Source organism: Oncorhynchus mykiss, chromosome 17 (assembly GCF_013265735.2).
Source record: "Oncorhynchus mykiss isolate Arlee chromosome 17, USDA_OmykA_1.1, whole genome shotgun sequence".
In the NCBI taxonomy this organism is placed as follows: domain Eukaryota; kingdom Metazoa; phylum Chordata; class Actinopteri; order Salmoniformes; family Salmonidae; genus Oncorhynchus; species Oncorhynchus mykiss.
In genome coordinates, this window is record NC_048581.1 from 39,815,915 (window position 1) to 39,884,651 (window position 68,737).

The window sequence follows — 68,737 nt, forward strand, 5'->3', positions numbered from 1 at the left end:
ACTGTTGTATTTGATTATTTTCCTCCATTCCTCACATCTCCCCTCGCCTCCTTCTCATAACATCAGAGGGAATTGGAGAATATCTTCTTCTCAGATCTTCTCATCCAATACCAAATCAAATAATCAAAATACATAAAAATACATCCCAAGTCCCAACTTTCTGAATTCCTCTTTCCTTGATTCCTCACATTCTCTCTCCTACGCCTCAGTCTCCAAATGCATTGGAGAATGAGGTCCGAGAGGAAAGACCCTGGACCTTCTCTTCCAAGATGGGATGCAAGATGGGATGAGATGGGATGCAAGGACTCTCAGAAAGACTAATTGAGATGAGAATAAACTTCTCACTGGACTCATAAGCTAAATTAAAGTGTCATCAATAAAGGTGAGAGATATTCCCATGATATCATAACTATAGATGGTTTCCAGGTGACATACGCCATTTTCATGGTGGAAGACCACTGCATACATTTTTACCCACAATCATGAAGGACCAAGGAGATGAGCAAAGAAACCTTTTTGCTCATCAAGACCTGAACCCAGACAGCTGTCAGTAGATATTAGATATTTGAGCAATATGAAATGGAAGGAAGTTCCATGCAATAAGGGCTCTATATAATACTGTACGCTTTCTTGAATTTGATCTGGATTTGGATACTGTGAAAAGACCCCTGGTGGCATGTCTGGTGGGATAAGTGTGTGTGTCAGAGCTGTGTGTAAGTTAACTATGCAAACAATTTGGGATTTTCAACACAACACATTAATGTTTCTTATAAAAAGAAGAAGTGATGCAGTCAGTCTCTCCTCAACTCTTAGCCAAGAGAGACTGGCATGCATAGTATTTGTATCAACCCTCTGATATAAATGCAATTAAGAGCAAAATGTGCCGCTCTGTTCTGGGCCAGCTGCAGCTTAACTAGGTCTGTCATTGCAGCAGTGGACCACACGACTGGGCAATAATCAAGATTAGACAAAACTAGAGCCTGCAGAACTAGCTTTTTAGAGTATGGTGTCAAAAAAGCAGAGCATCTCTTTATTATGGCCAGACCTCTCCCCATCTTTACAACCATTGAATCTATATGTTTTGACCATGACAGTTTACAATCTAAAGTAATGCCAAGTAATTTAATCTCCTCAACTTGTTCAACAGCCACACCATTCATTACCAGATTCAGCTGAGGTATAGAACTTAAGGAATGATTTGTACCAAATATAATGATCTTAGTTTTAGAGATGTTCTGGACCAGTTTATTACTGGCCACCCATTCTAAAACAGACTGAAACCCTTAACAAAAAGTTGCAATAACTTCATTAGCTATGGTTGCTGATACGTACATGGTTGAATCATCAGCATACATGGACACACATGTTTTGTTTAATGCCAGTAGCAGGTCATTGGTAAAAATAGAAAAGAGTAGAGGGCCTAGAGAGCTTCCCTGCGGCACACCACACTTTACATATTTGACATTAGAGAAGCTTCCATTAAAGAAAATCCTCTGAGTTCTATTAGATAGATAGCTCTGAATCCACGATATGGCAGAGGTTGAAAAGCCATAACACATACGTTTTTTTCAACAACAGGTTATCATCAATAAAATCAAAGGATGCACTGAAATTTAACAGTACAGCTCTCACAATCTTCTTATTATGAATTTCTTTCAACCAATCACCAGTCATTTGTGTTGGTGCAGTACATGTTGAGTGCCCTTCTCTATAAGCATGCTGAAAGTCTGATGTTAATTTGTTTCCAGAAAAATAGCATTGTATTTGGTCAAACACAATTTTTTCCAACAGTTTGCTTTTCTTTCTTTATTAGTTTTTTATGCATGAATACAACTGATCACTGTTCGTTGTTGCATTTCCTGCCTAAGTTTGCTCACTTTGCCAATGAAATAATCATTAAAATAATTGGCAACATCAAATGGTTTTGTTTTTTCCAGGTCTCTCCAGAGATGTCCGATCAAGTTCAAGTCTGTGCTCTGGCTGAGCCACTTAAAGACATTCAGCGACTTGTCCCGAAGCCACTCCTGCGTTGCCTTGGCTATGTGCTTAGGGTCGTTGTCCTGTTGGAAGATGAACCTGAGCGGTATGTAGCAGGTTTTCATCAAGGATCTCTCTGCACTTTGCTCCATTCATCTTTCCCTCGACCCTGACTGGACTCCCAGTCCCAACTGCTGAAAAACATCCCCACAGCATGATGCTGCCACCACCATGCTTCACCATAGGGACGGTGCCAGGTTTCCAGAGACGTAACGCTTGGCATTCAATCTTGTTTCTCATGGTCTGTGAATCTTTAGATGATTTTCGGCAAGCTGATTGGTGGAGTGCTGCAGAGATGGTTGTCCTTCTGGAAGGTTCTCCAATCTCCACAAAGGAACTCTGGAGCTCTGTCAAGAGTGACAATCGGGTTCAAAGGCCCTTCTCTCCCGATTGCCTAGTTTGGCCAGGCAGCCAGCTCTAGGAAGAGTCTTGGTGGTTCCAAACTTCTTCCATATAATACTGATGGAAGCCACTGTGTTCCAGGAGACCTTCAATGCTGCAGATATTTTTTGATATAATTCCCCAGATCTGTGCCTCTACGGACAATTCCTTTGACCTCATGGCTTGGTATTTTGCCTTGACATGCACTGCCAACTGTGGGAATTTATATGTATAAACAGGTAAGTGTGCCTTTCCAAATCATGTCCAATCAAATTAATTTACCACAGGTGGACTCCAATGAAGTTGTAGAAACTTCTCAGGGATGATCAATGGAAACAGGTTTTTACCTGAGCTCAATTTCAAGTCTCATAGCAAAGGGTCTGAATACGTATTTGCATAAGGTATCTGTTTTTTTATTTTTAATAATTTAGCTACAATTTCTAAAAACCTGTTTTCACTTTGTCATTATGGGGTATTGTGTGTAGATTGATGAGGGAAAAAAATGTAATGTTTTTTTTAAATAAGGCTGTAGCTGAATACTTGTAGGGAGCTATATGGTGGTATTCAATAAATATAAACAGATATTTTGATTTTATATTTTGACTTGCAAAAGTATTCATCCCCCTTGGCATTTTTCCTATTTTGTTGCATTACAACCTGTAGTTGAAAAATATTTTTATTTGGATTTTATGTTATGGACATACACAAAATTGTCTAAATTGGTGAAGTGAAATGCAAAAAAAAATGTTTTCCCAAAAATTAAAAATGGAAAGTGTTGCATGCATATGTATTCACCCCCTTTGCTATGAATCCCCTAAATAAGATCTGGTGCAACCAATTAGCTAGCTCTGTAGCTAGCTTACACCAGAAAGCTCAAAAATAAAGGCAACCGTAGCTAGCAAATTAATGTAGTTTTGATTAGCTAGGTAGCTAGCTAGCTAGCGTAGTACTGGTCAGATGAGAGCTAACGTTAGCTAGGTAACTAACCAACAAGCAAGGAAGCTAGCTAGCTACTTTTAGCCAAGTAACAGTAATGTTTTTCACATAAGACTGAAGTCTTTAGCTAGCTAAATAACTTAGCTAACATAAGATTGTAATGTTAGCTAACATGTATAGCCGTTGTGAAGCTGGGTGGATGTACTGCCAAATTCTCTAAAACGACATTGTGTTATGTTAGAGAAATTAACATTAAATTCTTTGTCACCAGCTCTGGTGGACAGTCCTGTCATCAGCATGCCAATTTCACACTCCCTCAAAACTTGAGACATCTATGGCTTTGTGTTGTGTGTCAAAACTGCACATTTTAGTGACCTTTTGTTGCCCCAGCACAAGCTGAACCTGTGTAATAACCATGTTTTTTAAAGCAGCTTCTTGACATGCCACACTTGTCAGGTGGATGGATTATATTTTCACCACAGCAATTGATAAAACAGGATCATGTTTGAAACACAAGTGGTTCTGAGCATAATTCAATAATACACAGGTAAGATAAATGAACAGTTACAGAAGTCAGGAATGAATCTGAGCTACTGTGTCCAACACACCTGTTGTTATGTTGGGCACCTACTGGCCAAAAAATGATGTTTTTATTATGTTTTTTTTATACACGTTTTGCTAAAATAAAGGTTTAAGGAAATATAGGCATGCACCACATTAATACAAGACAAAACAGCACAATCAAGCCTGATCAAATCAAATCAAATTGTATTGGTCACATACACATGTTTAGCAGATGTTGTTGCAAGTGTAGCAAAATGCTTGTGTTCCTAGCTCCAACAGTGCAGTAATATCTAACAATTCACACAAATGTAAAAGAAAGACAATGGAATTAAGAAATATAGAAATATTAGGACGAGCAATGTCGGACTCCAGAGTAGATATATGAACTCTGCAGACAAGACACTGTCTTTCAAAGATAATTAGTAAAAATCTAAATAACTTCACAGATCTTCATTGTAAAGGGTTTAAACACTGTTTCCAATGATTGTTCAATGAATCATAAACAATTAATGAACATGCACTTATGGAACGGTCGTTAACCTTTCTAGCGCAGGGCTGAAAAGGGCGAAATTCAAAAATATTTTTTAGAAATATGTAACTTTCACACATTAACAAGTCCAATACAGCAAATGGAAGATAAACATCTTGTTAATCTATCCATCATGTCCGATTTCAAAAAGGCTTTACAGCTAAAGCACAACATATGATTATGTTAGATCACCGCCAAGTCGAAAAAACACAGCCATTTTTCCAGCCAAAGATAGGAGTCACGAAAAGCAGAAATATAGATAAAATTAATCACTAACCTTTGATGATCTTCATTAGATGACACTCATAGGACATCATGTTACACAATACATGTATGTTTTGTTCGATAATGTGCATATTTGTATCCAAAAATCTCAGTTTACATTGGCGCCTTACGTGCAGTAATGTTTTGATTCCAAAACATCCGGTGGTTTTGCAGAAATACTCATAATAAACATTTATTAAAGATACTAGTGTTATTCACAGAATTAAAGATAGACTTCTCCTTAATGCAACCGCTGTGTCAGATTTCAAAAAAACTTTACGGAAAAAGCATAATCTGAGAACGGCGCTCAGAACCCAAAACAGCCAGAGGAATAGCCGCCATTTTGGAATCAACAAAGTTAGAAACAACATCATAAATATTCACCTACCTTTGATGATCTTCATCAGAAGGCACTCCCAGGAATCCCAGTTTGACAATAAATGACTGATGTGTTCCATAAAGTTCCATCATTTATGTCCAAATAGCCACTTGTTGTTAGCGTGTTCAGCCCAGTAATCCATCTTCATGAGGCGCGAGCATTTCATCCAGACAAAAACTCAAAAAGTTCCGTTACAGTCCTTTAGAAACATGTCAAACGATGTATGGAATCAATAGTTAGGATGTTTTTAACATAAAACATCAATAATGTTCCAACCAGAGAATTTCTTTGTCTTCAGAAAGGCACTGGAACGAGCCCCTCATGAGCCCCTCCTTTATAGTAGAATCCTCATTCAAGTTTCAAAAGACTGTTGACATCTAGTGGAAGCCCTAGGAAGTGCAACCTCCTCCATATCTCAATGTGTACTCGGTAGGCCAAGCTTTGAAAAACTACAAACCTCAGATGTCCAACTTCCTGGTTGGATTTTTCTCAGGTTTTCGCCTGCCATAGGAGTTCTGTTATACTCACAGACATCATTCAAACAGTTATAGAAACTTCAGAGTGTTTTCTATCCAATACTAATAATACTATGCATATATTAGCATCTGGGACAGAGTAGGAGGCAGTTCACTCTGGGCATACTATTCATCCAAAAGTGAAAATGCTGCCCCCTATCCCAAAAAAGGGAGAGAGGCTTATAGGCCTGTTGTAAGGCAGGTCCTCACCAGACATCACCGGCAACAACGTTGCCTATTGGCACAAACCCACTGCCGCTGGACCAGACAGGATTGGCAAAAAGTGCTCTTCACTGATGAGTCACAGTTTTGTCCTTCCAGCGGCAATGGTCGGATTTGCGCTTATCGTCAACGGAATGAGCGTTACACCGAGGCCTGTACTCTGGAACGGGATCGATTTGGAGGTGGAGGGTCCGTCATGGTCTGGGGCGGTGTGTCACAGCATCATCGGACTGAGCTTGTCTTTGCAGGCAATCTCAACACTGTGCGTTATAGGGAAGACATCCTCCTCCCTCATGTGGTACCCATCCTGCAGGCTCATCCTGACATGCCCCTTCAGGATGACAATGCCACCAGCCATACTGCTCGTTCTGTGCGTGATTTCCTGCAAGACAGGAATGTCAGTGTTCTACCATGGCCAGTGAAGAGCCCGGATCTCAATTCCATTGAGCATGCCTGGGACCTGTTGGATCGGAGGGTGAGGGCTAGGACCATTCCCCCCCAGAAATGTCCGGGAACTTGCCGGTGCCTTGGTGGAAGAGTGGGGTAACATCTCACAGCAAGAACTGGCAAATCTGGTGCAGTCCATGAGGAGGAGATGCACTGCAGTACTTAATTCTGCTGGTGGCCACACGAGATACTGACTGTTACTATTGATTTTGACCCCCCCCCCCCCCCCCTCCGCTTTGTTCAGGGACACATTATTTCATTTCTGTTAGTCACATATCTGTGGAACTTGTTCATGGTATGTCTTGTTATGTTCATACAATCATTTACACATTAGGTTTTGCTGAAGATAAACGCAGTTGATGGTGAGAGGACGTTACTTTTTTTGCTGAGTTTATGTACACACACATATACATATACTCTGACGAATGTAGAAAATAGTACAAATAAAGATACTGTGCTGGTACTGTGTGTGTGTATATATAGTTGAAGTCAGAAGTGTACATACACTTAAGTTGGAGTCATTAAAACTCATTTTTTATCCACTCCACACATTTCTTGTTAACAAACTATGGTTTAGGCAAGTCGGTTTGGACTACTTAGTGTATGACACAAGTCATTTTTCCAACAATTGTTTACAGACAGATGATTTCACTTATAATTCACTATATCACAATTCCAGTGGGTCAGAAGTTTACATACACTAAGTTGACTGTGCCTTTAACCAGCTTGGAAAATTCCAGAAAATGTTGTCATGGCTTTAGACATCTTGACATCTTTTGAGACAATTGGAGGTGTACAAGGCCTACCTTCAAACTCAGCGCCTCTTTGCTTGACATCATGGGAAAATCCAAAGAAATCAGCCAAGACCTCGGGAACAAAATTGTAGACCCTCACAAGTCTGGTTCATCCTTGGGAGCAATTTCTAAATGCCTGAAGGTACCACATTCATCTGTACAAACAATAGTACGCAAGTATAAACACCATGGGACCAAGTAGCCGTCATACCGCTCAGGAAGGAGACGCATTCTGCCATGTAGAGATGAACGTACTTTGGTGCGAAAAGTGCAAATCAATCCCAGAACAACAGCAAAGGACCTTGTGAAGATGCTGGAAAAAACTGGTAAAAATGTATCTATATCCACAGTAAAACGAGTCCTATATCGACATAACCTGAAAGGCCGCTCAGCAAGGAAGAGGCCACTGCTCCAAAACCGCCATAAAAAAGCCAGACTACGGTTTGCAACTGCATATGGGGACAAAGATCATACTTTTTGGAGAAATTTCCTCTGGTATGATGAAACAAATAGAACTGTTTGGCCATAATTACCATCATTATGTTTGGAGGAAAAAGGGAGAGGCTTGCAAGCCGAAGAACACCATCCCAACCGTGAAGCACGGGGGTGGCAGCATTCTGTTGTGGGGGTGCTTTGCTGCAAGAGGGACTGGTGCACTTCACAAAAAAGATGGCATCATGAGGTAGGAACATTATGTGGAAATATTGAAGCAACATCTCAAGACATCAGTCAGGAAGTTAAAGCTTGGTCGCAAATGGTTCTTCCAAATGAACAATGACCCCAAGCATACTTACAAAGTTTTGGCAAAATGGCTTAAGGACAACAAAGTCAAGGTATTGGAGTGGCCATCACAAAGCCATGACCTCAGTCCTATAGAACATTTGTGGGCAGAGCTGAAAAAGCATGTGCGAGCAAGAAGGCCTACAAACCTGACTCAGTTACACCAGCTGTGTCAGGAGGAATGGGCCAAAATTCACTCAACTTATTGTGGGAAGCTTGTGGAAGGTTACCCAAAACATTTGACCCAAGTTAAACAATTTAAAGGCAATGCTATCAAATACTGATTGAGTGTATGTCAACTTCTGACCCACTGGGAATGTGATGAAAGAAATAAAAGCTGAAATAAATAATTCTCTCTACTATTATTCTGATATTTCACATTCTTAAAATAAAGTGGTGATCCTAACTGACCTAAGACAGGGAATTGTTACTCGGATTAAATTTAAGGAATTGTGAAAAACTGAGTTTAAGTGTATTTGGCTAAGGTGTATGTAAACTTTCGACTTCAACTGCATGTATTTAGACATAGATACACACACACCAGTCAAAAGTTTGGACACACCTACTCATTTCAGGGTATTTCTTTACTTTTACTATTTTTTTGAAATATTTTCGACATTGTAGAATAATAGTGAAGACATCAAAACTATAAAATAACACATATGGAATCACGTACTAACCAAAACAGTGTAGTCACTCTTTGCCTTGACAGCTTTTCACACTCTCCAGATTCACCTGGATTCTCTCCCGATTCACCTGGATTACTTTTTCAATAGTCTTTAAGGAGTTCCCACATATGCTGAGCACTTGGCTGCTTTTCCTTCATTCTGCAGTCCAACTCATTGTGGAGGCCAGGCCATCTGATGCAGCACTCCATCACTCTCCTTCTTGGTCAAATGGCCCTTACACAGCCTGGAGACTGTTTTGGTCATTGTCCTAACAAATTATAGTCCCACTAAGCGCACACCAGACGGGCTGGCGTATTGCTGCAGAATGCTGTTGTAGCCATGCTGGTTAAGTGTACCTTGAAATCTAAATAAATCACAGACACCATCATACCTCCTCCTCCGTGCTTCACGGTGGGAACCACACTTGCAGAGATTATCCTTTCACCTACCCGGCGTCTTATTAATAAGACATGGCGGTTGGAACCAAACATCTCAAATTTGTACTCATCAGACCAAAGGACAGATTTCCACCGGTCTAATGTCTATTGCTTGTGTTTCTTTGCCCAATCAAGTCTCTTCTCATCATTGGTGTCCTTTAGTAGTGGTTTCTTTGCAGCAATTCGACCATGAAGTCCTGATTCACGCAGTCTCCTCTGAATAGTTGATGTTGAGATGTATCTGTGATTCTGTGAAGCATTTATTTGGGCTGCAATTTCTGAGGCTGGTAACTAATGAACTTGTCCTCTGCAGCAGATGTAACTCTGGGCCTTCCTTTCCTGTGGCGATTCTCATGATGCCAGTTTTGAAGGAAATTCAACAAATTAACCTTTAAGAAGGCACACCTGCTAATTGAAATGCATTCAGGATAACGTACATTTTGGTCATTAATTTAACAAAAGCAACTTACGGTCAGTGCATTCAATGTTGCATTCAATGTACACTTACTAAGAGACTTGAACACATGAAAACGCTCTTGAAATATAATTTATTGCACATTTAAAAGATAACATAAAAGTGGCACAATACCCATTTCAATCCAAACCTGATACACATAAAAAAAAGAGAAAACCAAATAAATATTGTTTACAAAATCCTCAATCTTCTGATATTGTCAGTTTCAAACAATGAGAATGTTTCAGGAATAGTAAACCAGAAACTGCGTAGGTTTATGAAACATACACATTTGGACAGTGAGTCAAATCAAGAATCTAGTCCTCGGCTTGAAATTAAACAATTAGTTTATTGTCCACTTTTTCATCCAATAGATTTGAAAGAAGAATAAACATTATGGTCCATATTCCACGTGGGGACTGGCACCATTGCAAGATTAGAATCCATTCCAATGCTGGACATGTGGTACAATGACCTAAAGTTCTATTTATCAATGCACCAACAGGTTCATATGTTCAATTGAAAGTATAAAGAAGCCTATGCCTTATTACGCATCATGTTGGGTCTAAGAAAATGACATATTTAGAGGAGATTAAAAAAAAAACACACAATGATGATAGTCAGAGTCATTCATTCATGTTAGAGATATTAACACCTACATCACTGCCAATTTTTTAATACCTACACTACCGTTCAAAAGTTTAGGGTCATTTAGAAATGTCCTTGTTTTCCATGAAAACATACATGAAATGAGTTGCAAAATGAATAGGAAATATAGTCAAGACGTTGACAAGGTTATAAATAATCATTTTTAATTGAAATAATAACTGTGTCCTTCAAACTTTGCTTTCAAAGAATCCTCCATTTGCAGTAATTACAGCCTTGCAGACCTTTGGCATTGTAGTTGTCAATTTGTTGAGGAAATCTGAAGAGATTTGACCCCATGCTTCCTGAAGCACCTCCCACAAGTTGGATCGGCACTTCTTACGTACCATACGGTCAAGCTGTTCCAACAACAGCTCAATAGGGTTGAGATCCAGTGACTATAATGGAGTGGCCAGCAAAGACAGAATACCAGCTGACTGCTTCTTCCCTAAATAGTTATTGTATAGCTTGGAGCTGTGCTTTGGGTCGTTGTACTGTTGTAGGAGGAAATTGCCTCCAATAAAGTGCCGTCCATGCATGGCATTGCAAAATGGAGTGATAGCCTTCCTTCTTCAAGATCCCTTTTACCCTGTACAAATCTCCCACTTTACCACCACCAAAGCACCCCCAGACCATCACATTGCCTCCCCCATACTTGACAGATGGCGTCAAGCACTCCTCCAGCATCTTTTCATTTTTTCTGCGTCTCACGAATGTTCTTTTTTGTGATCTGAACAACTCAAACTTAGATTCGTCTGACCATAATACTTTTTTCCAATGTTCCTCTGTTCAGTGTCTGTGTTCTTTTGCCCATTTGAATCTTTTCTTTTTATTGGTCAGTCTGAGATATGGCTTTTTCTTTGCAAAATTCCTAGAAGGCACGCATCCCGGAGTCGCCTCTTCACTGTTGACGTTGAGACTGGTGTTTTGCGGGTACTATTTAATGAAGCTGCCAGTTGAGGACTTGAGGCGTCTGTTTCTCAAACTAGACACTCTAATGTAATTGTTCTGTTGCTCAGTTGTGCACCGAGGCCTCCCACTCTTTCTATTCTGGTTAGAGCCAGTTTGCGCTGTTCTGTGAAGGGAGTAGTACACAGCGTTGTACAAGATCTTCAGTTTCTTGTCAATTTCTTGCATGGAATAGCCTTGATTTATCAGAACAAGAATAAACTGATGAGTTTCAGAAGAAAGTTATTTGTTTCTGGACATTTTGAGCCTGTAATCGAACCCACAAATGCTGATGCTCCAGATACTCAACTAGCATAAAGAAGGCCAGTTGTATTGCTTCTTTAATCTTTCAAGTTATAGACCATTCTCAACCGAGCTGCCTAAATAACACTTTTCAACCGTGTCTCCCAATAATGTATTTTTTGTGTCGCCCAAGTCGCACAACATTCCAGTTAAATCATGTACATGTTCGAAAACACCAAAAGCTACTCACTGCAAACCAGATGTTCCATGAAAACACAGGGGATTGGATTCAAGCAAAGGAAAGAAGGAAATGACACAAACTGGCACAAAATAAAGAGCAAGGTTATTATAGTAAACTAAAACACACTAAAACTATTTAGTAAACTGAAATAAAATAATTAACAAACTCGTTTGAAAAACAAACTATACTGAAACTATTATATTTGACTCCAAAACAAACTCAAATAAAATCCATAATGATTGTTGTTCAATTTTAGTTTTTTGGGTGGCAAAAAGTTCTTCTGATGGTGTTTTCAAGCTTCTGAATATAGCAGGTCACATTGAGATTTAAATTATAATTTAAAAGTTAGACTCAGCGAGATGACATTGCCATGAGCAGCACTGCAGATATTGAGTGTGTTTGAGTGGTAAGTCAAAAGCAACCTATTGTAGATTGAAGTTAACGAGTGTAGTCAGGGGAGATGCATCTGCGACAGCCGAAAATCAGACACTAATGTGGTTTTCCAAAAGCAAGGCTCAAATCAACATGGCATTGTTGCCATTGATTATAAAAGGTTTTCTTTATGTCGAAACAAACATGTATCTAACCCCCATATCACACACTGAAAAACTATACAATTATCATAATATTGTGTGTGTACACATTGTACAATCAATTAGTGAGAGCCTCAAATATCACAAACAGTGGTTCCGAAATTATTGGCACCTTTGATAAAGATGAGCAAAAATTAGAATGTATGCCCCCCTCAAAAAGTTGAAGTGATATTATTTTATATCATTCCTTTATATCCTTGCCAATGGACAGCCCTCTTCAATTGACATGACAATAAAGCTCTTTGGCCACACATACACCAGTGGTGGATTTGGCGTCAAAATTAGAATGCAGGAGCAGAAAAGAACCCCATACCTACTGTAAAACATGGTGGAGGATCTTTGATATTACAGGGCTATTTTGCTTCCACTGGCCCTGGGGCCTTTGTTAAAGGGATATTTCAGGATTTTGGCAATGAGGCCAATTATCTACTTCCATTTTTATGTCTCTGACTGCAGAGACATAAAAATGGTATCCACGAGTCAATAACCCCATGTGGCAGGTAGCGGTTAAGAGCATTGGGCCAGTAACCGAAAGGTTGTTGGTTCTAATCCCTGAGCCGACTAGGTGAAAAATATGTTGATGTGCCCTTGAGCAAGGCATTTAACCCTAATTGTTCCTGTAAGTCACATTGGACAAGAGCATCTGCTAAATGACTAAAATGTAAAGCCTCCAGACATGAAACCCATTGAAAACCTGTGGTTTGAATTGAAGAGGGCATTAAATAGAATTCTGTATGGAGGAATGGTGTAAGATCAAATGTTCTAAGATCCCTCCTTATCTGTTCTCCAACTCATAAAACATTTTAGAAAAAGGCTCAGAGGCATTATCGTCGCATTGAAAACGAGTGTCAATCATTTTGACCCCTACTTTTTTTTTGATAATTGGTTATTACTTGTTAAACTAAATCTTTCTCTGGGCAACTGTATAAGAATAAATACAGTATCCCTTTTTTGTTGTTGTTGCATACAATAAAGCTCAGTATTTTAATTATTTATTTAATGCAGTCATTTTTTCTCAGCTTTGCTCATCATCTTCAAGGGTGTTAATAATTTCAGGCCCCACTGTAAATCACAACAAATTGGTTCCTGTTTCAGTCATGTCTTTGGTGACGTTCGTGTGGATCAAACAAAAACATCCTAATGATTGGTTAACAATAGAGCCTCCCACAATGCAGGATGAAACTTGCAGTAGACAGCAGTCAGAACTTCAATCACATGATTTTTGTAAAATTCATGAAGTCGACATGCATGCCCAGACATTCGTATGCCCAGAGTTTAACACACTTTGAAAGGCGGTGACCAATGATAGTAACCGACTTGACAAAAAATTTCTGCTCGAACGTACCCTTTGAGATGAGCAAGTTGCAAGACTTAGCTTTAACACAGTCACACAGAGTATCTGCGCATGTGCACAGGTGCACTTCACACTGCTACATGGTAGCTACTGGACCCAAACAGCTGAGAAGATTAGGCTCAAGCTTCAATGCTCCATGTTTTTGCAGAAATTGGCCTGGGTTGGGTAGGTTGTTTTCTAAATGTAATCCTTACAGTTACTAAACTCAGCAAAAAAAGAAACATCCTCTCACTGTCAACTGTGTTTATTTTCCGCAAACTTAACGTGTAAATATTTATGAACATAAGATTCAACAACAGCCTTTACAAGTTCCACAGACATGTGACTAACAGAAATAGAATAATGTGCCCCTGAACAAGGCGGGGGTCAAAATCAAAAGTAACAGTCAGTATCTGGTGTGGCCACCAGCTGCATTAAGTACTGCAGTGCATCTCCTACTCATGGACTGCACCAGATTTGCCAGTTCTTGCTGTGAGATGTTACCCCACTCTTCCACCAAGGCACCTGCAAGTTCCTGGACATTTCTGGGGGGAATGGTCCTAGCCCTCACCCTCCGATCCAATAAGTCCCAGACGTGCTCAATGGAATTGAGATCCGAGCTCTTCGCTGGCCATGGCAGAACACTGTCTTCCAGGAAATCAGTCATACTGCTTGTTCTGTGTGTGGTGGCATTGTCATGATGGAGGGTGATGTCAGGATAAGCCTGCAGGAAGGGTACCACATGAGGTAGGAGGATGTCTTCCCTGTAACGCACAGCGTTGAGATTTCCTGCAATGACAACAAGCTCAGTCTGGTGAGACAAAAACGCAACTCGTCAGTGAAGAGCACTTTTTGCCAGTCCTGTCTGGTCCAGCAACGGTGGGTTTGTGCCCATAGGCAACATTGTTGCCGGTGATGTCTGGTGAGGACCTGCCTTACAACAGGCCTACAAGCCCTCAGTCCAGCCTCTCTCAGTCTATTGCGGAAAGTCTGAGCACTGATGGAGGGATTGTGCGTTCCTGGTGTAAGTCGGGCAGTGGTTGTTGCCATCCTCTACCTGTCCCGCAGGTGTGATGTTCGGATGTACTGATCCTGTGCAGGTGCTGTTACACGTGGTCTGCCACTACGAGGACCATCAGCTGTCCATCCTGTCTCCCTGTAGCGCTGTCTTAGGCATCTCACAGTACGAACATTGCAATTTATTGCCCTGGCCACATCTGCAGTCCTCATGCCTCCTTGCAGCATGCCTAAGGCACGTTTACACAGATGAGCAGGGACCCAGGTTATCTTTGTTTGTGTTTTTCAGAGTCAGTAGAAAGGCCTCTTTAGTGTCCGAAGTTTTCATAACTGTGACCTTAATCGCCTACCGTCTGTAAGTTGTTAGTGTCTTAACGACCGTTCCACAGGTGCATGTTCATTAATTGTTTATGGTTCATTAAACAAGCATGGGAAACAATGCTTAAACCCTTTGCAATGAAGATTTGTGAAGTTATTTGGATTTTTAGTAATTATCTTCGAAATACAGGGTCCTGAAAAAGGAACACTTATTATTTTGCTGAGGTTAGTTACCCGTCCAAAATTATAAAATCAGTAACGTAACTTTTGGATTACCCCAAACTCAGTAATGTAATCTGATTACTTTACGAGCCATTAGAAGAAAACTAAAGGGATCCACCAAATGCGTTTGGTGTGTCCTCATAGTGGTCTCTGGCTTGTGGTCAGACTCAGTCAGATGGAACAAACTTAAACCTGCGCCTTTTTTCAATGCTCAACTGAATGTCAATGTGTATTTTTTCACAAAACATATTTTCTGAATATAAAAGTATTCCAAGAAGTAATCATCTAGTTTTTCAAAAGTATCTAATCTGATTACAAAAATGTTGCTGGTAATGTACCTGAATAGTTCCTTTTTTTGTAATCAGATTACATAAACCCGTAACTGATAATCAGTTACTCCCCAACCCTTAAATTGACCCACTACTGAGTCTACCTTTAAACCTAACCTATGACCATCACCTGAGCAGTACTGAGCTGGACTGAAAGCGTTCTGGAAAGGACAATGTCAAAATAAAACGACTGAGCCTCAATAATCTCAGGGTGATTGCACCAAAACACAGGGCTGTGTTCAATAGGTACCAAACAGAATAAAACGGACTGAAACAGGCAGGGACAATGTGGACATTTTTTACTAGTGTGAGTCTGTATTAACGCTGAGTATCCTTGACGTCACTTCTAATGGGTATACTATAAAGCTGTCTTCCAAATGGTTTCACGTGAAATTGTCTGGGAGCTTTACAACTTACAGTTTTATTGACATGGACACAGGAAGAAAATAGAATCCGTAAAAAACAACAAAAAAGAAGACAAACAAAGAAAAACCTTAAAAAAAAAAAATTGACATTTGTTTTGGAGACACCTGATGACCTGGAGTAAGCAGCACTTGAGAATACTGGAGAGATATAGAGAGGAGGAAATAGGAAGAGAGAGAGAGAGAGAGATAGATAAACAAAGAGATAAACAAAGAGATAGAGGGACAGACAGAGCGAAACACACACGCACGCACGCACGCACGCACGCACACACACACACACACACACACACACAGAGGCTGAGTCCTAAAATGGCACCGTATTACCTACTAGTGTACCAGAGCCCTAGTGTACTACTTTTGACGAGGGTCTATAGGGCTCTGATCAAGAGTAGTGCACTGTATAAGGAATAGGGTGCCATTTGGCTTACACAATGCCACGTTGGCAGTGCTCTGCAAAAAGAGGAGGTGGAGAGGACAGATGCTGTGGCGCTATGGCTGCATCTAGATTCTCCAAACAGATTTCAACAATGGGGGAGACTTCCTCTAGTCTAGCCAATGCTTGACAGGTAGTGCACGTGAAGGAATCCGGACAGAGCCTTTGAGAAGAAGGGTACTAGGACAGAGAGGGAGGGTCAAAACAATGGTCATGCCCCATCTCACTATCCTCCGTCCTCCCTTAGGGTTCTCCCCTAGCTACAGATTTAGGACGAGCTTCCTCTCCCCCAATCCTAACCTTAACTATTAGTGGAGAAAATGCTACTGTCTTGGGATCAGTTATTACCAACGCTTCCCACTTCCCCCAAAAGCTCCAGGTTAGAAGCCCCTCATAACCAAAGATCTAGGATCAGCTTATCCTCTCTCCCCAATCCTAAACCATCCTTAACCATTGTCCATTACAGGGAGGAAATAATGCAAAACTGTCCCTTGATCAGTGTTTAAAGTGAGCAGGGGTGGGCAAGTCCACCCATGTGGTCCCGTGGTGGGACCGATGTCCCTGAGACCTATAGGTTCTCCCCAGGCTGGTACTGGGGCTCGGTGGAGGTAAAGTAATCTTCCAGGAAGCCCTGGAGGTACTCGAAGGTGGGCCTCTCCTCGGCATCCTTCCTCCAGCAGATGAGCATGAGCTCGTGCATTGAGCTCGGGCACTCGCCGGGACAGGGCATCCGGTATCCGCGCTCCACCTGCTCCAGCACCTCCCGGTTCACCATGCCTGAAGGGAGGGGAGACCGCATTTGTCTATCAAGATTTTCTGAATTGTTTTAAAGAGCCATTTGTACAACTTTTCTAGGGCATATTCTGAATCTGCCACGAGCCCCAAAAAATATCTAATTATAGCTAAAAACAATATATTTTAATGCAAACCCTTCCTTTGTGAATACTATAATAAGCACACGGAACATACAAACCCTGCCCTTTCCGTTCACTTCTCAGTGCAATTGTATGTAAAGGCTAATCTTGTGCTATTGTTTAGTCAAAGTCTATGGAACCCTGAAGAAGGCATTGTGTGTCGAAATATTGGTGTTTTATAACTATAGAGTGTGGGACTACCTTTAGAATTGTTTCATAAAGGAAAGTAAATGGTACCTGGATATGGTACTCTGCCTTTGGTGGCGAGTTCAGTGAGCAGTACCCCAAATGACCAAACATCTGACTTGATGGTGAAGCGGCCGTAGAGGGCAGCCTCTGGCGCCGTCCACTTAATGGGGAACTTGGCTCCTGGGGAAACAAAAATTTGAATTGATGACTCATGGTCTTTTATCAATGTACCTTTGACTACAGTAGCAGTACTACAAAAATATCTGTGCTTTTAACTCAAAGAAATCAATAAAAAGTACTTTTTCCTAAAACAAGGTTTAAGCCTTGGTTGTGATATACATTTTTCCTTTCACTGCATGTTATTTAGCCCCTTCATTACAACCACTGAAGTCACAGAGTGAGTCATCAAGAGACCAGTTGGGATGAAAACCAGGTTAAACAGGGCCCTCCAAAACCAGGTTTAGTATTTTAATGTTTTAGGCAAGTCAATTAATAACACGTTCTTATTTACAATGACGGCCTACCAAGAGGAGAAGGTCTCCTGTGGGGACAGTCCCCTGTGGGGACAACATGGCCACAACATGACAGCAGCACAACATGACAGCAGCACAAACATGGTACAAACACTGCTAGGCACGGACAATAGCATGAAGTGCAAAAATCTAGACAACAATCGATCACTCGAAGCAGCCACAAGTGTCAGTTAGATGGAGATAAAAACTGTGCAGTTTGAGTGTTTTTTGCAGCTCGTTCCAGTCACTAGCTGCAGCAAACTGAAAAGAGGAGGAACCCAGGGAGATTCTGTTTTACAATGACAGCCTACACCGGCCAAACCCTAACAAGGACGACACTGGGCCAATTGTGCACCGCCCTATCGGACTCCCGATCACGGCCGGTTGTGATACAGCCTGGGATCAGGGTTAGTTTGGCAGCCAGGGTGAAAGACAAGCGAGTACAATAGATAAAGGAAACAGCCTAGATTTAACCTTAGCCTGCAGCTTGTGTTTTGGAGGTGTTCAGACAAGGTTAAGGGCAGAGAAAGCTTGCTGGACACTAACAAAGCTTTTTTTGTAGAGCATTTAACACAAAATCCGGGATTGGGCCAGCGGAGTATAAGACTGTATCATCTGCATATAAATGGATGAGAGAGCTTCTTACTGCCTGAGTTATGTTGTTGATGTAAATTGCGAAGAGCGTGGGGCTTAGAATCGAGTCTTAGGGTACTCCCTTGCTGACAGGTAGTGGCTGAGACAGCAGATGTTCTGACTTTACACATTGGACTCTGAGATAGGTAGCTAGCAAACCAGGCCAAAGTCCCCTCCGAGACACCAATACTCCTTAGCCGACCCACAAGAATGGAATGGTCTACCGTAATCAAAAGATTTGTCCAAGTCAATTAAAACAGCACAACATTGCTTAGAGTCAAGTGCAGTGGTGAAATAATGTAGGACCTTTAAGGTTGCAGTGACAAATCCATTACCTGAGTGGAAAGCAGATTGCATACCAGAGACAATACTATAGACATCAAGAAAGCCAGTCAGTTGATTATTGACACGTTTTTCAAAATTTGATAAACAGGGCAAGATAGAAATTGGCCTTGATCAGCTTGATCTCCCCCTTTAAATAAAGGATGCACAGTGGCTGCCTTCCAAGCACTGGGAAACTCCCCTGAGTGGAGAGACAGGTTAAAAGGGAACATCGTCGTGAACCATGGGATGGATGTAACGCTCACGCCCGCAGAGCTACAACAGGCTCTGGGATGGAGAGAGTAGGAGTCCAGCATTTTTTATTTTTAGCTTTAATTGCTGTTTGTAGCTGTTTGGATAGGAGCCTCTGCTTTTAACCCACAGGGAAATGACCATATCATTTGTATTTTCCTTTAGGAGGATCAGGATTGGGTTTCCTCAAGGTTGGGAGCTAGGATATCCATAGGATAAGTAGACTCTCTGTAAAGGGCTTTGCTTGAATAAACACACGCGGTGCGTTTCCTCTTGAGAGGCCACTGACCGAAATAGCCCGGAGAGTTTCCTCCCTTTGTTACCGGTGTGGGTCCATGCTTGGGGTGTGTATGAGAAATGTCTTAGGACGTTAGTCTAAGGCATGACACGATGACTATACCTTGTTCGTCTCGTGGGACACTAGGTCCCATTACAGTGCATAACTCCAGGTCCACTGGTGAAGGGTTTGTGACGCGCACCCGTGGGTGTAAAACTAAGGTATTTATTAAAATGATAAGTTGTTGAGAGGAGAAAGCATACTCACCACTCCACTCCATTTCCCCTGGTCTTATAGCCTTAGGAGAGCCTGACAAACTACGGGTCGCCCTACCTCAGAGCTGGACGCCCCACTGAGTGGTTTTTAATAAAACTCCAGCTGTGACTGGTATCAGCGGGTTGCTGGGATCGGAACTGGGCTGGAAGGGCAACAGCCGTAGGTATTAGGCCTGATGCAGGTGTAACCTAGGCTAGATCATTCATCTCAAGGGAGAGGCGTGAGTCAGGCAAGACAACATGCAGAGTTCCATTGTTTCAAGTTCTTTCTCGACAATGCAACAATAATAAAATATCAGAATACGAACTAAGTAAATGGCTCAGTAGAATAGAATAAACATGTTAGTATAATACAGGGAGGCACAATTTATAGTACAATATTTACATATTTATCAGAGAAAGGGGGGATTGGCGGGTGTTTTAAATTGAGCAGTATGAGTAATAGTAAATAAGAGTCTGGTAGCAGCAATTGTGATGTGTGTGTAACTTGAATGTATTTGTGTTTGTGTGTGCATGTTATATGTGTGTGGCAAGTAAGTCCAGGTGGTCATTCCAGTTCAAGTGTTCAGTAGTGTTGGAGCCAGTTCATTTGTCCGTTTTCATTTCATTTTTCATTTATCAAAATATTTGTTTATTTGATGATATCGCTCATTTAGAATATCATATTTCATTTCTATATACAGGTATGGTGTATGCATTATGTGGTCTCTTATTATGGTCCTATGATTTGAATTAGAAATAGGTCAACTACGCCCTCTAGCCTCAATTAGTTGGTGCTACAGGTGGGCCCGCCCAGATGGCCACATACTGGTATAAGAGACGTTGGAGAAACCGGGTTGGCATACATTTTTTTTTATCTTGATCTTTTTCCATTTACCTGGAATATTGGAACCTTTGTTTGCCATTGGTCCACATGACAGTATCTGCTGTATCAAAAAAGTCAGATGCATCCACCTCAACGTCAAGGGCATCCAGTGAAAGCACAGGCTGAGCACGCCACTTTGAAAGCTAAAGCTGCAGTTTAAAAAAAACAAACATGGCCTTTATATGGAAGAAACACAACAAGGCAAAAAAGGAATTGGTGGAAATGGAAGCTGAGCTGGCTGCAGCTCAGCTCGATTGTGGAGATTGTTGATTGTGGCTCAGGAGATGATTGTGGACTACAGGAAAAGGGGCTGTAGTGGAGCAGGTTGAGAGCTTCAAGTTCCTTGGTGTCCACATCAACAACAAACTAGAATGGTCCAAACACACCAAGACAGTCATGAAGAGGGCACGACAAAGCCTATTCCCCCTCAGGAAACTAAAAAGATTTGACATGGGTCCTGAGATCCTCAAAAAGTTCTACAGCTGCAACATCGAGAGCATGGTTGCATCACTGCCTGGTACGGCAATTGCTCAGCCTCTGAGGGTAGTGCGTACAGAGAGTAGTGCGTACAGCCCAGTACATCACTGGGACTAAGCTGCCTGCCATCCAGGACCTCTACACCAGGCAGTGTCAGAGGAAGGCCCTAAAAATTGTCAAAGACCCCAGCCACCACAGTCATAGACTGTTCTCTCTACTACCGCATGGCAAGTGGTACCGGAGTGCCAAGTCTAGGACAAAAAGGCTTCTCAACAGTTTTTACCCCCAAGCCATAAGACTCCTGAACAGATTATCAAATGGCTACCCAGACTATTTGCGTTGTGTGCCCAATCCAACCCCTCTTTTTACGCTGCTGCTGCTACTCTCTGTTTATTATATATGCATACTCACTTTAACTATAAATTCATGTACATACTACCTTAATTGGGCCGACCAACCAGTGCTCCCGCACATTGCCTAACCGGGCTATCTGCATTGTGTCCCAACACCCACCAACCCCTCTTTTACACTACTGCTAATCTCTGTTCATAATATATGCATAGTCACTTTAACCATATCTACATACTACCTCAAATCAACCTGACTAACCAGTGTCTGTATGTAGCCTCGCTACTTTTATAGCCTCGCTACTGTATATAGCATGTCTTTTTACTGTTGTTTTATTTCTTTATTTACCCATTGTTCACCTAATACCTTTTTTGCTCTATTGGTTAGAGCCTGTAAGTAAGCATTTCACTGTAAGATCTACACCTGTTGTATTCGGCGCACGTGACAAATACACTTTGATTTGATTTGATGCATCCGCTGCCAAAATGTATGTTTTAAAAGAATGTGAAAAATCCTCTGTGGCACAAACAAGAAAGAGTTAAGTGGGTGACCGTAAAAGAGACTGGACTGAAGCTTACCACAAAGCCTATGAGGCATTCCGGCAACTGTATGGAGAAAACTCAATGGGTGACAAAAGAAACTGGACTGAACTTGACCAAAATAGCTCTGAGGCGTTCAACATCACAGGGTTTACCTACTCCTACTGAGTCTGGTAGCAGCAATTGTGATGTGTGTGTGTGTGTAACTTGAATGTATTTGTGTTTGTGTGCGGAAAGTAAGTCCAGGTGGGTACAGGATCCAAACAGGGAGAGTCCAGAGTCAGACTCGAGTCACAAATATGATGACTTGCAACTCAACTTTGACTTTAACACCAATGACTCGTGACTTGACCTTGAGCCTTATGACTCGACCTGACTTGATACCCTCCCCAAGCCCTTATATGAAAAATGATGCTATTAAAAAAAGTTGTGCAGCACATCAACTCTTCATTTAACGGACAGCAGCCAATCAAATTGTGCCAGCAGAGAAGAATTTGCGCATGGCAGTGCAGAGAAAAGTCGGCGGGTGAATTCAGATTGAGCTAACTGGAAAAATTATACCCAAAATGATCATTTTCTGATATACATTTTTAATATGCTTACAGATTTGAACAATATCAGATGAACAAAAGTGTCACAAGTGAACCACAACAGTCTCCAATCTCACAGTTCATGGAGACCCGTGTAGGGCAGTACAGCATGAATCATCCACAGCAGAAAGCTATCAACAATGCAATACTGTCCGACTCCTGGTTATCGATTGCAACTTGCCTCTGTCTATTGTGGAAAACAAGAGTTTTCTGCACTTTCTGTCAGTGGTTGACAGTAAGTACAGCCCAGTGTATCACAGAACATTGCCATCAAAAGTAGAGAACCTCGCTACAGAGAGACGTTCAAAACCGAAAACTCAGTTGAGCAACACAGACCATGTTTCATTCACAGTGGACATTTGGTCCGACCGAACGATGAGGGGGTTCCTTGGTGTCACTGTGTGCTGTATGGAGAAAGATGGAGAGAGGATACGGCTCAAGTCCAATCTCTTGGCCTGTGTCCGCTTCAAAGGCCCACACACGGCCAAAATAATCTGTGAGCAATTTGAGGCCATATGTGGTGAGTACAGCATTAAAGATACATTTGACTATATCATTAGTGACAATGCTGCCAACATGAGAAAAGCATTCACTGTGTGCTTCCCCATTTAACAAGAAGATGAAGTACATGACCAAGATCACCTTGATGACCCAGAGCTCTGGAATGACCTAACCCTGGAAGACCAGCAAACAGTGGATGCTGCTATTGCAAAAAAACAGCACTTAGGGTGTTTTGCCCACACTCTCCAGCTGGTGGTGGGAGATGGCTTGAAAGAAACAAAAGTGATGACTCCTTCTCTTTCAAAGTTATCAAAAATCAGCTCACTGCTACATACAAGCACAACATTCAAAGAGGTGTTTGAGGCTTAATTTGGGGAAAGAGGCATCCCTGCTGCTGTGAAAAAGGCTGGGCACAAGGAGTTGTTGTTCACAGTACGGGAGTGGAGTAAGTTGAAGGAGTTGGTGGACATCCTGAAGCCATTTGGAGAAGCAACAGGTATGACATAGTGGGAGAAGATAGTCACAAGCAGTTCTGGTGTTCCCTCTGTCCTGTCCCTGAATCACCACCTGTAGCAGCGGATGCCTCAAGTCCATTTCCTGAGCGGCCTGGTCAGAAGTCTCCAGGCATCCCTGAACAAAAGATTTCTTGGAATCTTCATCAATGTGAAAATGGCCAGGACACAAGACAGAATCAATGCCCCCTTTTCAGATCCAGTTTACCTCAATGCAGCTGCCTTGGATCCGGCTTTTTCTCCGATGTGGGTGGAGCACCATGTGCTGGTCAAGGAGGAGGTCAAGGAGGAGGTGGCAAAAATAGTTAAAGGTAAATATTGAGTTTAATGTAACTTTTTCTCATAATTTAATCCAATTGACTGCAACAATAATAATTTTTCAGTTTAACCCACTGCATCACATATACACTAATACCAGCCTTTTTGTTTCTGCTATGCTTTTACATGTTTTGCCAGAACTGATTCTGCAAGGTGCTGCAGGGACTGAGCAAGCTGTGCCTCTTGTTGATGAGGAAGAGCGAGAGGACCATAGTCTTGGACAAGAAGAAGGGCTGTTTGCAGCATACTGTAAGGAGGCAGAAGAAAGCTGTTGGGACCACTCTAGCACTACAGCTAAGTCACTACCTTGACATATGCGAAGGACAGAATGCCCTCTTGTTTTGGGCAATGAAAAGGAAGGCTCTTCCTTCACTGTCCCGAGTGGCCATCAGGGTCTTGGCAGTGCCTGCCTCCAGTGTTCCGGTGGAGCGTGTCTTCAGCCATGGTGGCATCATACCGCGGCCTCATCGTGCACAAATGACTGACAGACTTTCATCGAATTTGGTCTTTTGCAAATGCAATGCATTATAGGGCCCTGAGATAAAGAGGAAAAAAATGAAACTGTTTATGCATTATACACACACGTAGTCTCTATGTTCAGGTTTTATCTCCCATCTTTGGGATTTGTTTTTTCTTCTCAGACAATCAGGCCAGTGTTCAAATTGTAGGCCTACTTGAAGTTCAGTGTCAGTTGTTTTGATGTACCTTTTAATAAATGATTGTATGGCAGGATTGTTTTAGGTGTCTAGAGTATATCTGGAGAGAGAGAGATAGAGAGCACTACAATATTTTGTTTTTGTTTTTTTCTCATGGCTACCCATGTATTTCCATGGAAATATAAAGTTTATTTGGAAAGTAATAAATATATATTTTTAAAAGCCTTCATGATTTACATAAATTGTATATACTATTACTCTTGTTAAATATGAAATGGTACATTTGGTGAAGAGCACATTATGACTTGAGACTTGAATTGATACTTGGCGGTCTTGACTTGAGACTTGAATTCCTTGGTCCCACCTCTGCCGACAAGCACAGCAGCCACAGCAGCAGCCACTAACACTCATAGATGGTGCTAATGTCCAAGCAACTCAAAGAGCAGGTTCAAACCAGGCTACTGCTACTAGCACACATGCATATTATTAATATTAGCTCTCTGAGTACATCCAAGGGCCAGCCGTACTGCCCTGTTCTGAACCAAGTCCTTTTTTGTGGCACTTGACCATACGACTGAACAGTAGTCCAGGTGTGACACAACTAGGGCCTGTAGGACCTGCTTTGCTGACAGTGCTGTCAAGAAGGTAGAGCAGTGCCTTATAATGGACATTCTTCTCCCCATCTTAGCTACTGTTGTATCAATATGTTTTAACTATGACAGTTTATAATACAGGGTAACTCCAAGCAGTTTAGTCACCTGAACTTGCTCAATTTCCACATTATTTATTACAAGATTTAGTGAATGATTTGTCCCAAATAAAATGCGTTTAGTTTTAGAAATATTTAGGACTAACTTATTCCTCGCCACCCACGTTAAAATAACTGCAGCTCAATGTTAAGTGTTGCAGTCATTTCAGAAGTAAGGCCTACCAGGGGTGAAAAATGTTTGGGATACCGAGTTGGCATACATTTGAACCACATATGTTTTACCTTGATCTTTTTAGTTTACCTGGAATATTAGAACCTTTGTTTACCTTGCACTTATCATTATGGATTCTACAAATAAATTGTTTTAAGTTTTATTCATGAAGTCATCGGTTTCATTTGAATTCTAGGGTTTCTAATTGGATTTTGGATGTGTGTCTCAATCTTGCAACTGCTTTTCCCACGGCTATTCAAAATCCGCTACCATCAGTCTGACAGCTTGTAGATAAACTCTCTGAGACTGTTGGTATAAGATCTCATTCTCCGATACCGTCTGCCTAAAAGTAAGGAAGTGAACAGCTCGTGGCTGGGGTGTGTGGAGTCCTTGATGATGCTGCAGGACTTCCTCAGGCACTGTTTCAAGTAGATGTCCTGGATGGGTGGGAACACGGCCACATTGGGCCGTCTTCACTACCTGCTGGAGGACCTTGTATTCGTGGACGGAGCAATTTCCGTACCAGGCCGTGATGCAACCGGTCAGGACACTCTCGATGGTGCAGCGGTAGTATTAGGAGAGTACCCGGGGGTGGCATGACACATTTTTACAGCTGCCTTAGGAAGTAGAAGCACCGTTGTGCCCTCTTGATAAGAGTGGTGGTGTTGTTGGTCCATGTCAAGTTCTTGGTGATGTGGAAGCAGAGGAACTTAAAACTGTAGTCTCTACTCCAGTCTCGTTGATGTCGATGTCTTTGCTTCCTGAAGTCAACAATCAACTCCTTTGTTTTGCTGACGTTGAGGGAGAGGTTGTCCTGGCATCACAATGTCAGTTCACGTACCTAGAGATATTGGACCCGGACCAGAGCCTTACTCTGTCTGGCAGTGTAAACATTATCCTCTAAGAGGAGGGGAAATTGGCCACTTTATACTTAGAGACCAGTTGGAAGGAAAACCAGGTTAAACACGGGTCCTCCAAAACCAGGTTTAGAACACACAACTACAGATTTGACCTGGACTGAAGCCTTACCCTGTCTGGCAGTGTACTCGTTGTCCTCTATGAGGCGGGCCAGGCCGAAGTCGGCCACTTTACACACCAGGTTGTCTCCTACGAGGATGTTGGCAGCCCTGAGGTCTCTGTGGACGTAGTTCATCCTCTCTACGTATGCCATCCCTGCTGCAATCTGGAAGAGTAGAGGGGAAATGAGATGAAATGAGAGAGAGAGTTAGAGGATGAGAATGGATAGAGGGAAAAGGATAAAAAGTGAGAGGAAGAATAGATACAGCAGAAAGAGGGACAATCGGGGGATAAGGAGGGGAACAAAGGAAGATGGCAAAATAACTTAAATTGACTTAAATAATATAATTACATAAAAGGTATAATCAACATTGCAGTGAATGTCCCACCTGAGATGCCATATCCACTAGCTGGGGTAGACGTAGCAGCTTGCCCGTGTCACCTTTGAGGAAGTCCAAAAGGCTACCTGTGGGAGCGACAGTGTTATCAGCTTAATGAGAGAGAGAAGGTAGGAAGGAGGGAACACAAGAACATGATGTGTGTGAGCATGCACATGCCAGCTTGAACCATAGTCCACTGTAGTCAGTGATGATGAAGTGTTTGTGTTTGTGTGTCTCATGTACTAAGTAAGTGATGATTATGATTACGTGGCATCCTATTCCCTACATAGTGCAATACCTACGTGATAATGTGTGTGTTTGTAACAATAGTGGTAGCCACATCTGTTCTACAACCCATCCCCGGAAGCAACGTTATTTTTGGAAACGATGGACAGCCATACGGATAATAATGATGATGTGTGTGGTCTACAGTTACCTTGGGTCATGTACTCAGTGACGATGTAGATGGGTTCCTCAGACACCACAGCGTAGAGCTGCACCAGTTTCTCGTGTCTCAGCTTCTTCATGACCTGCGCCTCCTGGAGGAAGGCCTCTGGGGACATGGTGCCTGTCTTCAGGGTCTTGATGGCCACCCGCGTTGTACCGTTCCACTTCCCTGTGGAAACACAAAAGCTATAGGTCAGAGACCATAGCCAACGTAGCTAAAGGAGTACATTATTTATCTTGGCGACCCAGACAACCAGTGGGACAGGCGCACGTTTCTGCCACAAGCAACCACACAGTTCTTATATGAAGTTATAGGTGAAATACATAAAATTGGAATGAAAAGTAGAGCCTGACAGATATGCTATTTTTGGATCCAACACCGATTGTTTTTAGACTTCAAATATTCACAATAACCGATATATCTGCCAATATTTTTATTATTATAGTTGGATTTGTTTGTTTTTTACAAATCTGTATGATTGTGCTGAAAACAGCCCTTCAAAAAGGTACTCAGAAAGCAGATTTTTGTTATTTGAGGAAAGAGCATTAATGTAAGTGCCACATTGAATTTAAGAGCACAAGAAATACACGATTTTTTTGATGGAAAAACTGTGTTACTCTTGTGAAAGGAGGATAAACTGCACTGATTCCAGCAAAAAAAAATTGTATCTGAAGACTGAGCTGCCTCATGCTAGCCAGCTGGAAAACAACGACATAGGACACATTTTCAATGTATTGGTATTTAGCCATGTTTTCATCGATTGTAGGGCTGTACCCACTGAATTCTGGTAGTTGTCACTTAAAAGGAAAAACATCAATCATAACATTTGCCGCTGGCACAGTGCTGCCTCTCGCCCCAAGTGTTGCTTCAGTGAATGATCCTTGCTATCCGGGTTCCTTGGGACATCCCTACCCCATTGAAGTAGAAATCAAAAAGGGTTACAGTAAGGGTTAAGGTTTGGGTTAGGTAAGGTAAGGGTTATTGTTAGGGTATGGGTTAGGTAAGGTAAGGGTTATTGTTAGGGTATGGGTTAGGGTTTAGCGAAGGGACATCCCAAGGATCCAGGATAGCACTAACCCTCAGTGAACGGAGTCAAGTACTCTCACACAGCTAGTTAGCTGGCTCGATGGGGATGGCAAAACGTGAATTTGGACCAGTCCCTGACAAGAAACAACCCAAACATCAAAACGTAGCTACAGAGCGCTACTTTGTAACCTGCTATGTTTTTTTAATGTCTCTGAAAACTGAATGTCTCTGAAAACGGAGCTTGAGTAATACACTTCGCAAAGAGGAAATATTATACACCAGATTTCACAGGCTTCACTAAAGGGCTGTAACTCTGTACCACAGAGTTGAACATTCTTAGCAAGGCACTTGCTTTGCATTTGTGCATAGCATTCATAGTTGTCACGACACCCAACACGATACCATGACACTCCATGTAACAGTATATGGCCAGTGTGCATTTGTGGACACTTTATTGAGCTGGCAAGCTTCTACCCACTCAGAACTTACTGTAAAAGCAGTAACAGTAAAAGCCCATTTATGCGGTCCGGAGGCTCCTTATGGAGGTTGGGCAGCAATTGCGGAGCCTCTGGCAGCCAAATCAAGCTCTGTACCTCATTGCCATGAACCTGCCAAATTTTGTAACAATGCGAAGGGCTAGCTCCACATTGACATGAATGGTTGATGGTAGGTGGGGGCAGTATGTCCTGTACAAACACAAACTCACTTCCTTGACAACTTCCTTAATGTCAATGCGGATTTACACGGAGCCCTCCGCATTATTACAAAGACAAGCCGGAGGTTCCGCAATTGTGTCACCACATCCATCCTAGGCCTTCGGACCGCATTGCCGGATCAAGCATAAATTGACTTTTAAACAGTGTCCAGCATTGCTGTAGCGCGCTGTCATGACGTTGGCCTCTTTGGGTATAGCAAGCCCCATCCCCCTCTCCCTGCCTCCCCCTTGCCTCCTTCAACTAGGTTGCTGTGGTCAGAGAGGTTGTGAATTCCTGAGAACCCCTGCCACATGGCCACACAGTATAGAGAGAGTAGGTTTTCATGGAGAACAAAGGAAATCCTTCCACCTCACAGAACTTGAGGTACGAACAAATTTCATGTTCCGGAGAAAGTATAAAAGATCGGTGAAGAATCCAGCTACGAACTGGTCCGTTTGTCACAACTTGGGGAAGCTCATGGGAGACGGTGTGGCCACATTACCATAACGCTGTTTATATAATAGCCTCAGATATGAGGTTTACATCTAATTATTATATAAGATGAATGAGTGAGTATGATACTGTTTGTTAAAGTGTGTAATATGATTTTGGACTGTTTAATGAAGGAAACCTCAAAAAGGGGATTGGAGTTAACTAAATCAGAGGACCGCCCCCGAGCCCAGTTATAGGGTCAGACATCCTGGGACAGCCCTTTTCTGCCATTCCTAATAAAACCCCCACTCGGGTTTTCGATCAGCAGACCGAGCTTACCTCAATTACGAGATCGCTAAAGGTTGGAGAACATGTTTTTCTCCATTATAAAGGGGACAAAGGTTGTAGACCATTGCTGAATATTTTAACCATACCACGTGCTTAAACTCTTAGACTATCGATACCGACAGAATAAGAACAAGTCTTTGATATTAATTACTAGTCTGCAGCTGGGAATTCGGTATCATTGAACGCAAAGAACGACAACCGCCGAAACATCCATTCTATAACGAAACAAATTAATGTCACTCTGAACTATCCACTAACCACGACAGAGAGAGAGAGGGAGAGAGACGGACAATTCTACAAAATAAATTGACTTTTCACCAGCGATCTAGACGACACACTGAGCTTAAATATATATATTGATTGCAGTTGTTCCCGAATGAGTGAGCGTTCATGTGCAAAGGATTAGCATTTCAATTGTTATAATTATCACTTTGTAGTGACTTCTTAGTCGACCCCCACTTCCCCTTTTGTCTAACAAGCCGCCATGCCGGTTTAGCCCACTAGGGCACATTCTCATTTCATGTAACCACATTTACCTTGTTTGTTTGTTTGTTTATGCATTTCTGTGAATTACTTAGTTGGTAATAAATAAATGATTTAAGACAATTGATGTATGGATGACTCATAGTGAAGACTGGGTTCGTGCAGATACCCAAAAATGTACGACGTTTGGAATGAGACTAACGGGAGGTAAAGTAAATAATAAATTATTTCGAAGACTAATTGATCAGATAAAATATCTGAAAAGTTATTTTATGAAATGATAACTTTGTAATCTGAATATTTGTCCTTGGTGCCCCGACTTCCTAGTAATAACAGTTACATGATTAATCAGTCTAATCGCGTAATAACTAATTACAGAGAATCTTTGATAAAAACTATCAGTCTTCAGTTAATGATAGTAAAGACAAGACAGCGCCAAGGCAAGATAGGCTTAGAATGGGGGTTTCTTCCCAAGCGTGTTCTCTGCATTTGATAAAATCAATCCTTTTTGGTGGATTAAATGCAGATACAAATACATCCGTAAAGAGCTAATGTGTGCACGCGCATCTTACCCATCCAGACCTCTCCAAAACAGCCCTGGCCCAGTTTGAGGTCGAGGTGGAGCGATTCCCGTGGGATTTCCCAGGCATCGCGGGCCAGGCCCTGGGTCTGAGGCTTCAGCACGGGACACACCTCCGTCAGACAGTGGCACAGCCCGTCTGCATGCTCTGGGGTTAGGTAGCGAAAGATAGAAAGAGGTATACTGTTACCACCTAGACATTTATCACTGTCCACCCTTGCTAGCACTATCCACATTAGGCAGTAAAAGCAGAGTTTTCTGCGAGACATTGCTGATAATAGTCAGATGTGCCAATCTGTTGGATATTCTTATTGAGTTATTTAGCAATGTCTGTTTCACTTTGACGCATGATCAATATGCTTGACAAAGACACTGCATACCATGTAAGAAAAAGTATATATATATATATATATATATATATATATATATATATATATATATATATATTTACACTAGTTGGAAAACAGAATGACAATTGCCCCAATCATGACCTTGACATGCATATTATAGTACATGGACAAATAAATAGAAAAACATTCAATTCAAGTTTGGTGTTACTCTCTGTATAATAGGAATTTTTGTAAGTAAGTGGCAAAGGTGTCACAAATGTGATTAGAATGTGTTACTTACTGCGATAGTGGAAGACCAGTTGCTGCAGACTGCTGAACTGGGTGCGTGAGGTGATATAGAAACCGCCGCTGTCTAGCTTGCGTATCTTGTAGTGTTTGACGTTGAGGCCTTTAGTGTTGTCATAGTCCAACACGGACAGGCAATAGGCTCCTGTTCATAAAAATAGAATTAGAAAATAATTTGAAAAGAATTACAAAGTGTGTGTGTGTAACGAGGGATGGGTCAAAACAAATTAAATTGAATACACAAACAATAATAACAATAATAGAACTAAATTAATTTGGAACGGCTGATGCTAAAAACAACTTGTACACTACAACCAGTACAGAGGGTAAGCCTCAATAGCACTGTGCTCTAGCGTTATTTCTAACAACATGCAACTGTGAAACTCCACTCCCTACGCCTTTATAAATCACTAACACACAATCAACAGTCAGCACTCACAGCTGTACCACTACCTGTAGAATCCATGGTGAGTGCATACGAAGAGCAAATTCTGATTACGCACTTCCCATACACTTCAATTGTGAGACACTTGCATGTTATAATATAAAACAGTCATTATAAAAAGAGACTTTTATCCAAAGCCACTTAAAGAACTGTCAACTTTAACAGTGACATATACACTCAGTGGCCAGTTTTGTATTTATTATGGATCCCCATTAGCTCTTCCTGGGATCAAGTTTATTAGTTACACTCATCTATTACCGGGTTGGACCCCCTTTTGCCCCTAGAATAGCTCCATTTTTTTGGGGCACGGAAATATTGCTAAATTGGTATCGAGGGACCTAACGTGTGCCAGGCAGGATGGGGCCATGGACGCTACTTACGCCAAATCCTTACTCTGCCATCAGAATGATGCCACAGGAAACGGGATTCTGCAGACCAGGCAATGTTCCACTGCTCAATTGTCCAGTGTTGGTGATCACGTGCCCACTGGAGCTGCTTCTTTTTGTTTTTAGCTGATAGAGTGGAACCCGGTGTGGTAGTCTACTGCAACATCCTATTCGTAATCAAGGACCAACGAGTTGTACATTCCGAGATGCCGTTCTACACACCACTGTTGTACTGCACCATTATTTGCCTGTTTGTGGCCCGCCTGTTAGCTTGCACAATTCCTGCCATTCTCCTTCAACCTCAGGACTACAGCTGACTGGATGTTTTTTTGTAACCATTCTCAGTAAATCATATACACTGTCGTGCGTCCAAGAGTCCAGACGTTTCAGAGATACTGAAACCGGCGAGTCTGGCACTGTCGATTCAGTGGCGGTCGTTGCCATTTAATTTACAGTACCAGTCAAAAGTTTGGACACACCTACTCATTCAAGGGTTTTTCTTTATTACTACTATTTTCTACATTGTAGAATAATAGTGAAGAGATCAAAACTGTGAAATAACACATATGGAATCATGTAGTAAACAAAAAGGTATTTTTGTTGATGACAGCTTTGCACACTCCTGGCATTTTCTCAACCAGCTTCATGAGGTCGTCACCTGGAAAGCATTTCAGTTAATTTGTGGAATTTATTTCCTTCTTAATTAGTTTGGTAAAAGACTAAGTACATATTATGGCAAGAACAGATCAAATAAGCAAAGAGAAACAATAGTCCACCATTACTTTAAGACATGAAGGTCAGTCAATCCGGAAACTAATCCAAATTTGAGATTTTTAGTTCCAACTGCAGTGTCTTTGCGAGACGCAGAATAGGTGAACGGATGATCTCCGCACGTGGGGTTCCCACCGGGTGCTTTGCTGGTGACACTATCTGTGATTTATTTAGAATTCAAGGCACACTAACCAGCATAGCTACCACAGCATTCTGTAGCGATACACCATGCCATCTGTTTGCACTTAGTGGGACTACCATTTGATTTACAACAGGACAATGACCCAAAACACACCTCTGGGCTGTGTAAGGGTTATTTGACCAAGAAGGAGAATGATGATGCTGCATCAGATGACCTGGCCTCCACAATCACCCGACATCAACCCAATTGATATGGTTTGGGATGAGTTGGACCGCAGAGTGAAGGAAAAGCAGCCAACAGGTGCTCAGCATATGTGGGATCTCCTTCAAGACCGTTGGAAAAGCATTCCTCACGAAGCTGGTTGTGAGAATGCCAAGAGTGTGCAATGCTGTCATCAACGCAATGGGTGACTATTTTGAAGAATTTGTTTAACCCTTTTTTGGTTACTACATGATTCCATATGTGTTATTTCATAGTTTTGACGTCTTCACTATTATTCTACAATATAGAAAATAGTACAAATAAAGAAAAATCCTTGAATGAGTAGGTGTGTACAAACTTTTGACTGGTACTGTATATACAATATTTTTTTATGAACACGGCCTTTTTACTATTAATGTAAATAAATTGTGTATAAATTCATGTATGTTTTTCACCCTGTATTGTTCTGTTTGCAGCCACATACAAACAGCATGATCCCTTTGATCGTTGTATAATTCCTTCTCGCATCTACGTGCTCTCCTCCTCTCACCATTCTCATCGCTTATAGACTTCAGTGCACAACACATCAGCTTTCTGTGACCAGGGGGGAAAAAAACTTTCAAAGCCAAACCTTGGATTGTGACATATAGCTGGATCTACATCGTCATTAACGTCATAGTCAACATAACCACTAGAACGCAGGAGGATCCTCTGAGGATCCTCCACTGCTCAAAGTCGTTTAGGTCACGAGTTTTGCCCATTCTAACGTTCAACCAAACAGTAACTGAATGCCTCAATGCCTGTCCGCCTGCTTTATATAGCAAGCCACGACCACGTGCATCACTGTCTGTAGGAGCAAAAGATTTGTGAACGGGGTGGTGTACCTAATAAACATGTACAGAATACACTGGGTGCACAACAAAAGTGGAACACCTTCCTAATATTGAGTTGCACCTCCTTTTGCCCTCAGAACAGCCTCAATTCATCGGGGCATGGACTCTACAAGGTGTCAAAAGCGTTCCACAGGGATGCTGGCCCATGTTGACTCAAATGCTTCCCCACAGTTGTGTCAAGTTGGCTGGCGTGTCCTTTGGGTTTGGACCATTTCTTATACACACGAGAAACTGTTGAGCGGGAAAAACCCAGCAGCGTTGCAGTTCTTCACACTCAAACCAGTGCGCCTGGCACCTAATACCATACCCCATTCAAAGGCACTTTAATATGTTGTCTTGCCAATTCACCCTCTGAATGGCACACACACACATCCATGTCTCAACGCTTAAAAAACCTTCTTTAACCTGTATCTCCCCCTTCATCTGCACTGATTGAAGAGTATTTAACAGGTGACATCAAAAAGGATCATAGCTTTCACCTGGTCAGTCTATGTGGTGGAAAGAGCAGGTATTCCTACTGTTTTGTGCACTCTGTGTATGTGGCCCATGTGGGAATCAAACCAGTAATGAAATTAAGTATGATCATGCTCTCCGGACTTCAGATCAAACCGGCGGCAAGACTAATGTTGCCAGCGCCATGCTCTAACAGTACCCCCTGAGCCAGGACTGAAGGAATGAAGCACACTACTTAGAGCATGCAACCCTACTCTACCCTCTAAAGCAGGGGAGTCAAACTCAATTCCAATCCGGTCTGCAATTTGTTTCCAATTAAGACCTAGACAACCAGATGAGGGGAGGTCACTAATCAATGACTGTAATTATTAAAAGCAAGTACAATGAAGGCGTGAAAACCTGCAGACAATCGGCCTTCGAGGACTGGAGTTTAACAAGTGCTCTAAAAGCATGAACCCTGCACACTTCTGCATGCACCATACACCCTATGGCATAAATACTACAAAACTACAACACAAGCCTTTCTCTCTAAAATATTACTGCAGATTAGAATACTTGCACCCTCAACACTATGGCATAGATCATCCCCACTATAACACAAGCCCTACACACTACTATGCACCCTACACACACACACACATCAGCATACACCATGCCTAGACCAAACTACACGCTACACCATATGAACTCTATACCCTAGAACATGAGCTCTATGCCCTGCAGAATGGAATCTAAAGCACCCTACGCTGTAAATCCTTTCCCTAGACCCTCCCCCTGTGTGTGTTTGTGTGTGTGACTGTGACTGTGTGTGTGTGTGTGTGTGTGTGTGTGTGTGTGTGTGTGTGTGTGTGTGTGTGTGTACGCAGAGATTTTATAGCCAGAGGAAATCCAGCACCCTTAGCTCTGCTTGTGTGATTCATTCACCCCCCCCCCCCCCCACCCCCCGTCCATTCACAGGTGCTTCACTCCCCCAATTCCTCCAAAATAACCCCCTCCCTACGCCACCGATCCACAGCTAGAGGCCCCCGGGACAAAAAGACCCAAAAAGTATATATTTACGCATTTGGTCAGTACATTCTGTGTTAGAAAGGACAACTTCAAAAAAGAAAGGAGAACGTCAACAAGGAATTTGACAATAATCAAAGTGCTTCTAATCCATGTCTAAAATGGCTGTCGCTCTCTCAGAGGTTCTTCTCACCTTTAGTGGTTTCGCTCTCTCGGACCAGGAAGGTTCCTCGTCGGTTCTGTAAACTCAGAAGGAGCCTCTCCGAGTTGCGCCGAGTTATCTTCCCAAAATACCACCTGCGAATGTGGGCCAGAGTGAGTGAGAAAGAACAGTGAGAACCTGCCACTAAGCAGCTTTAAAGGAACGTCGTCATAGTTGTGGTCATGTTTTCAGACATCAAAAACAGCGTAATGTTAAGAAGAGTTTCCATTTCGTGCTATTGATTGTGTAGATCCAGTTACATGCCTCAACCAAATAAATGGAAATAATAATAATAATAATAAGCACTAAGATGTTATATGGTTCTTAAATATGGTACTTATCTTTTTCATTCATTTTGGATTGTGACATATAGCTGGATCTACAAAATAGATGGCCTTGGACGTGGAGTACTCTCAACAGAAAACCACTTTTCAGCTCTGAAAACACCTGACAAACTTTGATTTTGAAGGGTAAATGTCCCTTTAATGTCCCTATGAAGCACTGCTTTTGCACATTTGGAGAATTTTGAAAACCACTAGCTGGCACAGCCACAAAGTCATAAAATCTGATTTTAAACCTAACGTTAACCACACTGCTAACACCTAATGCCTAACCTTACATTAAGACCAAAATGCAACAACAAAAAAATCACACATTTTTACAGTTTAGCCAATTTTGAATACAGCTGGCCCATCTATTGGAAATCACTCAGTTCTGCCTCCAGGACAAGATTCATGACAATAAACGGCAATCTGCGAGAAAACAGGAAGAAAGAAAAGTTGAGGTACTCTTCTGCCTGGATGGAGTCAGAGGGGGCCACGTAGTTGCTGGGGATATAACCGCTTTCTCCAGTGGTCAGAGACCGAGCGAGCCACCAGTCCCCTTCCCTGCAGCACGACAGAGGAGAGGAGGAGACGACAGGGTTATTGGGACTGGGACAATCAGAACCCTTCCCTGGGTTCATTCAGGGTACTAACTGGTTATTCACATCAGATACAGACTATTTGACAGTGGTTGAAGCCTAAAAACACCACCGTGAGTAAACTGATTTCTGTGCTCATATCATGAAACTCACAGGTTAATAAAATTAACTCTCTTGACTAAATTAGAATTAATAAAACAGGGATACCAAGTGAACACAATATGACTGATTATACCATATTCTGTGCCTTTTCACCTTTGCCTTCATAAGCACAATTGTTTGGTTTGCTTGTAGTGACCAGTAATTATCTCAACAACAAAATAAGACTGGTTACTCCACATGATGTAGCTTGGGTTAACAAATATTACCTCAGTGCACATTTTGAGGAAAAACAGGTTCAATGGAAAGAGGAACAGTGGTGAGATAAGTTAAGACAGGGGGCTCAGAAAGGACTAGTTCACTGACCTGAAACTGTACTTTCTCCTAAGAGAAACCATGAAGCGTGAGAGAAAGAAATAACAGAAACAGCAAAGAACATCAAAAACATGGAGAGAAATGCAGCAAACAACACTGCACAGCACACAAGACAAGACTTCAAGCATTTCAGACCATTGAACAATAACAGGAAAACTGAAAAAAATACAATCCAAAATGGCTTGACCTGAAGTGGTTGTATTTGAACCATGCATTTTAAATGTCTTCCTATAGTGTCTTATGAGTTATGTCTCTAACGCAGCTCTGTTGTACTTGTGTATTTTGTATTTTTTCCTGCTGCAACCAAAATACCCAGTGAAGGAACAAATAAAGATTTTGGAAACAAACTGGCTTGTGGTCCTTTAAAGAGATGCTTTGGAAAGGTCATAGACTTGGAAATAAAAACAAAACAAAAAAATCATTTTTAACAATTAGACCCAATCAACACTAGAAGGGCTACAATCTGGGTTGTGTTTATTAGAGCACACAACATAAAACGTTCCGTTACGTTTTTCAACAGAAAAATGAAAACGTGTGATTTTTATAGAACAGGCAGTGCTTTTAGTTTGTTTTCTTTCATTTGGTGCCTAATGAACATGACTTGACAAGGCTGTCAATGTAAGATCTGAAAGCATTAGTAGTCGAGTTGTACCGAGGTGATGGGGTCGAGAGAAAGGGGACAGACGTTGTCTGGCTAACGAGGAATTATGAATAAGTGGGCACTCTGTGACTGTGTGTGTGTGTGTGTGTGTGTGTGTGTGCGAGCATGGGTGTGTGTTTATACAAAGTGCTTGCATGCATGTGTCTGTATTTACAGAACAACGTGTGTGTTTGAGTTTGTCTATGTCTGGATGAGTGTGTGTGTCTAGGTGGAAGTACAGCGTGGATAAGTTGGATCTAAACAGGAAGATGATGGCGTGGGCATCTCCTTACGTGTTGTTGACGATCTGCAGCCGCTCGCCTTTCTTGAACGTCAGGTCCGAGGCAGTCCGTGACTCATAGTCATAGAGCGCCACAAATGTAGTGACACCTCCTGTGGGACAGACACACACACACAAACACTGTATCTTAGACATGGGAGATTTGGGCTAACACACATCTGATTAACAGCAAAAGGAAAAAAGTACAGTATCCTCTTCCTGCAATATACAGCTCATATTGATATAAACCTGAATATTAACATAGATTCATAGAACTGGGTATTATTCTTTCCGTAACCATTACTCAGGCAGGAGGATTACTAGCTCCGTTGCCCCCGCTTACATATGTTGTCTCAATTTAATATTTTGGCATTCGCATCTTAAAACATTACACTGGAGGTCTTTGCACTTCACCATCAGGAAAAAAAAGAGGAAACACTGGACTGTATATTACAATTTAGCATCTCCCAAAAAGAGATATCGGGCATTTACATTAGGGCTGCCCAATAGTCCTTGAAGGTAACAACATATATAGCTTACAACAACCACCAGATTTAGAACGTGGAATCTCGGGCCTACATTGATTGGTTAATTAGTTGCCGGATGGGGATAACCCGAGCCTGCAGAACATTCCCAATATGAGAGGGCAACCAATCTCTTTACAGGAAATGCAAAATAATTACTGACACATAGTTAGATGCCTGGCGCTGAACTTGGATATTATAACGTTGTCTGGTCTGTGAGTCTTCAAAGTCAAACTGAAGATGGTTTTGCACTCTAAGCAGTTACGGCCTTAAGGGAACACTTAAAATATGTTTTACTTCCTATATATGTGAAAATGGTGTGTTTCTATGTTTTGTAGTCAAAAAGATAAGACACTGGTAGGTGCTGGATATCATGAACATGAGGTAAAAAATAAGCAAATTGTTCCTTTACCTTCATTGTGAATTAGGGTGTTTTTCTAAGCGCTGCTTTAGAGCGACGGTGCCCAAACTCTGAACTACGCTTTAGGGCCTAAGGACATCAAATCCAGTTTAGTCTAGTTGATAAAAAAAAAAAGGGGCATTCGTGTCAATGATGACATTTTGGATCTTCCTCAAACAAAATCCATAGAAAGATCCTTCAGGGGAAGGATGTTTGCTTTACACTTAATCTGTACCCAAAATTATTGAGAAATAATTATTTAAAAGAAATGGGTGACATTTACATTCCAAAGGGACATGTAACATATTTCCATTTGAATGTTCCATAATGTTTTTCCCTGCTTCATGCAGCCCAGGCAGCATTGGAACGTCCTGCTCCACCTACCTGCCAGTGGTCCTCTGTGAGGAGAGATGATGCTTTGGAAAGGTCATAAACTTTTAAATTAAATAAAAAGCCTCAACTATCAGAGCCAATCTACACTAGAAGGGCTAGAATCAGGGTTATGTTTATTAGAGCAAGCAAAAGAAAACTTTTTTTTAACCCTTTTTCAACAGAAAAACAAAAATGTGTGTTTCTTATGGGACAGGCAGTGCCTCACTGTTTTAGTTTGTTTTCTTTAATTTGGTGCCTGATGAATATGACCTGACAAGGCTGTCATTGTAAGATCTGAAATCATTCCACCTGCTCCACTTACCTGCCAGTGGTCCTCTGTGAGGAGAGATGATGCTGCCCGTGTGGTCCACCCCGCCGAACAGTGCCAGCTCAGGGGTGTTGGTGGGGGCATGCCCGGGGTGGTGGCCACGCCTCGTGCCCCCTACGGCGGGACTTCTGTTGGGGGTCTGAGTCTGCTGGGCTGGGCTGAGGTGGTGGTGCATGCTGTCCAAGCCTGTTCCAATGGTTCCATCCAGACTCAGTGAGCGCTGACCCGGCTCCTTAGGCTTGCTCTTGCCGACTCCCATCAGCAGGCCTGAGTAAAAGAAACAATGATTAAAATCTCAAGTTGATCCATTTCAATCTTTCTTAATGCAGATTAGACCTGTTTGATTCAATGCAATCTCTCAATTCAATTCTATACACTGAATTCAATTCCCTCAAGCCAGAACTCATGATTGGATGGAGAGACACCACTCTTCCTGATTGGTTCTAACTAACCCCTTTCCGTGCAACGGTATAATCATTCAGCAGGGTGGGGTTCATTAGGACCCAAACAAAATAAAACAGGCTGAAACAAGGAGGGGACTACCTGGACTTGTCCAACACGGCACACTTATTTTGTTTTCTATTGCAAAACATTTTAAAATAATGAAAACCAACCTGGTGAACACCAACCATAAATAAATACAGATTTACACAATAAGACAGTGTATAATTGCGATGAACGGAAATATCGGACTTGGTCGAAGTTGGCAACAACGCTTGTCGTCATCATCTGTAATTCTAGTGTTAGTTAAAAACCGCTGCATTTCAAGTTGAATCCTGTTCTTACGTACTCTCAGTTACAAACATGGACACAAACACCAGTTCAATTCTTCTCTCTGCACAACAAAATGAGCCACAGTGAGGAAGCCTATTACAGGCTAGATGATACACATGCACACAGCTTGTTCCGTTGTGAGCAGCAGGCCTCTCAGTTCCAGACAGTTAGTGTGTGTGAGCAGCTGTTATGATCTGTCCCTGAGAACAGAAGCTCTGACACACACACACACACGTCTCTCAAATCCAGTTAACTGTGTGTGTGTACAGACAAGTTTCAATCTTTATTTGTCGTACGGGATATACATGGCATGCATCGTCCAATGAAATGCTTACCTACAGGTTCCTTCTCGAAAATGCAACAGCAATAAGAAATAGTCAAAAACAAGAATATGATCAAAGCAAATGGCAGTTGAGTAGAATAAACATTTTAGCATAAGTAAAATTCAGGAAGGCAATTTATAGTACAATATTTACTTGTGTATTGGGGAAAGGGGGATGGGGGGCAAGTGTATAAATTGAGCAGTATAATAAGAGTCTGGTAGCAGTCAGTTGTGCAAAGGTTGGGAGAATCAGAGCAGCTGGCCAGTCCAGTTCAAGTGTTCAGCAGTCTGATGGCTTGTTCAGCAGTCTCATTCTCCGATACCGTCTGCCCGGCGGTAAGGGAGAGAACAGCTTGTGGCTGGAGTATGTGGGATCCTTAATAATGCTGCGTGCCTTCCTCAGCCTTCGTTTCGAGTAGATGTCCTGGATGGGTGGAAGCACGGTCCCAGTGATGTACTGGGCCATCTTCACCACCCACTGGAGGGCCTGGCGGTCGTGGATGGAGACATTTCCTTACCAGGCCATGGTGCAACTAGTTAGTACGCTCTCGATAATGCTGTGGTATTATTTGGAGAGAACCCGGGGCAGCATGCAGAATTTATCCAGCCGTCTTAGGAAGTAGAGATGCTGTTGCGCCCTCTTGACAAGAGTGATGGTGTTGTTGGTCCAGGACAAGTAAGTCCTTGGTGATGTGGACTCCAAGGAAATTAAAACTTGTGACTCTCTCTACTACAGTCCCATTGATGTAGATTGGGACATTATCCCTCATCTGATATCTGAAGTCAACAATCAACTCCTTTCTTTTGCTCATGTTGTCGTCATGACACCGTAACACCATTTCACTTACCTCCTCCCTAAAGGCTGACTCGGCGCTGTTGGTTATCAGGCCTACAACCGTGGTGTCGTCAGCAAACTTTATGATGGAGTTGGTGACGTGCAAAGCCACGCGGTCATGGGCGAACAGCAGAGGACTGAGGACACCCCTGGGGCACCCCAGTGTTAAGAGGTGCTGTTGCCAATCCTTACAGCATGTGGTCTGCCCGTCAGGAAGTCCAGGATTCAGTTGCAGAGGGTGGTGTCCAGACCCAGGGTTCTGAGCTTGGTGTCGAGCTTGAAGGGAACAATAGTGTTGAATGCTGAACTGTAGTCAATGAACAGCAGTTACACATATGTGTTCCTCTTGTCGAGATGTGTTACGGCCGTGTGAACACAGACAGGGTTGAGTGTGACTAACAGAGTGTGGGGGAGGAGCAGATTAACTGGGAAGAGCTAAAAAAAGGAATGGGGGGGGGGGGGGGGGGTGCTGTTGCAGCATCTGAGGTTGTGGTTGTGTATGTGTTGCTGCATTTGTCCATGAGTGTGAATGGATTTTTAGACACATTCGAGTGCAGGTGTGGAGATTTCTTCTCTGTTTTGGGGTTTTTAAGACATTGTTGTGTGTGTGTGTGTGTACTCAGATGAAAAGGTAAGGAACATGCTGTGTGTGTGCGTTCATGCGTGTGCATTCATGCTAGGGCTGGGCGATATGGCCAAAATATTATATCACGGTATTTAAAAATAAAAAATAAAAAAGTTTTTGAATGATAAAAGTACTACATTTGCTTTATGAGTAGTGAGTGATCCTAGGGTGGCAACACATACACTCTAAGTGATTTCAATGAGTCTTTCTCCATGCTGATTGTTTTATACTGTTCAATTCGACTAAAACAAATTTCAGCACTTTTATCATTTTCTGCATTTCCTGTACTCAGTTGCAGTGGTGGAAAAATTGCAGTGGGGGAAAAAGGAAAAAGTGAAAGCCACCCAGTAAAATACTACTTGAGTAATAGTCTAAAAGTATTTGGATTTAAATATACTTAATTATCAAAAGACAATGTAAATGATAAAATGTACTTAAGTATCAAAAGTAAAAGTATAAATGATTTCAAAGTCCTTGAGAACTGGTTCATTGTGTTCAGTAGGCTACAAAATGGAGAAAGCTAATTGAAACATAAGTTTGGGTAGTACATCCAGTTTCTATCTACTGAGAATGCCCAATTTCTTTATTTAATTTTTTTCCCCAAAAAGCTTTGGTTTTAGTGGTAAAAAAAAAGCTTTGGTTTTAGTGGTATACCAATAAGCCTACTACTGACAGCAGCATTACAGAGTGCAGCGTTCTGATGGAAGGCAGTGTTGCGCAGAATACCGGTGCTGTTGCTAAACTAGCACATGCTACATTAGAACAGCATGCAACTTATTGTAGAAAACCCGACATCCCTAATTAATTTTTCATTACCTGATTTAAAGAACATCCCAATGAACCTGTGACCCAGGCTACTGGTCATAGAAAGATGGGTTTCCAGGGTTACGGGTTTGGTTCATCACAAGGTTTCTCTCTATGAACAACACATGGCCATTTTTCTTGCCCCTAAGCTTGCATTTGAAAAATTAGTGTATTGCTCAGTGAACTGTGACAAAAGATAAGCAGAGTGCCATACAAATCGATTAAAAACTATAGGAAGAGAGACCATAGTGACGGAACACGGTTGAGATACATCCCAAACCCTTTTGCCTTCAACTGGAGGTAAAGCTTAATCGCTAGAGCTGTCTGCTGTACAGGATGCACGAAATAACTTCAAAACAACCATCACAGACGTCTTTCCTCCACGACCACACAGAGGTTGTCTCTCGATTCTCGATCTTTCTCCCGAGGTGTGCACTTCCACACTCCTTGTCATCGATTTAAAAGCTTTGGGTTGGTGCAAGCATTGGCTGGCTATTTCCCACCATTGTTCCTACACATCAATGAGGGAGGATTGTGCATTAAGCAGAAGGGTAGAGAATCGGAATGCAACCATGCTCCTGTTCAGTGATATCACCTGGGCCACCTTTAGTACACAACTTGCCCATAGAAATGTCAGGAACAGAGCTGACTTGAGTCCTTAATCTACATGTACATGTTTGTTCTACATACTGCATTTCTATTTGAACGTTCCACAATATTGTGCCCTACTGTCACCAATCAGTATCAATGAGGCTTTTCAGGAGAAGAGGGAAGGAAGCAATTTATGAGTTTCGAAACACTGTCGAAACTTCTCAACGGACTGTAACTGCTCTTTGACAGGAGGACAATGTGACCAGCACACCCATAGTAGCCTCAAAGTTAGTGTGTAAACAATGGAACTAATGCTGCAGCTGCATAACTAGTAGCACATCCCCTAATATGGAGCAAGAAAGCTTGAACAACAGGATCTGTGATGATGTGATTTGTTCCCAGTTACAATACTCAGAGATAGGAAGACAGCAGGCGAGAAAGAGAGAGATTGATAGGAAGAGAGCGAGCGAAAGGGTGATGGATAGGAAGTGAGCGAGCGAGAGGGAGATGGAAAGGTGGACTGAGGAAGGGGAGAGGGACTGATTTGGTGGTTGGTTGAAAACCAGAATCAACCAACCAACCACTCCTCTCACTGCCAACCGATGTGAACAGGCACCTGAGGATGAAGACAGATCAACACTTTTTTTCGTTCCATAAAAAAAATGCAGGTTCTCCAGTCCATAGGAAGTCTAGCGTGTAGTTCCAATTCATGTTGCTGGTAGCAATCAATGGAAGAAATACAAAATGTTTGAATGAATGGGGGTGTGTAAATATGTGGTGCTAGTGAGGGGAATTGTAAGGAGTTTTGTATTAGGAATCAAAATATAGGTTTAGGGGCAGTTCCATACAGGGGAAACCAAACTCATTCGAGTTCAAAGTCCTAAAACACAAAAATGACAATGTGTGTGCGCATATGCAGTGTGAGAAAAGCCATAGATAGGCATCCATAGCCATGTGTACTGTAGAGTATGTGAATGTACTGTGTGCATGCATGTACAGTGCCTTCGGAAAGTATTCAGACCCCTTGACCTTTTCAACATTTTGTTACATTACAGCCTTATTCCAAATAAAACATTTTCCTCAGCAATCTACACACAATACCTCATAATAACAAAGTGACAACAGGATTTTAGAAATTTTAGCACAAAAAAACCCCAGATACCTTATAAGTATTCAGACCCTTTCCTATGAGACTTGAAAATTTAGCTCATGTGCATCCTGTTTCAATTGATTATCCTTGAGATGTTTCTACAACTTGATTGGAGTCCACCTGTGGTAATTAAATTGATTTGACATGATTTGGAAAGGCACACACACCTTTCAATTTAAGGTCCCACAGTTGACAGTGGATGGCAGAGTATAAAGCAAGTCATGAGGTCGAAGGAATTGTCCGTAGAGCTCCGAGACAGGATTGTGTCGAGGCACAGGTCTGGGGAAGGGATACCAAAACATTTCTCCAGTATTGAAGGTCTCCAAGAACACAGTATGTTCCATCATTCTTAAATGGAAGAGGTTTGGAACCACCAGGGCTTCCTAGAGCTGGCCGCCTGGCCAAACTAAGCAATAGGGGGAGAAGGGCCTTGGTCAGGGAGGTGACCAAGAACCCGATGGTCACTCTGACAGAGCTCCAGAGTCCCTCTGTGGAGATGGGAGAACCTTCCAGAAGGACAACCATCTCTGAAGCACTTCATCAAATCAGGCCTTTATGGTAGTGGCCAGACGGAAGCCACTCCTCAATAAAAGTCACATGACAGCCTGCTTGGGAGTTTGCCAAAAGACACCTAAAGACTCTCAGACCATGAGAAGCAAGATTCTCTGGTCTAATGAAACCAAGATTGAACCCTTTGAACTGAATCCAAAGCGTCACGTCTGGAGGAAATCTTGCACCATCCCTATAGTGAAGCATGTGTGGCAGCATCATGCTTTGGGGATGTTTTTCAGTGGCAGAGACTGGATCGAGGGAAAGATGAACGGAGCAAAGTACAGAGAGATCCTTGACATAGACTTGCTCCAGAGAGCTCAGGACCTCCAACTGGGGCGAAGGTTCACCTTCCAACAGGACAACGACCCTAAGCACACAGCCAAGACAACGCAGGAGTGGCTTCGGGACAAGTCTCTGAATGTCCTTGAGTGGCCCAGCCAGAACCTGGACCCTAATCGAACATCTCTGGAGAGATCTGAAAATAGCTGTGCAGTAACGCCTCCCATCCAATCGGACAGCTTGAGAGGATCTCCAGACAAGAATGGGAGAAACTTCCCAAATACAGATGTGCCAAACATACCAAAGAAGAGCGGCTGTAACCGCTGCCAAAGGTGCTTCTACAAAGTACTGAGTAAATGGTCAATACTTATGTAAATGTGATATTTCAGTTTATTTTTGATAAATTAGCTAAATTGTCTAAACTATTTTTGCTTTGTCATTATGCGGTATTGTGTGTAGATTGAGGGGAAAAAACTATTTAAGCAATTTTAGAATAATGCTGTAATGTAACAAAATTAGGAAAAAGTCAAGGGGTCTGAATACTTTCCGAATGCACTATGTGTGTGCGTACAACATGAGGGAAAACACAGTTTGATGGCATGTTCCACATACCAAGCAAGGCAAATAAAAAAATTGTAATCCCCACATTCAACGGATTATGGTTATAGTTCCTACATGTGCTACTGCTCCATTGATGAAATTAGTTGGGACTTTGCTTGAGGCTGATGGGACAATCGAAAGACTCATCTTGTTTTTTCCCTGGAGGGGGAAACAAGCATGTTTATCAAGATCAAAAGTGAACAAAAAAAGGAGTGTGTGCTCCTCATTCTGGCTTAGGTCTACCCTGTTCCACGGAGCAAATACAAACATGGTTAAATAGGAAAATATTCAGATATTTTCGACTTAGAAAATATCCATAATCCTCAGAACAATCCACAATTCTGCTAAATATAGCCTGGCCACTGAATTGAGGCTTGGTTCACAGAAGAACATACAAAATGGCAGTGATATACATTTTCAACAATTCTTGGACTTGCCAGATAGGTGGAACAAGGGTGTGTCAAATGGCACCCTATTCCCTATATAGTGCACTACTTTTGAGAATAAGGTTATAAGTCTCTGGTCGAAAGTAGTGCACTATATATTGGGAATATGGTGCCATGAGAGACGTAGCCCAAGATTGGACCAAGAATCACCTTGATGTTGTCTCGTGGTCCCTGTAAAAGGACGTCAAAAGCTTTGATAAAAGAACTTCACAGGAGACGGCAGTGTCTCCGCAGTCCTGGAGTCCTTGTCTCACCCCAACTCTCCAGAAAACCAGGTTTTATCGGCCTGTCCCATCTAATCTTCTCTCCTCCATGGCAGTGCACAGAGAATGAATGGAGAGGGGGAAGAAGGGGAGTGGAGCAGAGGAGTGCAGCCAGGGGAGAACCCAGCAGATAAACTCGACGCTGGATCCACTTCCTCTGTCCGTCACTTAATGCGGTACTCTCCCTGAAGCAACGAAAGGAGGCATCGTTAAGCCATGTTCCACACTGTAAGAAGGGGAAGTAGATACACAGTATCAACCATTGGCAGACAATGAGCCATGTAAACAGACTTAAATAGGAACTGGGCTTCTGTTCCCTTTAATGAGGCACATTATATAGGCTCTTTTGAACCCATATCATTTCTTGGAGAAATCCTTAGGGGAAGCACATCAACAAGATCCTATCGACATAGAAAGACTCAACAGCATATACAGTACATCTGATATTAAAAATATCCGATTGACTAAAGCTATCCTTATATTGGTAAGGGTGTTATGAACCGGTGTATGGGAGCATTTGAGGCTGAGTTATTCTATTATAATGCAATGGTGTATTTAAGCCACACTTGAACAATAGCCTCCATTTAGCTATGCTGACACTTGGCAACATCCCATGCCAACATTTCCAGAGATGCACACCTGTTTCATTCAAACCAGTAAATGTGGGCTGTAGCAAAAAATATATATATCAAGCGATTGGGGTCAAGCATAAACTGTAATCATAATATTTGTTTAACCAAAATGCCGGAAAAAATGTTGCGCACCAGACGGTCACTATTTACGCAAGTTAACGTATTGTAACCCCATTGGTGAAAGATGTGTTATTATAAAGGTTATTAGCTAGGGTATATTTAAGTGCAGATCATGCACATACATACTGATCTTAAACCGCTTTAATTGGTAGGTTATAATTGGGCTGTATGAATCAGAGCAGGTGCTGTTACAACTCCATGTTGAATTACTATGGTCAGTGTGTGTGTATTGATTATTTGTATACCTTCATTTCAATCGAGGAGGGGTCGAGCATGCATTATTGTATAGTAGCCTATGTTGGCTATGCGATGGGGATGAAATCTGTCAACAACATACTCAATGAATGACGTAGGATATAAATCCTAGGGTGAAATTGCCAAAAAATTATACTGTCAATTCAGAACACTGTGGAGTGGTGGGGATGCGAGCAATGTGAACCAACAAGAGAAAAGCTGTCGATTACGAATCCTTTGTGTAATGTCAAGCAAATGTATTATACTAAAATGTCTTGACATTCCTTCACTTGGCCTCAGATAAACTAGTATTGTAGGCTAGTCAACACTCACCTTTGAAGCAAGCGTCTTGAGGTTCACGCAAGGCACAGAAGAAGAGTGAGTAAAGAACCAAATCAAATCTTCACAGTCGTTTTCATTTCATGAAAAGGATTCGAAAACGAAAGATATCGAACTTATTTGAAGAAACTAGTAGTGAAAGAAAATCCCATTTAGAGAATTTAGGTGTTTAAGTGTTGCGAGGTCATGAAGAGCAGAGGGCACAACTTAGATTGCGGTAGCGATCCACTTCGCTAAAATAAACGCAAGTAGGCTATGGAAATTAATATGAATAAAATTAAGTAGGCTTAGTGAAAGGCGCAGTGATAAATTAGGGCTATGAAATTAATCCTTGTGCCATATACGAGGGATATGGTGAAAACATTCCTTGTATTGAAAAAGGCAAGATCATGTGCATCAGTGACGAAACAAGACAGCACAAATATGATAGGGGAGAATGGAGCGTATTACGTTTTTTACGCAACTAGATGGAGTCAGGAATAACACATTTACGGTCCAAACACTTAAAAGACACACCCTATCCCTTCAAATTAAGTGGACACTTCTGATGACGTATCATGACGTCTGTCGAGTATACACTTGCAGGGCGAGGGAGGAAGGATTTTTAAAATATTTTTTATGTATCTTTTTTTTTTTATCAACAACAAATCAATGCAGGAAGTACATGTGAGAACACAATTATATATATAAATAATATACAAAGGACAATTGGGCTAAGGGTACAATATCACATTACACAAGGACCTTAAGGGACATACATACTCTTACAAACTCATACATACTATAATTATTAACATATTTTTTGTTAGTAGAGTATTTAATTGTCTTAAAATACAGTTAAATGTATTTTTGTAAGGTAGGAAAATGTGGTGTTTTGTTTGTAAATTTACATTTGTGAATATGAACTTTGTCCAAAAGAATAATGAAATGAATTACATAAAAATGTTTCAGCTTATTTCTATCATAGGTAAAGAATCCAAGCAGAACATCTCTCCACAATAGTGTAAGATCTTCATAAATGTGTTCAATTATACATCTACTGATGTCTTGCCACAGTTTTCTTACATGAATACAATGCCAAAAAAAGATGCAACACTGTTTCTGGGTGGTCATTACAAAAGGAACAATTTGAGTTGATGTTTTCCTTAAACTTCTTCATATAGTGGTTGGCAGGATAATATTTATGAATAATTTTAAAGAAAACTTCCTTAATTTTGTTAACAAGTAGGTATGTGTGTGGGAACATCCAAACTTTTTTTCCAACCGATATTATCGATAAATTCATTTCAATATGGCATGACATAATCCTGCTGAAACAAGGTTCATATCGCTCCGTTGTTGAATGGACCAAAAGAGAAACAAATCTGTCCTACTGATGAGTCAACAGGGTCAACGGAAGGTAGGCTCTGAGGGTCAGGTCTTGACACATTCCTGAATAATAAAGCAACACCTGAGGGAATGGCATCTAAAACAATTGCACATTTTTTAGGTGTTACAGGGACCTTGTAAAGTGATAAGAATTCCTTATAACTAAGTAAAAGACCCTCTGCATTTACCAGTTGGCTCACCAATAGGATATTATTTTGGAACCAATATTCTAAAAACAAATAAGTATTTTTATACAATATATCCCAATTATTCCCTATATAATATCTGTGTGGAAAAAAATTATGCTTATAAATTAAGGACCATGACAAGAAAACCTGCCGATGAAAAGCAGAAAGTTTCACTGGAACTTTGTCAATATTATAATTGCAAACCAATGTGAAGTTAAGGCCACCAAAAGTAGAGAAGACATGATGAGGAATAAAATTCCACATAGAAGTGGGTCTTCTTAGGAATTGTTTTATCCAATTGATCTTAAAAGTATTATTTAAGGTAGTAAAGTCCAGAAAAATAAGCCCACCATTCTCATAAGTGTTCATTACAACAGTTGTCCTAATGTAATGGGTATGGTTTCTCCATAGAATGTTGAAAAGCATCTGGTCTATGTCCTTATTTTACCGTCAAGATATAAAGATAGAGCGCCATATGTTAGTCTAGAGATACCTTCAGCCTTGGTTATTAGGACTCTTCCTTTTAAAGATAAGTCCCTCTGTAGCCATTGATGTAGCTTCTTCTGGGGGGTTTTAATAAGAGGGTTCAAATTTAGCAAGCCTCTAGACTTCTGATCCTTTGTAATGGTTATGCCTAAATATGTAAGTTCTTCTTTCACTGGAATACCATAATATGAGGGTGTCACACAATCTTTGACAGCCATGAGTTCACATTTATTAATGTTAAGATATACACCAGACGCTTTGGAAAAGGATTGTATCACATTGATCGATATGGGAATTTGGTTAGCTTCTTTCAGAAAGTGTGGTATCGTCAGCCAGCTGGCTTATAATAATTTCTTTACCAGCTATGGAAATTCCTTGTACAGGACTATTATTTAAAATAATTGGTAAGAAGTTGGGTGATGAATAAAAACAGGTACGGAGAGATAGGACAACCTTGCATAATTCCTCTCTTTAACTCAAATCTAGGTGAGGTGCCATATTTCAATTTGATAGAGCTGTTACCATTTTTATAAAGTCTTAATAGCCTTACAGAAAAAATCCCCAAAGCCAAGTCTCTCAAGGGAGTGGAAGAGGAACTGATGCTCTACTGTGTCAAATGCTTTATATCCTCGGTTATTAGGTCTGAGTAATCAAGTATGTCTAATACTAGTCTGATATTGTTAGAAATATGTCTGTTCCTCATAAAGCCAGACTGTGTTTCATCAATGATTCATCCATCCAGGACATCTTTAATTCTTTTTGCAAGTTGTCATTATTAAAAAGAGAAATTGGACGCCAGTTATCAATGAGCAGCACTTCTTTTTTAGGCTTAGGTATCAGTGTTATTAACCCCTGACTCATTGTAGGAGGGAGAACATTGTTTTTAATACTCTCTAAAAATACTTCAAATAGGAAGGGAGCTACTTGTTCAGAAAATAATTTGTAAAATTCTGATGTAATTCCATCAACACCTGGTGATTTATTGTTCTTTAGATGTTTGATAGACTCTATAATCTCTTCAACTTTGATGGGTTCATCACACTGTTTAGATTCTATATCACTAATAGAGTGAACATTTTTCAGTGAGTCAAAAAAACATATCTGTGGATTCCTGACAATACGTAGAGCTATACAATTTTCTGTAAAAATTGCTACAGTATTTAGCGATTAATTTTTGGTCATCTGTAATAACACCATCAATGTTTAACTTATGGATATTGTTATTTGTTGAGTGAAATTTCTCATGTCTAAAGAAATAGGATGAATTCTGTTCTCCCTCCTCAATCCATTTTTTCTTAGATCTAATAAAGGCTCCTTCTGCTTTTAATCTATATATATTATCCAGTTTATTTTATAACACAATCAGTTCCATCTTCTCTTCCCCCGAGAGGCTGGCTGGGGATCTCTGAGAAAGGGAAGTTATCTTAATGATCACCGTTTCCTCCTCAGGTCTTCTGGTCTTAGCAAAATTACTACCACATTTCCTAAGGTGTTTGGACACCTTACATTTAAAGAGTTCTTGCAATAATAAGATTTTTCTTCACAATTCCTTTCCCAAAAGTGTGAAAGCCAATCTTTAACCTCAAACTTAACCATCATAAGCTATTTAGCTTCCAGTAGGATTTTTTATTTTATCTTTATTTAACTATGCAACTCAGTTAAGAACAAATTCTTATTTTCAATGACGGCCTAGGAACAGAGGGTTAACTGCCTTGTTCAGGGGCAGAACCTTGTCAGCTCAGGGATACTAGTCCAACGCTCTAACCACTAGGCTACACTGCCGCCCACATACTCTACCAAGGTTAGTATCAGGGGTAAATATTTTGATATCAATGTAAATGGCCCTATGGTCTGTGAGGGGAGGAGTACATATATTTGTAGTAACACACTCACTATCAATACATTTGGATTTAAGCCAAAAGGAAGGAATGATTTTTAAATGGACCACCCTTGGACGGAAATTCGTCACTCGTTCATCTCGCGATGATTGTGTTTTCAGCTACAGGTAGGTTGTGGGTGTGAAAAACAAGGGCCTTGGAACACAATGCATCCTACTTTCCATCACGCACCTGATATAACTGTACTGTATCTGTGAAATTGAATTTAGCAACTAACAGAGAACAGAGATTGCATAACCTATATTGTGAAAAGTGAGTCAGTCATTTGAACAGGAATCTGAATAGTTTACCAGTACATACTTTGCACAAGCACAACACCAGCAATCTGTTGGTGAGGAGTGGAACTGACAGACCTGGGACCACACGTTCAAGTCCTAGTTGGGCTACCCACAAATTTCGCTACAATGGTGGAAAAAGTGGGATAGCGCTACCATGAGATATGCCAGAGCATGAGGGACTTGAGGTGCAGAGGGAAGGAATGGGCTGGTGCACAGGAGGTAAGTCCTTAGTACAACACCAACTCTGTCATCAATGGACCTCTTCTTGTTGTAAAAGCGAAGGTGTTGGACTGACACAAGGTTGCGGGTTACGAACCAGGCAACCTACCATCCAGAAGTCCTTACGTTTTTATTCTCAGAAAATGCTATTCATCCTTATTAGCAAGGTCAATTTCGTAAAAAAGTGTTTTTAATCTTATCTGAGAAATATTTCAAATAATGTATTTCCCATAACATGTGTTGTTACAACATTGAGAATATATGCACAGTGTGAGGGTTATAAGGCTGAATGAGACTTTTTAAGATGAAAAGGGTAGTTGTATAAAAAAAATTCAACCTCTTATTGATATAACAGAGAAAGAGGGTGCTCATTCTGGGGTTTCACATAAATGTTAGTAATATGTAGAAGTAGTACTTTCTAAAAGTATTCACACCCCTCATATTTTTCCAGCCTTAAACATTTATTAAATTGAGATTGTGTCACTAATCACACAAAATACCCCATAATGTCAGACATTATTTTTTTTACAAATTAATTACAAATGAAAAGCTGAAATGTCATTAAGTATTCAACCTTTTTGTTAAGACAAACCTAAATAAGTTCAGGAGTAAAAGTTACATAATAAGTTGCATGGACTCACTCTGTGCACAATAATAGTGGCTAACATGATTTTTGAATGACTACACCCAATTTCTGTACCCCACACATATAATTATCTGTAAGGTCCCTCTGTCAAGCACTGATTCAACCACAAAGACCAGGGACGTTTTTTAATGCCTCAGAAATAAAGGCACCTATCGGGACATAGAAAATCATACTGAAGTTAGCAAATATGCTTTGGATGGTGTATCAACCCAACCAGTCACTACAAAGATACAGGAATCCTTCCTAACTCAGCTGCTTTTCAAGCATGGTGTTGACTGTATCATGTTATGGGTATGCTTGTCTAGGGATACACATAAACTGAAGAACTAAGCACAGGCAAATTCCTAGAGGAAACATAAATTGTAAGACAAATTCACCTTTCAACAGGACTATAACCTAAAACACGAGGCCAAATATACACTGGAGTTGCTTACCAAGATGACATTGAATGTTCCTGAATGGCCCAGTTACAGTTTTGACTTAAATTGGCTTGAAAATCTATGGCAAAACTTGAAAATTGCCATTTAGCAATGATCAAACAACCAACTTGACAGAGCTTGAAGAATTTTAAAAAGAATAATGTTCGAATATTGTACAATCCAGGTGTGCAAAGCTTTGAGATATAACCCAGAAAGACTCACAGCTGTAATAGCTGCAAAAGGTGACTAACAATTATTCAACCCCCCCGAGTCAATACATATATAATCAAGATATACTAGCATTTATTTTTTATTAATTCAACAAATCATACATCGAGTTTGACATTACAGAGTATGTGTGTAGATCATTGACAAGAAAAATTACACTTTGTAACACAATGTTTTGAGAAAAGTCAAGGGATGTGAATACTTTCTGAATGCACAGTATGTCCCCAAAGTTTTTGGTTGTGTTTAGGCCTTTACAGGTTTTAGATTGACAAATGACATTTGATAGCAGACTAGTTGAATAAAACAGTTATTCAAATGCACTTCTGTTCTTTCATAAATCATGGTAGCGACATCGTTGAATTTGATAGAACAAAAAAAGTTGACATAATTTGAAATGTAACAATCATTTTGGGTGCACTGCATGGACAGCACAAAATCCGACACACCTATCGCTTCTTCTTGCTCTCTTTCTTTAGTTTCTGGCGAATCTGAGGCGCAGGTCCTTTTGACTTCTTATTCTGGTCACCAGCCTTCATGTCACTTGGCTCCGTCTCCTCCTAAAGATAAAACAGAATGTGAGTCCCAGTGACACTCGACACATATGGAACAGTAACAGTAGGTTGCTGAATAGTAATGGACAGTTTGCTTGCTCAAGCCAAGTTCAAAAGAAGACTACAATAGGACAGAAGGGAAAAGATACAAAGTATCAGGCTTATACGGATTTAACACATAATGCTATAAGTAAACCTATGGTAAATAATGACAATATTATTACAATATCATACCGCATTCTTTCAACTGCCAACAGGACTGTTTACCATACCTGTTCATGCCCCTTGGAGGTCGGTATTATGACAGCCAAGATGCAGATGAGTTGGAAAATAGCTCCCAGAAAGAGTCCATAGCGCAGGAGACTCTCAAGCAAAGTGGGTTCAGGTACCTCTGGGGGCGAAAGGTCCAGTTCCGCGGACATAGTATTCTACTTTCAGGTCCCTGTGTGCAAGAACACGAAATGTATGTAAACAAAGATAAGTCTGCTCTGCAATGCGCAATATATTTTTCAAATCATTGAAGGCCATATTGTAATACGCGCAATACTGTTACCTGCGTTGCTGTTTACAAAAACAACAATGTAACAGTGGCTGCAACAATGTTTCCACGCTTCTGAAATTGAATCTGTCGGCCTCGATACAATAACAGCACTTTTCTGTTCGGCAAATCTAATCATAGGCTACAATTTCAAACAAAAGCTTACCAGGGCCCTACGTCAACTCGTCCTTCGTTCTTTTTATAGCACCAAACACGATCCTGAGTGTAAAATTGTGAGTTTAATGTAATTCGTATCAGCACAAAAAATATTTTTACAGTCGTAAAATTTGCATCGGAAGTGAAGTCACTGTGATATCCGCTTATTTTCGTAGCTATGTGAAGCTAGCCACAATAACGATTAGCCACAAAGTGGAATTTGTGGTTCGCCTTCAAAATAAAAGTACCCAATTGAAACTAATGCAAACAGATACAACTAAAGGAATAATCATACAGATCCTAATAAATGACTAATTCCGAATTATAATGGGAATAATGCCATATTTGGACCATTGTTTTACTTCAAATTACATTACTCATAGGTGCATCACGCACCTCCCTCTACCAAACAATCTTGGTTCGTGCTATCCGGGATCTTTGGGATGGTCCTACCCCATTTAAGTTTGAATTTAAAATGGTTAAAGGAGTAATTCAATATTGTACAACTTGATGTTAGATGGTTCCCCACCTTAAAAGTAGTCTATGGGTCACGAGAAACTGCAATCCATGATTCAGTTCTCTTTAACAGCCACTACAAATGTCAGCTAACTTTAGCCACCACAAGCTAACGTTTAATGGGAGTGATTGGGGCATGTGAGCAAAAAACTAAAACTAAAATCACCTTTAAATAACATGAAACCAAATATTGTGTTGATTTTAATTGATTTCGGATGATTTGAGCATTTAAAAAAACATACTCACATGCCCCCATCACTTCCATTAATTGTTAACTAGTGGTGCCTAAAGTTAGTTTAAATTTGTAGTGACTGTTTAAAACGATTAGCCACAATAGTGGAATTTGCGTTTCACCTTCAAAATAAAAGTACCCCGTTGAAAACTGAAACCTGGATTACATATTCTCTTGGCCCATAGACCACTTTCAGGGTGAGGAACAATCTAACTTCAAGTTGTAAAATGATGAACTACTCCTTTAAGGGTAGTGGTCCCAGGGATTCTGGATAGCACTGACCGATTCTGTCTTGGCGGGTAGGGATGTCCCAAGGATTCCAGATAGGATGTGGGACTCATATAAAAATATATATATATCCCCGAGCATCCGATCATTCAAAAATGAAAATATATTTCTTAATTTATGATATCACTGCACTCTTGCATTACTTGCCATGAAATATGCAGAATAACTAGCTAAACTGTTACAAACCTTGTGGCAGTGATTTAATCATTTGCAATTGTGAGAAAATACAAACAAAACTAAATGGCTTCCTCCTGCAAAAGTTATGTGCAAAGACGTCGGTCTCCACTGCCGGTGGTAGTGACTTGATCAACTGTATTAGCGTCATGGCAGTAACATTAGCGTCCCGGCAGCAAAATTAAGACTTCCGGTTTTCCGATTTTGACTTCAAAATTAAAGTTTACAGTAAAATGCTATGTGAATGATACGAAATCAATAATTTTGCAGTTTTGCATAGTGCATAATCTTACAATTATGTTACAAAATTATAACTACATCGGGAAAAATCTAAACTAAAGAGAATTAGTACTTTATATCAAATGAAATTAGAAGGTGGAGCACATTGAGAATTGGTTAGATCTTAAGTAAATAAATGTAAAGAACATTCAATTCTACAGACACTGAGAAATGTTTGGAGCTGAAGTAAATACATGTAAACAACATAATATTCTACAGATTCTACTGAATTAGCACTAGTCTCTCTATATGGTGTTATTTATTTTTTGACTGTGGTCTAAATTTCCAGCAGCACTTTATTTTTTTCACCTTTATTTAACCAGGTAGGCTAGTTGAGAACAAGTTCTCATTTGCAACTGCGACCTGGCCAAGATAAAGCAAAGCAGTTCGACACATACAACAACACAGAGTTACACATGGAATAAACAAACATACAATCAATAATACAGTAGAAAAATAGATATACAGCATGTGCAAATGAGGTAAGATAAGAGGTAAGGCAATAAGTAGGCCATGGTGGCGAAGTAATTACAATATAGCAATTAAACACTGGAATGGTGCATGTGCAGATACTGGGGTGCAAAAGAGCAAGATAAATAAAGAAATATGGTATGGGGATGAAGTAGATTGCATGGGCTAATTTACAGATGAGCTATGTACAGGTGCAGAGATCTGTGAGCTGCTCTGACAGCTGGTGCTTATAGCTAGTGAGGGAGAGAAGAGTCTCCAGCTTTAGTGATTTTTGCAGTTTGTTCCAGTCATTGGCAGCAGAGAACTGGAAGGAGAGGTGGCCAAAGGAAGAATTGGCTTTGGGGGTGACCAATGAGATATACCTGCTGGAGTGCATGCTATGGGTGAGTGCTGCTATGGTGACCAGTGAGCTGAGATAAGGCAGGGCTTTACCTAGCAGAGACTTGTAGATGAACTGGAGCCAGTGAGTTTGGCGACGAGTATGACGCGAGGGCCACTTGCTACTCCACCCATTCCATTGGTCCCAATGAAATACACTGTAGGCCTATAAATGACATTGTCTTATTGAGAGTAGTATTCTATGTGCATAAATTACATATTGGCTTAAAGAGAGAACTATTCTGTGCCAATGTAAAAGTGGGGTTGGGAATACTCAGTAGGGTCTGTAGAATCTATATAGGGGATTATTTCATGAGGGACTGAAGCAATATTAACACATATGTGCTTAATATTAGGAATGTTTATAAATAAATATAGTAGGCCTAGCCTGTAGAAAGCTGATGGGATCCTCCTCTTTTTAATAGAGGCCATCAAAACTTTGTTCTCTCACACAATTGCAAAGCCTATAGAAATGTTCCACAACATGAGCTCATGGGCTCTCATTAAGTATTTGATTAGATTTGCATTGATGTCAGAGTGATTAGAGGGACAATAGAATGCGGAGTACCTGGCAGGAAGTGTGGTAGGCTAGTAAATGACCATCAGCAGCCTAATAACCATGACAAAATTTGACTGCTGTCATGACTCGTGACCGCTGGTGTGGCGATAACAGCCCTAATAATGAATAAATACAGGTACATTTTCTACTGTTACGAGGGGGACTCTTTTTTTTTTTTTTTTAACATTTCTGAAATTCTGTGATCCGGAAGTACTTTTTTAGTGTTGCTAACAAGTTGCTGGTATCAGCTGCTTAGCTTATACTGTAGCTAGCTTACTAGCTATATCTTTACTGACATAAAAAGCTTGCTGCTTAGCCTGTTTCAATTACCCTGAATTACCCTGTGCCTTTATCACAGTCAAAACACCTAGATTTTTAGCTTTAAAAAAATGCTACATTTTGTCTGAGCCTCATATCAAAATGTGTAGAATAGCATGAGATGAGCAATAAAACTGCACATTTTCTCTTTGCCCCATAGCAAAATGTGTAAAATTGCAGGAAGTTGGCTGCTTTCCCCAAAACAAAAAAAAACATTATTATTATATTTTCTGGGGGGGCCAACCCAAATACCTGCAGGCCCACCCACCTATGAATTTCTGCGACAACAGTTAAAAAGGTAAGTTGGGTTGATGTTTGGCTCTGAATATGTATCAAAATAATTTATCTAATAATATACAATACTAATGAATAACGAACACAATTATGGTATTTTGTGAATAGCTTCACGTTAGCTGTCGCGTTAGTTAGCTATAGTTCAGAATAATTAACGTAAATAGCTAACGTTATGTCCTAACTAGGCAGAACTAGGTTTGTATGATTTCCTCAACTATATTCTGTCCCATATATTGTATATCGTTTCCATAAAGCCAACATGGCTTTACACTCATTAACATAAGTTTCCAATCTAAAGCATTTCTCACATTTGTGAGAATGAACTAGCTAACGTTAGCTTTGTTGACGTTAGCTAGCTAACCAACAAAACAACCAACATACTAACGACGGTGACCTGTCCAATCGAGATGTTACAATGAACTGAATCGGTGAATGGAGGGTTTCGCCTTTATATAGCATGTAATACTATTAGGAACTCACAAGGGGGCATAACATTACATGTACAATACATGGGATTCAAATGCATAATGATATTAATACAGTGACTAGACTACCTCTTTTGTGTAAATGCATGCCCTTCAGAATCCAAACACAGTATTGCCACGCAGCAAAATGTTGCGTATAATCTTTCAAGTCAACCTGATAAAATATTGAACAATTTGTGTACAAAGATAGCTTGAAATTTGATATTAGGCCTGTATGGCATTACTGTATTGGCTAGAACTTTCTCCAATATGTTTGTCTATTTTGCATTCAATTGTATGTCGATGCCTTTATCTTTCAATATTAAATAAAATAAAAAATTAAATGCTTGTAAGACTTTTTTGACACATTTTCTCTTCCTTTGAAATTCTTATAGGACAGAACATGGACACAATGCAATTGGGATCAAGAAGAAGGACAGCATGTTGTAGGACAGCTGCATTTGAAGTGTACATTTAACCTACACATCAGGCAATACAAACTGAAATCTATTAACATACAAATGTGTGCAAATTTTCTTCTCAGAAATGAATCAAGGCCATGGAATGGACATAGATGAAAAGACCATTCAAGGACTCCGCAAGGCTAGTTGGCAAGATTATAGCAGAGGTAGAGAGGCGAGGCAGGGGTGAGGACATCATCCAGCTATTTCGGCAATCCCTGAAGGACAATACAGAAGAGACACACAGGGGTATTTGCTCTTTTTCCTTCCCTTCCTCTAAAGTAGCCAATACATAGTACATAAAACATGTATTTTGTAATAAAATTAGCAATTGTAGTAAGATCATTGCTTTACTTTACTAGGACTCAAGACCACAGCAGCAATCCTGCTCTTGCCCTACCTCTTCAATGAGGACCCGAGTGGCCTTTATGTCCATGACAAGGTATGCCTATGCACAAATAATCTGTTTTTTCATAATAATAAGTGTGCATGCTTATATAAAACTACAGCTGAACATTTCTTATGTTCTTTGTTAATTGTATGTGTATTAATCTTCTCTTACTTTTGTTAACACAGATTACACAAGTTACTTTTACTAGGGCCGGTCATTGTCACACCCTGAGGTCAGAGCGTGACTAGGGGGGTGTTCTAGTTTTCATATTTCTATGTTGGTGTGCTTGGTATGGTTCCCAATTAGAGGCAGCTGGTAATCGTTGCCTCTAATTGGGGATCATATTTAGTTAGCCTTTTTCCCCATCTGTGTTTTGTGGGATATTGTTTGTGTGTGTGCTAGTTGTACCACCTATGTTACATTTCGTTATGTCTTTATTTGTTTTGTTCCAAGTTTCACAAAATAAAATATGTGGAACTCAGAGCACGCTGCGCCTTAGTCCGTCTCTCCTCACGTTCATGACAGTCATAAAGATGGAAAACTTCTTCATTTAACTAAGTGGTTGTTGGGCACGAGTACTGCAGGCAATGTGTTGATCAAATCAAATGATGTCACATGCGCTGAATACAACAGGTACCTTACAGTGAAATGCTTACTTACAAGCCCTTAACCAACAATGCAGTTTTAAGAAAAATAAGTGTTAAAGTATTTACTCAAATAAACTGAAGTAAAACATTTAAAAATAACAAAATGAATTAGCAGCAATAAAATAACAGTAGCATGGCTATATACAAGGGGTACCGGCACAATGTGAGGGGGCACATGTTGGTCGAGGTAATTGAGGTAATATGTACATGTAGGTAGAGGTAAAGTGATGATGTTGGAGGCGGCTTATGGTAGAGAAGTTAACATTACATTATCTGGCAACAGCTCTGGTGGACATTCCTGCAGTCAACGTGCCAATTGCACGCTCCCTCAACTAGAGACATTTGTGGCATTGTGTTGTGTGACAAAACTACACATTTTAGAATGGGCTTTTATTTCCCCAGCACAAGATGCACCTGTGTAATGATCATGCCATTCAATCAGCTTCTTGATATGCCACACCTGTCAGGTAGAAATATTATTTTGGTAAAGGAGAAATGCTTACTAACAGGGATGTAAACATTTGCACACAACATTTTAGAGAAATAAGCTTTTTGTACATATGGAACATTTCTGGGATCTTTTATTTCAACTCATGAAACATGGGACCAACATGTCGCGTTTATATATTTTTTCACTATACATAAGATTAAATGGAAGCTTTTCTCCTGCATCATTTTGTAAATAGGGTAGAATGCACAGGTTTGTGTTTTCTGACACCTACATTATAAGCTTACCAAGGGCATTGTGTCCTTGTTAATGAACCACATTCTGTAGCAAACTCACTATCAATGTATTATGACATTATCCGCACCGCTTCACAGAATTTTGTTTTTTTCTTGGTTTCTTTGAAATACCGTCCATGTTTCATCTACTGGTATGTTTCATACCATGTTTCATCTACTGTCATTGAGCAAGGTACTTAACCCAAATTGCTCCTGTAAGTCACTCTGGATAAGAATGTCTGCTAAATGACTAAAATGTAAACATTTGTAAAACATATGGGTTGATGTGCATTTAAAACAGGCTGAATCAATTATACCAAAATATATGGCCTTGCCTCTTTTTCTTTATGCTAAATACTGTATGCCAATTTTGTCCAGATCACATGCTCGACTTCATTTTATTTACCTCTGAAAAGCAATGGACCATAAATTAACACACAAGGTAACAGGCATCAGGATTCATCAACACAACACACATATAACACTCAAATTACTAGACGTAATGGAGTGTATAGCCATGATGGAAGCATGCTGAATCATCATTATCTGAATGCCAAAGCACATTTTGCGATTAGGGGGATCTAATTGTACCCATTATGACATGATCAATAGTGTGTACTCTCACTGACCTTTCCAGGCTTAGTGTTGGTTCAAACACAGAGAACTCAATAGCAATTGGCTTGGTTGGTGACTATGTAAAGCTTTGACCCACATACTGTCGCTGGATAAGCATGGGAAAGGGAGAATTCACTAAAAAGAGTTACTCTCAATCTCAAGTCAATCCCTATACCCTTTCACCCTACCTTCTAGGTACAGTGGGGTCCAAAATGATTAGATCCCTTGATGAAGAAGAACAAAAAAAAAACTATACAATAAATACATACTGAGCTACAGTGCCTTGCGAAAGTATTCGGCCCCCTTGAACTTTGCGACCTTTTGCCACATTTCAGGCTTCAAACATAAAGATATAAAACTGTATTTTTTTGTGAAGAATCAACAACAAGTGGGACACAATCATAAAGTGGAACGACATTTATTGGATATTTCAAACTTTTTTAACAAATCAAAAACTGAAAAATTGGACGTGGACCCCACTCCATAATAGTTTTAGTCCACCTCCTTAGCGTCCCTAGATAGGTTACCCTCCTTAATGACCGCTCGGGTCAGAGGGGCAGCTCGGGACAGAGGTAGCTCGGGACTGATGGGTAGCTCAGCACTGAGAGGAAGCTCAGCACTGAGAGGAAGCTCAGCACTGAGAGGAAGCCCAGGCAGGTAGTTGGATCTAGCAGATCCTGGCTGACTGGAGAATCTGGAAGAGTCTGGTCGACTGGAGAATCTGGAAGAGTCTGGTCGACTGGCAGATCTGGGAGAGTCTGGTCGACTGGCAGATCTGGAAGAGTCTGGTCGACTGGCAGATCTGGAAGAGTCTGGTCGACTGGCAGATCTGGAAGAGTCTGGTCGACTGGCAGATCTGGAAGAGTCTGGTCGACTGGCAGATCTGGAAGAGTCTGGTCGACTGGCAGATCTGGAAGAGTCTGGTCGACTGGCAGATCTGGAAGAGTCTGGTCGACTGGCAGATCTGGAAGGGTCTGGTCGACTGGCAGATCTGGAAGAGTCTGGTCGACTGGCAGCTCTGGCTGTTCCATGCTGACTGGCTGCCCCATGCTGACTGGCAGCTCTGGCTGCTCCATGCTGACTGGCTGCTCCATGCTGACTGACAGCTCTGGCTGCTCCATGCTGACTGGCAGCTCTGGCTGCTCCATGCTGACTGGCAGCTCTGGCTGCTCCATGCTAACTGGCAGCTCCATGCTGACTGGCTGCTCTGGCTGCTCCATGCTGACTGGCGGCCCTGGCTGCTCCATGCTGACTGGCGGCCCTGGCTGCTCCATGCTGACTGGCGGCCCTGGCTGCTCCATGCTGACTGGCGGCTCTGGCTGCTCCATGCTAACTGGCAGCTCTGGCGGCTCCTTGCAGACTGGCAGCTCTGGCGGCTCCTTGCAGACTGGCAGCTCCTTGCAGACTGGCAGCTCCTTGCAGACTGGCAGCTCTATGCAGACTGGCAGCTCCTTGCAGACTGGCAGCTCCTTGCAGACTGGCAGCTCCTTGCAGACTGAACAGGCGGGAGACTCCGGCAGCGCTGTAGAGGCGGAAAGCTCTGACAGCGCTAAACAGGCGCTGGACAGGCGAGGCGCACTGTAGGCCTGATGCGTGGTGCTGGCACTGGTGGTACTGGGCCGAGGACACGCACAGGAAGCCTGGTGCGGGGAGCTGCTACCGGAGGGCTGGGGTGTGGAGGTGGTACTGGAAAGACCGGACCGTGTAGGCGCACTGGAGCTCTTGAGCACCGAGCCTGCCCAACCTTACCTGGTTGAATGCTCACGGTCGCCCTGCCAGTGCGGCGAGGTGGAATAGCCCGCACTGGGCTATGCAGGCGAACCGGAGATACCGAGCGCAAGGCTGGTGCCATGTAAGCCGGCCCAAGGAGACGCACTGGGGACCAGCTGCGTAGAGCCGGCTTCATGGCATTAGGCTCGACGCTCAATCTAGCCCGGCCGACACGCGGAGCTGGAATATACCGCACCGGGCTATGCACCGCACCACTGCATAACACGTGCCTGTCCGGTCTCTCTAGCCCCCCGGTAAGCACAGGGAGTCTGCCCAGGTTTTAAAGGCTGTGTCGTTATCCTCAAATGGGAAGAGTGCTGGAGTATTGAAAACAGAGAATCCAATAATTTTGACTTAACTTTTTGAGAATACTTGATAAACAAAATGTATTTCTCTGAGCAATCACATTAGCATAATATATAGAGTATATAGAGTACCAGTCAAAAGTTTGGACACACCTACTCATTCAAGAGTTTCTTTATTTTTACTATTGTCTACATTGTAGAGTAATAGTGAAGACATCAAAACTATGAAATAACATATGGAATCATGTAATAACCATGTAATAACCTGAATCTGAGATTCTTCAAAGTATGTCAGGTGATTGTGGTGGCCAGGTCATCTGATGCAGCACTCCATCACTATCCTTCTTGGTCAAATAGCCCTTACACAGCCTGGAGGTATGTTTTGGCTCATTGTCCTGTTGAAAAACAATTGACACTCCCACGAAGTGCAAACCAGATGGGATGGCGTATCGCTGCAGAATCCTGTGGTACCCATGCTGGTTAAGTGTGCCTTGAATTCTAAATAAATCACTGACAGTGTCACCAGCAAAGCACCCCAACACCTCCTCCTCCATGCTTCATGTGGGAACCGCACATGCGGAGATAATTTGTTCACCTACCCTGCGTCTCACAAAGACACAGCGGTTGGAACAAAATTATCTTATTTGGACTCATCAGACCAAAGGACAGATTTCCACTGGTCTGATGTCCATTGCTCGTGTTTCTTGACCCAAGCAAGTATTTTCTTCTTCTTGGTGTCCTTTAGTAGTCGTTCCTTTGCAACATTTCGACCATGAAGGCTTGATTCACACAGTCTGTAATGTGTCTTGAACTCTGTAGCATTTATTTGCACTGCAATTTCTGAGGCTGGTATCTCGAATGAACTTATCCTCTGCAGCATAGGTAACTCTGGGTCTTCCTTTCCTGTGGCGGTCCACATGAGAGCCAGTTTCATCATAGCGCTTGATGTTTTTTTGCGACTGCACTTGAACAAACTTTCAAAGTTCTTCAAATTTTCCGGATTGACTGACCTTCATGTCTTAAAGTAACAATGAACTGTCGTTTCTCTGCTTTTTTGAGCTGTTCTTGCCATTATATGGACTTGGTCTTTTACCAAATAGGGCTATCTTCTGTATACCAACCATACCTTGCCTGGTTGAGAGAATGCCAAGAGTGTGCAAAGCTGTTATCAAGGCAAAGTGTGGCTACTTTGAAGAATCTCAAATATATTTAGATGTTTAAAACTTTTGGGGGTTACTACATTATTCTATATGTGTTATTTCATAGTTTTGACATCACTATTATTATTATTATAGAAAATAGTAAACATAAAGAAAAGCCCTTGAATGAGTAGGTCTGTCCAAACTTTTGACTGGTACTGTATACAGTTGAATCGGAAGATTACATACACCTTAGCCAAATACATTTAAACTCAGTTTTTCACAATTCCTGACATTTAATCACAGTAAAAATGCCCCGTATTAGGTCAGTTAGGATCACCACTTTACTTTAAGAATGTGAAATGTCAGAATAATAGAGAGAATGATTTATTTCAGCATTTATTTCTTTCATCACATTCCCAGTGGGTCAGAAGTTTACATACATATTTGGTAGCATTGCCTTTAAATTGTTTCACTTGGGTCAAACGTTTCGGGTAGCCTTCTACAAGTTTCCACAATAAGTTTGGTGAATTTAGGCCCATCCCTCCTGACAGAGCTGGGTTAACTGAGGCAGGTTTGTAGGCATCCTTGCTCGCACAGGCTATTTCAGAACTGCCCACAACTTTTCTATAGGATTGAGATAAGGGCTTTGTGATGGCCACTCCAATACATTGACTTTGTTGTCCTTAAGCCATTTTGCCACAGCTTTGGAAGTATGTTTGGGGTTATTGTCCATTTGGAAGACCCATTTGCGACCAAGCTTTAACTTCCTGACTGATGTCTTGAGATGCTGCTTCAATATATCCACATCATTTTCCTACCTCATGATGCCATCTATTTTGTGAAGTGCACCAGTCCCTCCAGCAGCAAAGCACCCCAAAACATGATGCTGCCACCTCTGTGCTTCACGGTTGGGACGGTGTTCTTCGGCTTGCAAGCCTTCCCCTTTTTCCTCCAAACATAATGGTCATTATGGCCAAACAGTTCTATTTTTGTTTCATCAGACCAGAGGATATTTCTCTAAAAAGTACGATCTTTGTCCCCATGTGCAGTTGCAAACCATAGTCTGGCTTTTTTTATGGCGGTTTTGGAGCAGTGGCTTCTTCCTTGCTGAGCGGCCTTTCAGGTTGTGTCAATATAGGACCTGTTTTACAGTGGATATAGATTTCCTCCAGCATCTTCACAATGTCCTTTGCTGTTGTTCTGTGATTGAATTGCACTTTTCGCACCAAAGTACATTCATCTCTAGGAGACAGAACATGTCTCCTTCCTGAGTTATATGATGGCTGTGTGGTCTCATGGCGTTTATACTTGCGTACTATTGTTCGTACAGATGAACGTGGTACCTTCAGGTGTTTGGAAATTGCTCCCAAGGATGAACCAGACTTGGAGGTCTACAATTTTTTTCTGTGGTCTTGGCTGATTAATTTTGATTTTCTCATGATGTCAAGCAAAGAGGCCCTGAGTTTGAAATACATCCACAAGTATACCTCCAGTTGACTCGAATTATGTCAATAAGCCTATCAGAAGCTTCTAAAGGCATAACCCTAACCCTAACCCACTTGTGGACACCTGTCCACAACCTCAAACAGTCACACTCCAAACTCCACTATGGCCAAGACCAAAGAGCTGTCAAAGGACACCAGAAACAAAATTGTATTCCTGCACCAGGCTGGGAAGACTGAATCTGCAATAGGTAAGCAGCTTGGTTTGAAGAAATCAACTGTGGGAGCAATTATTAGGAAATGGAAGACATACAAGACCACTGATAATCTCCCACGATCTGGGGCTCCACACAAGATCTCTCCCCGTGGGGTCAAAATGATCACAAGAACGGTGAGCAAAAATCCCAGAACCACACGGGGGGACCTAGTGAATGACCTGCAGAGAGCTGGGACCAAAGTAACAAAGCCTACCATCAGTAACACACCTCGCCGCCAGGGACTCAAATCCTGCAGTGCCAGACGTGTCCTCCTGCTTAAGCCAGTCCATGTCCAGGCCCGTCTGAAGTTTGCTAGAGAGCATTTGGATGATCCAGACGAAGATTGGGAGAATGCCATATGGTCAGATGAAACCAAAATATAACTTTTTGGTAAAAACTCAACTCGTTGTGTTTGGAGGACAAAGAATGCTGAGTTGCATCCAAAGAACACCATACCTACTGTGAAGCATGGGGGTGGAAACATCATGCTTTGGGGCTGTTTTTCTGCAAAGGGACCAGGATGACTGATCCGTGTAAAGGAAAGAATGAATGGGGCCATGTATCCTGAGATTTTGAGTGAAAACCTCCTTCCATCAGCAAGCGCATTGAAGATGAAACATGGCTGCATGACAATGATCCCAAACACACCGCCCGGGCAACGAAGGAGTGGCTTCGTAAGAAGCATTTCAAGGTCCTGGAGTGGCCTAGCCAGTCTCCAGATCTCAACCCCATAGAACATCTTTGGATGGAGTTGTAAGTCTGTGTTGCCCAGCAACAGCCCCAAAACATTTTAGTTTTATTTTATTTAACTAGGCAAGTCAGTTAAGAACAAATTCTTATTTTCAATGACTGCCTAGGAACAGTGGGTTAACTGCCTGTTCAGGGGCAGAATGACAGATTTGTACCTTGTCAGCTCGGGGGTTTGAACTTGCAACCTTCCGGTTACTAGTCCAACACTAGGCTTCCCTGCTCTAGAGGAGATCCGCATGGAGGAATGGGCCAAAATATCAGCAACAGTGTGTGAAAACCTTGTGAAGACTTACAGAAAATGTTTGACCTCTGTCATTGCCAACAAAGGGTATTTAACAAAGTATTGAGATAAACTTTTGTTATTGACCAAATACTTATTTTCCACCATAATTTGCAAATAAATTCATTAAAAATCCTACAATGTGATTTTCTGGATTTTTTTCCCTCATTTTGTCTGTCATAGTTGAAGTGTACCTATGATGAAAATTACAGGCCTCTCTCATATTTTAAAGTGGGAGAACTTGCACAATTGGTGGCTGACTAAATACTTTTTTGCCCCACTGTACATACACATACATATACACACACATGATTTACATGTGCTCTATATTTCCTGTTTATCATCTGTATCTCCTTTGAACAAGCTTAGTGATACAAATAAATGTGTTTCCTCTCTCAAACACATGAGAGTTTCTTTAAAGATGTTGCTGGGTACTGTATAACATTGTTGTGCATCTACATTTCCAGCATCCCCACCAAAATAACAATAACCATTTAACCATAGTCATTCTCACCAATTCAAAACAACAAGTGAGAGGAGCATGGGGTTAGGGTTGGGCAGTATCCAGACTTTCATAGCGTCATACCGTTTCTACCACACCGGAGTATACGGTATTACCGAATGTGCACACAAAGGGCACTATTTCAAAACCATTTCGGCAACAGGGATCTTGATCCAGGAAGGGGTTGAATGTCTCTGCTGTAA

The 68,737-nt window shown here is 41.3% G+C and overlaps 2 protein-coding genes across 11 annotated transcripts; both read right to left on the bottom strand.

Annotated features, from left to right (window-relative positions):
* Positions 1-15,694: 15,694 nt before the first annotated feature.
* Positions 15,695-48,747, bottom strand: LOC110493886 (proto-oncogene tyrosine-protein kinase Src). Of its 7 annotated transcripts, none has more exons than XM_036949865.1 (14): positions 48,296-48,744; positions 46,864-47,161; positions 39,730-40,002; positions 38,125-38,224; positions 37,183-37,200; positions 36,584-36,682; positions 35,787-35,890; positions 31,293-31,442; positions 30,655-30,810; positions 27,087-27,266; positions 26,660-26,736; positions 26,283-26,436; positions 17,306-17,437; positions 15,695-16,931 (listed from the first exon to the last, which is right to left on the bottom strand). In XM_036949865.1, the coding sequence occupies exons 3-14, from the start codon at positions 39,992-39,994 to the stop codon at positions 16,723-16,725; spliced, it is 1,644 nt and encodes a 547-aa protein (XP_036805760.1). In that variant the 5' UTR covers positions 39,995-40,002; positions 46,864-47,161; positions 48,296-48,744; the 3' UTR covers positions 15,695-16,722. The 7 variants fall into 7 exon arrangements, with proteins under 7 accessions (XP_036805760.1, XP_021424122.1, XP_036805763.1 ...); XM_021568447.2 differs by having other exon boundaries at positions 46,864-47,202; XM_036949869.1 differs by lacking the exons at positions 15,695-16,931; positions 17,306-17,437 and adding exons at positions 22,355-23,477; positions 23,568-23,624 and having other exon boundaries at positions 46,864-47,202; positions 48,296-48,747.
* A 5,351-nt stretch (positions 48,748-54,098) lies between these two features.
* Positions 54,099-56,108, bottom strand: manbal (MANBAL). 4 transcript variants are annotated; one of them, XM_036947900.1, is made up of 4 exons: positions 55,287-55,444; positions 55,136-55,195; positions 54,855-55,024; positions 54,100-54,588 (listed from the first exon to the last, which is right to left on the bottom strand). In XM_036947900.1, exons 3-4 carry the CDS (start codon positions 55,002-55,004, stop codon positions 54,478-54,480), a joined length of 261 nt encoding a protein of 86 aa, XP_036803795.1. In that variant the 5' UTR covers positions 55,005-55,024; positions 55,136-55,195; positions 55,287-55,444; the 3' UTR covers positions 54,100-54,477.
* Between the last annotated feature and the right edge of the window lie 12,629 nt (positions 56,109-68,737).

Bases quoted from the DNA above. Each gene is read 5' to 3' on its own strand.
- manbal (XM_036947902.1), bottom strand. From the start codon at position 55,004: ATGTCCGCGGAACTGGACCTTTCGCCCCCAGAGGTACCTGAACCCACT. The intron at 54,589-54,854 runs GTATGGTAAACA...TTTTATCTTTAG, and splicing joins CCTCCAAGGGGCATGAACAG to GAGGAGACGGAGCCAAGTGA.
- LOC110493886 (XM_036949868.1), bottom strand. From the start codon at position 39,994: ATGGGAGTCGGCAAGAGCAAGCCTAAGGAGCCGGGTCAGCGCTCACTG. The intron at 38,225-39,729 runs GTAAGTGGAGCA...TCTGTCCCACAG, and splicing joins TCACAGAGGACCACTGGCAG to GAGGTGTCACTACATTTGTG. The intron at 17,438-26,282 runs GTAAGGCTTCAG...TTGTTTCCCCAG, and splicing joins CGAGTACACTGCCAGACAGG to GAGCCAAGTTCCCCATTAAG.